Here is a 72,089-nt window from a genome sequence, read left to right as displayed (position 1 = left end):
CACCAATTTATCAGTCAGGAGCTGCTCACTTATTTCTACCTAAAACTAAACAACTAATATTAAACTTTCATCCAACATTCTTAGCAGGAGGCTGCACATGGGTGGACATGTGCATGTATTTCTGGAAGGCAGCCATTGTGGATCTTGCAAGCCTGCTGCAGGGTGGTGAGAATAAGGGCCCATTCCCCTGGTGAAGTATGATGCTGCATTAGCAGCCGTGATTGCTGCCATCAGATGGTGGGATAGAGATAAGCCCAGAGGTTTGGTGAATGAGAAGAGAATCTCCTAGTGTGTGTGTGTGTGTGTGTGTGTGTGGGGGGGTTTGGACCGACTGCATTCTAACTGCCGGAACTGAAAGAGTGTAAGCAAAAATAAAATAAATGCTGTGTTGGTTTACTAACAGAAAATATAAGGACACTGGAACACAGACATGATTGTAATACTTTTTATTGGACCAACATAGGTTTTGCAATCACTCGAGCTTTCAAGCTGGCATGAGCCCTTTGTCGGGAGTTAAGTTACTTATGTTAAATATAGCCCTTACATATCCACCCGTGCCTAGAAATGGAAGTAGATCATTTATTTCCACCTAGATTAAAAAAAAAAAATCTAGAAAAATGCTAGCATGGGAAAAAATGCAGCTCAGACTACACCTCAAAGACAGACTGTGCGAATGTGTGCTTGTGTGTGTGTGTGTGTGAGTGTGTGTGTGTGCACGCATGTGCACTTGCAAGTGAGAGTGGCAGGCTGAAACGGTAAAACAGGGTCATAACATGCTATAAAAATCAAAGTGTGGCATATTACATTAGAGTTGGTGTTCATTTAGCAGAAACTATATCACTCAGACTGCTCTGACATTTAATGAAACAATAAATCTCAAAACCATTGATGTGTAGGGTGATTAGTTAAATCCAGAGATGGAAAACAGGAAGTTATTTGTAAGTCATTAGTCTGTCTAAACAAGCAATCTTGTAAGAGAGATGTTTTGGTTAGCACAAAATATGAATGAGCAGTAATGCCCAGTTCATGATGATGAGAAATGCAGAGACTACAAGTGAATAAGATACAGGGTTAGAATGTATGGATGTTTTATGCAACTAACACACTAATCGGGCTGTGGTTTAGATAAGAGAGAGTAAATGACAGTGTTAACGTAAGCCTACGGCTCCGAAGAATAATAGAAATGAATGAAGTTTTGTTATGCTGTTAAAAGTGAACATTAGGGCCTTACTGACAATTTATAGTTACTACTGTTCTGACCACAATGTAGCTTTGTGTGAAATCAAGTATTCTCTTGAATAAAACACAGGTGTACTAAAATATAGATTCCAATAATCTTAACTGCTACTCTTAATATTCTGAAATATTCAGCAGTCAGAGTAAATACAATAAATTATGCATTACAAGGAAAAAAAAACATTTATTGCTCATGTCCACTGTTAGCTATGCAAAAGGACAAGTTAGGTCCTATAGTGTTTCATATAACCAGTATCCAGGTTCATACCACTGACTGTCAGACTGAACAAATTAATTAATTTAATTCATCTCCATTGTTCTTTTTTTCCAAAGGTGTGTGGAAATTCCTTTAAGAACCATAAATGTCATACCTGATACTGAAAGATCAGACTTGGAAAAGTGTGCCGACACTGGTTTGTCAGTCATTTTTAAATTATATGCTCAAATGTACAGTATACTTGTTCTTACATTAACTGATTTGTAGGCACTGCAGCATCTTTCCTTGTCCAAGACAAGTGTGCACTCTGTTGGAGAAGTTATCCTTCCACCATTATTGTATGGCTACAGAGTTATCAGTAAAGAGGGGCTGCAGACCCCCTGAAGAAATGCCCATTCTTTCTTTGATTTTTATTAGGCAAGTTGTACTATTTGCTATCAAGCAGCTGTTTTTCAAATGACCATGTCTAAATTGCTCAAATAGGAAGCATGTGTATGTATATTTGGTTGACCTTTGAAACATTGCTCATCATTTAATTAGCTTGGCACCACATCAGGATGAGCAAAGAAAGGCAAGGCAGCATTACAGTCTCACATAACAAGCCTCTATATACATGATCCCACCACAGCCAATGGAAAATATTATACAAGCACTCATGAGTAATACTTTTCCATACTTACACGACAAGGCTCCCTGCCGTTCTTACTCAGCCCACTTATTTCCTCTACACTTTCCTGTGCAAAACATTATTTGCTCTCCCTGAACCCACTTCCCACCTTTATTAACACCATTGCCTCAGCACATCTAGTTTCTTTGTATACCTTTTTTCCTCCGTTCCTTACACAGATTTAAGTAATTCTAAGCAAATGCAAAAAGGCCAAAATCAGGAACAGATTATAAGGCAATGTTTAAAAAGGTAGGGACTAGAATAAGACATTTTGATTTAACATGCGTTTTCTGAAGGACATGAAGTTTGAAACTCAAATATGTCAATATTCTGTGATTGCATTCCTCAGTGATGTGTCAGATAAAACATATTTAATGCAAAAATCTGGACAGCTGAAAGGTATGCTTCCTCGTGTTCTACCCTACATTGGTCCTGGTTGGAAAACAGATTCCCTTATGTCCTTTCCTTTCACCTTTAGCCACATAAGCCTTGTCTGAGTATTTTTTGAAGGAATAGATTGGCCCACGGACCAAACACTCAGACAATTTTGTTTCCTTGTCTGCAGCGATACTCATTCTGTGGGTAACTAAGATTAACATTGCTGCACTAGTGATCATAGCTCTCAACCTCTTAGCACAAAAAATCTGGACAAATCCAAAATGAATGGGGGACAAAGTCCTAAGAAACAGGGACACATTTTAAACACTGCTGTTATAAACTCAAAGTTGCTATAATACAAGGTCTTATGTTGCCATATATTTTCTGAAGGATAAGTCTGAAACTCATATGCCTGTCATTATTTAATGAATTCGGTTCTCACTGATTTGCCACAGAAATCCAGAAATCCACAGGGGAGTTGCAACATCCTTAGCTCTGGATGTGATGCTCTTACTTATGAGATGTGCAACATAGAAGCCCTTCCTTATCACTGTAGACACATGGTGATCGAAGTTAAGGTTGCTGTCAACCTGTGTTCCCAAATCTCTCACCACAGGGTTTGAGCTACGGGGGGGCACTGTCAATATTGTAATTTGCAGGTCTTTCCCTTTGCTGAAAGGGACACTAAAGCATTTTTTGATGGCTTTGGCATCAATCATTTGTCTGTGTAAGCCCTTTTTGTAGTATGTTGACATCATTGGGGGAGTCTTTGATTTCACCCAGTATGCAGTCATCGGCAAACTTGGCAAGCCACAGGCCATCTATTTTCACCAGGACTTTTGAGAAATAGATTAAAAACAGTAGGAGGACCAGCACAGATCCTTGTGGTACACCACTGGTAACTGGTCTGCTGGTAGAGGTGGAATTCCCAACTTTGATTGTATGTGTTCTGTCGGTGAGCCAGTTGGCTGCCCATCTAGTGACATATAGGTTAAGTCGCATCTGGGTGACTTTCTCAATGATACCCGAGTGGGAGATGGTGTCAAAAGCCTTGGCTAAGTCAAGATAGGCTGTATGTACTGTTTGCCTTCACCCAAGGTTTTGGTGACATTCTCAAAGAAGTCCACCAGGTTTAACCCTTAATAAAGCCAAATTGGGTTAGGTCAAGAGTTCGAACATCACCTATGTCTTTATTGATAAGGTCCATGATTATTCTCTCCATGGCCTTGCAGATAAGGCTGGTTAAGCTTATGGGTCTATAGTTCCCAGGGTCAGTTAATGTACCCCCTTTGTACAAGGGAATTACTGCTGCTGTTTTCCACTCTGCTGGTAAAAAGTCAGTACTTAGACACTGGTTAAAGAGAGTGCCAAGTGGTTCCGCTAGGTCGTTTTAGACATTTAACAGGCTGCCTGGGATGTTATCTGGTCTCATAGAGGCTGTGTTTTTGGCCATGGAGAGTGCAGTTATGACCTGCTCTTTGAAGATACTAGGTAGAGGACTGGTGGCAGGTATGCTTTGGGCTATGTCTGGTGGGGACAGGGGGGTGATGTTTGTGCCAAATCTGTCTGCTAGTAGGGTGGTGATGTCTTCAGGGTCAGTATGAGTGGTACTGTCCGCTAATAGTTTGGCACAGAGCTGGGCCTTCCCTTTTAGATTTCTGATGTGTTTAAAGAATGCCTTGTGATTATCCTTAGCTAAAGATACTAATTTAGCTTTGTAATTGGCTTTAGAGGACATTAAAATATATTTAATTTGCTTGTTCAAGCTGTGGAGGGTGTCTTTCCTCTTCTGAGTCAGTTCCCTCTTGTTCTTAAACATTAGTTTCTTCCTCTTCTTGTAATAACCCATTTATGCTTGATGTCCACCAGGGTGGCCTGATTTTCTGTGAGGACCTTGTTTTGATCCATTCAGGTACAGCCGAGTCTATACATTTGTATAGTTGTTTATACAGGGCATTTATGTACACCTCTGTATAGCAGTCAATGTTGACAGTGGTAGCAAGGGGATTGAAACTATTTATGCCATCTTTTAGAAGGCTATAGTTTGCTTTGGAGAAAGTTTTCATCTTTTTGCTCTTGGGGGGGTGGGGGGGTCAGATATGATCATTACTTTAAATGAGACTGATTTATGATGGGGTCTTGTATCCACCTGGTGCTGCAACAGGTGGATGCACCCTGGTTTCCCAAAGAACATGTCTGCAAACTCCTGTAATGCTGCTCAGATTCTCAAACCTGGGTAGGAGATAGCTGCTAGGACATTGCTGCCCTTTCCACTGAGGTGTCAGTCCAAGCCTCACTGAGATGAGTCACCAGATCTCCCTCAAACTCCTCCTGCAATCCACTACAAATACTCAGCACAAAGGCCTCCCTACCACGGTAAGGTTTCATCATGTTAACATGGTACAATTTGTGCCCTGGCCTCCTGCCTAGCAGTTTTACCATGTAGTTAACATCACTGACCTTCCTTACCACTTTGTAGGGTCCCTCTCAAGCTGCATGCAGCTTGTGTCTGACAGGAATGAGAACCATTACTTGCTTCCCTACAGCATACTCTCTATCTCGAGCATTCCTGTTACACCAGACCTTTTTCTGTTGTTGGGCTTCTGCCAGGTTCTCCTGGGCCAAGCACATGAGTTCCCTGAGCCTTGTCCTGAGGTTTAGGACATATGCCACAACAGACTTCTTGTGAGATTCACACTCACCTTTCCACTCATCTCGAATTAAGTCTAGAGGTCCTCTCACCCTATGCCCATACAGCAACTCAAAGGGTAAAAAAAACTGTGGATTCCTGGAGAACCTCTCTGTAAGCAAACAGATGGGGGCAAATATTTGTCCCACTCCCTCTTAAACTGGTCTGCAAATGCCTGTAGCATGGACTTGATTGTGGAGTTTAACCTCTCAAAAGGACCACTAGTCTGGGGATGGTAGGGGGTGGTCTTCAGATGCTTTACCCCACAGTACTTCCACAGACAATCCAGCAGGGCTGACATGAAATTGGCACCTCTGCCAGTCAGTATTTCTTTTGGGAAACCTACCCTGCTGAAAATCTATAACAAAGTATTTTCCACCTTTTCTGCCTCAATGGAGGACAAAGCCACTGCCTCAGGGAATCTTATAGCATAATCTACTACCACTAGGATATACTTTTTCCCTGTGGAACTTGGGGTACTCAGAGGCCCCACAATATCCATAGCTACCCTCTGAAATGGCTCCTCAATCGCAGGCAAAGACATCAAAGGAGCTCTCACCTTGTCTCCTGCTTTGCCTACCTTTTGGCACTGCTCACAGGTGGTGCAGCACCCTGTTACATCTCTGGAAATCCCAGGCCAATAGAAGTTCTGCATAATATGTCTCTTTGTGCATTTTATGCCCATATGACCTCCAAAGGGAATATCATGGTCTAGGGCTAGAAGTGCCAGACGGTAGGCTCTAGGCACTACCAACTTCTGTACTCTCCCACCTGCTAGCCCTCCCTCAGGGGTCCACTCTCTATACAGTAACCCTTTGTCCCAGTATACAGATTCCCCCTTCCATTGAGAATCGGGTGCCTCACTACTTACCTGCCTCAGGCCTTGCAATGTAGGGACTGAGAGCTGAGCCTGTCTCAACTCTCTCTTTGTAACCCTTCCCAGCTCCCCTTCGACAGGAAGTCTGGCATCCTCTGACAGAGGTGCCTCACTGTCAGCCTGTGTACTACTACTCACCTCTACCTTTGCAGTCACTCTGTCCAAGAGAACATCAGTACCCACAAGCAGCTGTGGCTCATCTTCAGTCTCACTGCTACAGAATAGCTCCCTCCCTGAAGTAACCACCTCACCAGTCCTGGCTGCAAGTATGTGGTCTGACTGGGTCTCCCCCATACTACCAGACCCACATGCTTGTCTCCAAGCCTGACTGTATGTAACTGCATAAACACAGTTCCTTATCAGGACATCTGCAATATGGTAGTTTGGTAGCCCTGTTGTCTCAAGACAACCTACTATTGGCATTTTGTCTTTCCCACTTACTGGCTCCCTCACCTTTTGTTTCTCACCTTGCTTCTGTGGACATCTATATGCCACATGGCCCCACTGGTTGCATTCAGAACATTTAACACTAGGTCCTGGACATGTACCTGGACTAGTGGCTTCCCCTGCTACTCTCAGATTCTGTTGGGGCAATCTGGGCTGCTCACCATGGGTTCCTTTAGACTCATGATCAGCATTGGGTGTCCTTTTCCTGTGTAGTGATGCCCTGCTTGCTAAGTATAGGTCTCCCTTCTTCCCAAACTCATCTGAAGTAGCACATTGTCTACCAGCTAACCAGATCCTCATGTCCTCAGGCAAAGTGCTAAGGGCTTATTCCCTCACCAAAAGGTCTGCCAGCCTTTCAGAAGTGGTTACCTGACATCCACTCACTCACCTATGAAAATAAGTGCTCAGTTCAGCAAAATATTCACACACACTTTCATCCGCCTTGCAGCTATGCTTATGAAACCTTTTCCTATAAGTTTCAGGTGTCAGCTTAAATAATTCTAGCAAACAATTCTTGACAGCAGTATAATCAAAAAATTCATGATCAGATATCTTAGACAACACAGTTATATCTTTACCATGGAGTAAGGGTGTCAGGAACCATACCCACAGCCTTTGGTCAACATCATACTGTTTACATACCCTTTCAAACATATGAATGAAACTATCAAAATTATCCCCCTCTGTAAGCCATGGAAGAAATTTACTGACTTTTTGTGGTTCTAGCGTCCAGTTACTCCCTTCCCCATTACCTCCATGCCTCTGTCGAAGAGTCAGCATCTCCTTTTCGTGCTGCCTCTGCCTCTGCTTCTCCTCAACTTCCAGGTGTAGCCATTTCTCATTCTCCTCAGCCTGTAGACATTTCAGTCTCTATGCTGCTTCTGTTTCCAAACGTCTGGCCTCCAATTCAAGTCTCTTTAACACCAGATGGATTTTTAAGTCCTCTGCAGAAAGGTTGAGCTGTCCATTCTCTGAGTGTTGTACATCTCCACGGCCATTCTGGTCATCCTCCTGGTTGCTATTCTCTGATGCAGCTGTGACCAAAGCTGCTATTGTGTCTGCTTTAGTCAGGTTTCCATGCACCAGTCTCGTCAGCTTGCCGTACTCCTCTGCTGACATGCTTGCCTGTTCTCCCTGACTAAGTTAACAAAAGAAATAAAACAATTGTGATCTGAACTCTGAATATTCACTGCGTGGCTGATTTAGAGTACAAAAACACCTTCAGTGATCACTGTACACAAGCAACAGGAATTCACTATCCACATCACTACAAGCCAATTAGTATGTGATGTGGCTAACTTACCACTATCAAACAATTAATATTTGATGTGATATCCCACTACTGCCAAACAATTAATATGTGATGTCCACACACTGCTCCAGTAATCAAGGAGCATCAATCCTCACCACTAGCACCAGTGAGGGGTGTGCATATTGGGGGATAACAAGTACACACACACAATAAAGTACAATTTCCCTTGACAGCAAACAGAGATCAAAGTCAGTCTGGGGCTGGTTTCTCCCTTTCTCTCTAGATCCCCAGTAAGACTCCCCACTGGCACAGCTATAGGGTACAAATCTCAGCCTAGTGGTCTAGCTAAAACCTCCAGCACCCTCTGTCCAACCAATGCTTCATGTCCCTGTCTGAGTAGCTCACACACACACACACACACACACACACACACACACACACACACACACACACACACATACACACACTATAAGATTGGATTTATATACAAACACACAGACACTCCTCGGGAAGGCTGGCACAGGTCCTCCAGCTGTGCCCCCTTTCTGCCCAGACTATAAGGTAGTACCGACTGCCACCAGCCACTAATATGAGCTACTATAAGGCCCTTCCCAAATGGTGACCAATTTCAGTGTGTAATATTACTGTTATCCAAATAGTAAGTGTGCCAAACAGCAAGACTACTGGAGTGGCTTGGACAGTATCACCAAATACATGCAATGTACTCTATGAGCTTAAATTATCTCTAAACAAAACAGCCACAGTTGAACGGTTTAAAAATATTTAATAATAAATAATAAAAAACACAAGACAAATCTCATCAGTTCAACAAAGTTCTAGTCAAGAGTTCAGAAATCACAGGAACTTTAAAACAATATTGTAGGATAGTCTGACATAAATATAGAAAACAGCTAGACTTCTTCATCTTTCGGCTGCTCCCGTTAGGGGTCACCACAGTGGATCATTTGTTTCCATTTTTTCCTGTCCCCTGCATCTTGCTCTGTCACACCAACCACCTGCATGTCTTCTCTCACCACATCCACAAACCTTATCTTAGGCCTTCCTCTTTTCCTGTTACCTGGCAGCTTCATCCTTAGCATCTTTTTCCCAATATACTCTGCATCCTTTCTCAGCACATGTCCAAACCAATGTAATCTTGCCTCTGTGGCTTTGTCTCCAAACCTTTCAACCTGGGCTGACACTCTAATATACTTATTCCTAATCCTGTCCACCCTCGTCACACCCAGTGCAAATCTTAACATTTTTAACTCTGCCATGTCCAGCTCTGACTCCTGCCTTTTTGTCAATGCCACTGTCTCCAACCCATATAACATAGCTGGTCTCACAACCCTCTTTTAGACCTTCGCTTTCACTCTTACTGGTACTCGTCTGTTACAAATCACTCCTGACACTCTTCTCCACCCACTCCATCCTGACTGTACTCTCTTCTTCACCTCTCTTCCACACTCACCATTACTCTCAACTGTTGATCCCAAGTATTTAAACTCATCTACCTTCGCCACCTCTACTCCTTGCATCCTCACCATTCCTCTATCCTCCCTCTCATTCACACACATATATTGTCTTAGTCCTGCTGACCTTCATTCCTCTTTTCTCTAGAGCATATCTCCACCTCTCCAGGGTCTCCTCCACCTGTTCCCTACTCTCACTACAGATCACAATGTCATCTGCAAACATCATGGTCCACGGGGACTCCTGTCTAATCTCATCTGTCAACCTGTCCATCACCATTGCAAATAAGAAAGGGCTCAGAGCTGATCCTTGATGTAATCCTACCTCCACCTTAAATGCATCCGTCACTCCCACCGCAGACCTCACCACTGTCACACTACTCTCGTACATATCCTGTACCACTCTTGCATACTTCTCTGACACTCCTGACTTCCTCATACAACACCACAACTCCTCTCTAGGCACCCTGTCATATGCTTTCTCTAAGTCCACAAAGACACAATGCAACTCCTTCTGACCTTCTCTGTACTTCTCCATCAACACTCTCAGAGCAAACATTGCATCTCACTTTCCAAGATTTCATTATACAATCTAGTTAAAAACCTCACTGCCATTTCACCTAAACACCTTGATGCTTCCACAGGTATGTCATCTGGACCAACAGTCTTTCCATTCTTCATCCTCTTCATAGCTATCCTTACTTCCTACTTGCTAATCCACTGCACTTCATGATTCACTATCTGCACATCATGCAACCTTCTCTCCCTCTCATTCTCTTCATTCATCAGCTCCTCAAAGTACTCTTTCCATCTGCTCAACACACTCTTCTTGCTTGTGAGTACGTTTCCCTCATTATCCTTTATCACCCTAATCTGCTGCACATCTTTACTAGCCTGGTCCCTCTGCCTAGCTAATTGGTACAGGTCCTTTTCTCCCCCCTTAGTGTCCAACCTTTCCACAACTCTTCATATGTCTTATCCTTAGCCTTTGCCACTTCTCTCTTTGCCATGCACCTCATCTCCTTATACTCTTGTCTACTTTCTTCATCTCTCTGACAATCCCACTTCTTCTTCGCCAACCTCTTTCTCTGTATACTCTCCTGTACTACTTCATTCCACCACTAGGTCTCCTTGTCCTCCTTCCTCTTTCCAGATGTCACACCAAGCACCTTTTTAGCCATCTCCCTTACTAGCTCTGCTGTAGTTACCCAGCTATTTGGTAACTCTTCACTGCCACCCAGTGCCTGTCTTAACTCTTCCCTGAACTCCACCTCACAATTACCCTTTTTCAATTTCTACCATTTGATCATTGGTGCTGCCCTCACACTCCTCCTCCTCTTCTTGATCACCAGTGTCATCCTACAAGCCACCATCCTATGCTGCCTAACTACACTTTCCCCTGTCACGACTTTACAGTCTCCAATCTCCTTCAGACTGGCCCTTCTACATAAGATATAATCCACCTGTGTGCATCTTCCTCCATTCTTGTATGTCACGCTATGCTCTTCCCTTGTGTTAAAATACGTATTCACCACAGCCATGTCCATCCTTTTCGCAAAATCCACTACCATCTGACCTTATGCATTCCTTTACTTAAAACCATACCTACCCATCACTTCCTCATCCCCTCTGTTCCCTTCATCAACATGCTCTTTGAAATTTGCTCCAATCACCAGTCACTCACCCTTGGGTACAGTCATCACCACTTCATCCAACTCACTCCAAAAATCTTTCTTTCTCATTCATCTCACACCCAACTTGTGGAGCATATGCGCTAACAACATTCATCATTGCACCATCAATTTCCAGCTTCATAAACATCACTCTATCCAACACTGTTTTCACCTCCAAAACACTCTTAGCATACTGTTCCTTCAGGATAACCCCTACGCCATTTCTCCTCCCATCCACACCATGATAAAACAATTTGAAACTGCCTCCGATACACCTAGCCTTGCTCCCCTTCCATCTGGTTTCTTGCACACACAATATACCAACCTTCCTTCAGTCCATCATATCAGTTAGCTCTCTCCCTATACAAGTCATACTGCCAACATTCAAAGTTCCGACCCTCACTATCACAGTCTTAGCCTTTACCTGCCTTCAGGCATGCCTTCCCCCTCTTCTCCTCCTTCGGCCAACAGTAGCCCAATTTCCACCAACATCCTGTTGGCCAACAGTAATGGTGGTGGTCGTTGTTAACCTGGGCCTCGTCTGATCCAGTATGTATATCTGTACTGTTGTCCACATGTATGATTTGGCAAAATTTTACGTGGGATGCGGTTCTTGATGCAACCCTCCCCATTTATCTGGGCTTGGGACCAGCATAAACAAATGCACTGGCTTGTGCATCCCCAATCTGGCTAAATTCCTATTTAACTCTAAGAGAAACTATGTCCTAAATAACTTTACTTACGAGGCAAAGTGCTGGTGAGTTGTTGTAAAAATGCTCCATCTTTCTCTCTGAGAAAGTCTTACATTGATAACACCCAGTACTGTTGAGTCATTTCACATTACATCATTTTATCACTTCTCCTTTAGTTCCCAGGCTAACAAACTCAAAATTTACATTTCTTTGTAAGCTGCACCTGGGCAGGAAGCCACAGCAATACACAACACTTTTACATGTAAAATCTAGCAATTATCTCCATCTTAATAACAATAGAAATAATTTTCTAGTCCAGACATCTTGTCTCTGAGCTTGAGATCAAACACAGTTGTAATTCATTCTTTACTTAACAGCTTTCTTCCAGCAGGATGCACTGTGGTTACATTTTTGAAGTTCAGCATATAACACAGTTTTTTTACATTTAGTTTTCTTTACATTTGTAAAACAAGCCTGTGGATTATATTAATATTTACAATGACATATAATTATCTACAAAATTCTATCTAGCTAGGCTGGCAGCCTTCACAGTAATTATAACTCTAAATTTTCCTAACAAATAAAATCTCTAAATTATGCACAAAACATTGTGAGAACTTGTGTGGGAGGTTGTGGACAGTAAGGTCATTGTTACTTTGACTTTCCTGACAAGCCATAGAGGGGTGCACAAAAGGTTACAATAGTTTGCAAGGAGCAGTGTACTGTTTAGGAGCGACACATAGGAGCACACGGTTAAGACTGATTTTTTTTCACTTTCCTGGCAAACATTAGACTCTTATACAATAGATCATTTTTGGGGGTGGGGCAAAGAGGCATGCGATACACAGAAGGTGGCTGTCATTTTGGAATAGGAGTGAGGTAATATGTGACATAATGTTTTACAGCATCTACTTGAAATGTATGACAGTGGTCATTGTTGGTTTCATCCCAATCAATTTAAAGAGGGATACACAAAAGATAACTTTTCCTGTTGGGGTAGGGGAGAGGGTTCTATGCTCAAGATTGCACAGATGGCAGATGAATATTGAGGGAATCAAAACCTGTACCACAGGAACTAGCTAATTAACAGCTCATAGCCTTAATCCTGTGTACCAACTGCTAGAATATTATAAGGGATCTAGACACACTATTTCATTATCTTGGGTCCATCATGTCTCTGTAGAAGTCTGGAAATCCTTTTATCTAAGTCATCTAATTTTCAAAGACATCTCCCCCTACATCCAAAGACAAATTAATTTCCTTTCTACTCATCTCTTACCAGACCCATTAAAGAATATAATGCCCCTTTTGGCAATAATCACATAACCTAACAGACCTCTGATATTTTTGTCAGAATCCTCTGTCCTCAGCAGCCTCAGTTATTTGGACAGATGGGGACCACTCCCCATACTTAGAGTCTTATAGAACCTTCAGTAGTGATATGTCTAGCACTTCAAAGCAGGAAAGATCTGTTCCACTTTAACCTACTGTTCCTTCATGGAACAAACGGTTCCTCAAAAATCTAGCTAAAGAACGTAAATTGTCATCAAAATGCAAATAAGACACATTGACAAGGTCATACCCAAATGTGTCTCCCACCTCTAGGGAAAACATCTGCTACATGTCTGCAGAATATCATCCAGTATCATCCTTGCCACATTCATGGCAGTTATTGTGATCTGTCAGTCAACTGGGACTGCATATTACAACCCCCTTACAACCTATTAGTGAATCATTCACAGCCATGTACAACACATTAAATACCCACATTGATAAATTCATCCCTGTGAGACAAATAGAATGGAAATTATTCAGGAATAAACAAATGATTATGTTACAAACAGTAAAAGAATTAGTAAACAAAAGGAAAAGGCTGTACAAAAGTCTTCAAATGTTGCCCTATCTAACCTAAAAAAGCCATGATCAACTTGACCCAAAAAGAACTCACCAAAACAATCCACACAGGCAAAGCTTTATTCAAGGCAGCACTTTTCAACAAGATGGGCAACAATAACATGGACGTCACTAACTCATCTGAAAAATGAAGTGAAAGAAAATAATGGAATCACTACAAAAGAGCCAACCGATCTGGAGCAACTTTAATTCTACAACATGGAGAGCACCATTCATTCCTTTCTCCTTACAACACAATACTATCTGAAATGGTCAGCTCTCTCCTCAGTAAACACAATTTCCACAAGACCAGATGATGAAACTGCATCTGAAATAGTCAGCTCTCTCCTCAGTAAACACAATTTCCACAAGACCAGATGATGAAACTGCATCTGAAATGGTCAGCTCTCTCCTCAGTAAACACAATTTCCACAAGACCAGATGATGAAACTGCATCTGAAATGGTCAGCTCTCTCTTCAGTAAACACCATTTCCACAAGACCAGATGATGAAACTGTATCTGAAATGGCCAGCTCTCTCCTCAGTAATCACCATTTCCACAAGACCAGATGATGAAACTGGATCTGAAATGGTCAGCTCTCTCCTCGGTAAACACAATTTCCACAAGACCAGATGATGAAACTGGATCTGAAATGGTCAGCTCTCTCCTCAGTAAACACCATTTCCACAAGACCAGGTGAAACACCAGTTAGCCTAAACTGTACAACCAAAAATAGCTTATTATACCAGTTATGCACATTCCTCAATAAAACATCACAAGCTGGCTATATCTTGGATATGTGGACTATTGTGGTCCTAGTCAACACAGAGGCCCTTCTGCATCCTACAATAGTTGCAGGCTGATCAACTTCACAAGCATATTCTGCACTGCTAAGAAGCTTATTGAAACAAGCACAGGAATCCTCCTTCTCCATGGCTTAATCCGGCTTCGTCAGAAAAAAAGTAGATTTTGTATACTTAACCTCTAATTATTTTTAGTGTGTGATATATGTATCTGTCCAAGTAAAATACCTTGATCTGACTAAAGAATCTGACACTAGACCCCAGACAGAATCATTCATAAGCTCAGGGTCTGAAGGTAAATTAAGCCATAATGTGTGTTTACAGCTGGCTACATGGCTATGCATAATAGGTGCAGAAGACAGAGCTCCTACCACTATCCTTACCATCCCATCACCAGTGCAGTCCTTCAGTGTCATCATTTCCTTAGATGTCAAAATTGACACTATTACTTGGCTGACCAAATATGCAGATGACTACAAATTTGGGACCAATTTCCTTAACCCTGCTGATACCACCTTGTTTCAAGAATCACTTAAAATTGCAAACAAATGGTGCAGTGGAGAGGAGGACCTTATTGTCGCTGCCAAAATGGTACTCGGAATCTTATTGCTATTGATTTTCTTCACTTTTGATGGGCAACATCTAAAGGGTGGAAAAATATTAAAAGACCTCCGAGACCTTATAGACTATATAGCCTTTCATCTGATGCTCTTCTAGCTGTTACCATCAACAAGTCATGTAGAGTTGCCAGGCTGATCCTTTAGTGGGGTTCAGAGCTATGCCAGAAAAGTAAATTGTTCCACATGTATATCAAACCAATTATATAATTATAGAATACGTTGTACTGTATGCTGCTGATATACTTTCAGGTAAGAAAGAATACAGCAACTCTCTTACCTCTGTATCTTACCACCGTCCTAGAGGAGACCTGTGAATAACATATACTGCATTAGAGGACCTCTTATTGTCTCCTAGTCACCTGAACACAAAAAAAGTTCATATCTCAACTACTTCAATGCATATAAAATAAGTCCATCAGTTCATACCATCACTGGAATAGATAGCTAAAGCCCTGGCCTTGATCCAGGCATTTGAGGTTTGACTAGTGACTTGGCACCTGTTGGAGCTACTCCAGAGGAGGAGGAGAATGATGTGGCTAAGCCGATCACATTTCATCAAGTGGAGAGGACAGGAGGACTTCCCTGGATAAAATTTATATAACAGAATCCATGGTGGACCGCAGGGATCTTTAAGAGGTATTGTCTACAAAAGAAGTAGGGCCATCTGATCACATCTACACAGATGCATGTACATACACTGTGGTGGCCCTTTGCATGCCAACTTCTTGAATGTTTGGGATGGTGCATAGGTGCTGCTAATGCTTCCAAAATCTTAATCCGGAGCACTAGAATGATGGCTCCACATCTTAATATGCCTGACTCTCACCCATGGGGAATGAATAGGTCCAGAAAATCTGGGTTCAATGGTCATGAGAATAGCCAGAAATCTCATTTCACACTGTTGCTAAAGAATTGGTTGACTACATGGGCACCAACATGTTCTAACACAGGATCTAGGACATCAAACTGCTTGATGGCCAACATGTCTCAGGCTTATTTACCCAACCTAGAATCATGCCACGTAAGGCCACAAAGGACAGAGCAGACAAAAACAACAGGAAATTTATTTGTAGCTGAAGATTCCAAGTCAGTGGTGATAGATATCAACTATGCTATTCAGAGCTTTTACAAAAGTGAGTTATTTGTTTTTCATGGAACAAGTTGATTTTCATAAATGTCTGCTTAAAAGCTTAAAAAAAACTACAGGTACTTCAGAGATTTTGAAGTAAAGCACTGATTAATGTCACTCCCCTCCTAATTCAGTAGAAAAAGGAAGCTGGATGAAAAAGAAAACCAAGTGTAGTATTATCCACAGAAAACTGAGCAATAAACAGACACAAAGCAGTGCAGCTACTGGTAGTATAAAGACTGTGTACGTTGGGTAACATGTTTGTTAATAAAAGGTGGCACCTGTGTTGTGATGGTCAAAGTGAATGCTTATCTTAGGGAAACACACAATGTCATAATGATTATATATATATATATATAAGCAACACATTGTATTTCACTGTGAGTAATGCAGGCTTTACCTATCATTGTAGGCAGAACAGCAGATCATCTGGTGTACTCTGTGCAGACATAATCAGATGGCTCTGCTTCTTTTGTAGGCAGTACCTCTCTATGATCCCTGCTATCTACTAGAGCTTCAGGCAAGTGCCCTTGTCCTCTCCACTTGATGAAACATGACCTGTTCTAGCCACGTCATGCCCCCAACATCACAAAGTTGACAACCAATAAAAGATCTTCTTCTCTGAAACTGCAACAAACTGCTTTTAACAAACATAACAAGTATCTTGTTACAGTTAAATCTCTATACTGAGTACTTCAGCAATGAACAGAAATGCTGGCACAGCAGTTCTATACCATCAGAACCTACCAATCATTCTCCTTAACATCTTGTATCCTGTGCAGCTGCTCCTTTGCCCCACCCTAGCTATGACTGCTAGCTTTTTGATTGTAGATGGTGTGCTTCAAATATGATGGCAAAGCCCAAACAACCAACAAAGCCAGCTGCTGGTAACTTGTGCTGCCCCAACTCATACATAACATGCTGGTATTACACAATGCCATTAAGGTTTACCTTGTTTAGAGCTTTTCTTCTCTTTGCCTTTCTCCATTAATAGGATTGTCCACAGATACCTCTGGACTGTAATTCACATCATGTACATGAGGATGATGTACCGATGCTTAAAGATTGATGAGTTACTTCTGTTGTGCCTTTTGCCATTTCAGACTAATAATGTTGATCTATTTTACCTTTATCTAACCAATAATATTTGTGTTGTGCTCACATGAAAATGCATTCAAATGCTATAGTTTTCTGAATTAATATATGCTTCTCTTCTTTTATGTGAACCTATCCCCTTACATTTCCAGCTCACATCATCCATCTTACATTCACCTGTAGAATCAAATCTGCTTTTCCCATCCATCTCCTCCATCTTACTTTCAATCACTTCGACTCCTCCTACTTCTTCAATCTGCTACACCAACTGCTTTGCAAGAAGAGCACGAAAGGATGCTGCTTTTATGCAACTTTATGGCCGTTTATGTTTCTATTATGAAACTACTTACTGAAGTATACAGTGCTACTGATAAACTGAAATTTGTGTCTGTATATTGAATTGTGCTAATCTTCCTTTACTAAGAAAACAATCTCTCTGCCCCTTATTGTACTATCTGCAATGACTCCCAACCTATGCAGACTTTTCAAAATATTACTGAATGACTTTTCCATACAATGCAGAAATTTTTACAAGACCCTCTTCAAGTGCAGCCCAGATTAATGGATGGGCAATTGCAAATTCACTCCTGGGAGGGCACCCATGTCTCATGGACAGAGGCAGTCGGTATTAATTACTGTATCATTGGCTTATAACTTTGAGAACTTCATTCATCTAGCTTTTGATAATTGGGACCACGGGATATACATGCTTAGCCTTGTAAAAGCTCTTGGGCCATTACCTAGTATCCTCCTATGGACTTATATCTTTAATCAGTAGACTACATATACACTTGTAAAATGTTTTCTTCTACACTATGTATAATCCATAATATGTATTTGAAGTTTTTCTCCCTGAGCCTCTGCTTAAAAGGGGACTCTTTGCCCAGTCGGACTATCTTGGTCAACAAATTTGTTTGCGTCTTTCGGCTTTTCCCGGTTAGGGGTCGCCACAGTGGAACTCCGGTCTGCTAATGATTGGCAGTAGAGTTTTACATGCTGGCTTGCCGGGCCTAATGCACAACCTTCAATGAAGGAACGCCCGTTCACGCATGTCGCCATACAGAAGACGCTCTAACTGAGAATCGAACGGGCAACATCTAACTGTGAGGCGACAACGCTACTGCAGCACCACCATCTTGGTCAACAAATACAATAAATAAATAAATCTCTGAACCTATTAGGGTATTGCAATGAGCTTTGGGCTGGTAGGACATTCAGGGTAGTAAGATTTCATCATCAGTGAGCAGCTGGGGATATGCCTATAAGGCATTTGTGTGATTGGTGTGTCATTCTGGGGGGATGGAAGGACGGCAGATGGCATGGTTGGTTTTCTATTTTGCAATGAGAGTAATAAGAGTTTTGGAGGTGTTGGCAGCATCCTTGTGTACACAGGAATGCTCATGCCGTTTGCTTCATGTATCTAGTTAGTGTCATTCTTGAACTTTATGCACGCACAGGACATTTTTATTTTTGGCATATTTAATTTTTTAATGTGATAGTTATTTTTAATTTTGAAATTAATATGGGTTGATTATGTTTTAGTAACAGAGTTATCAGCCTTATTTTTTCTTCGGTAGCACAGAGAAAATGACTTTTTATTTATTCTTTTTTTTCATTAACTTTGTATTATATTATACTTGTATTATATTTTATTATATTTATTAAAGTTTATTCTCCTAGGTAATACTAGACTTGTTTTTGAATTTTGCATAGGTCCTACTGTATTACTATCTGTGCCAGGTGACACAGGTTCAAGTACTCTGGGGGGGGCATGCCAATTGCCCGAGTGGGTAGATGAACAATGTATGCATTAGTGGAGTTTGTTTTTAATTGCAGAATACAAGAAAATTGTGACTCTGGTAATAGAAAGATAGAGACTGCTTAGTGATGCAATACCCTAAACCACCCCCAAGTCTATGGCTTACAGTTCTTCTTTCCGACTACTACACGTTGCTTTCATTCTTATTTAGCTTGCTTGACTGTCACAATGACCTATCGTATCCAACTCCTGAGTCAGTCACTACTCTAAATATTATTTTCTAGTTGTTATTAAAGCCTATTGAAAAGTTTATCATGAAGATATATAAAGTTGTTAATCTTGTAGGGTGTTCATATATGCATATGGTGGTGAAAACCTGAAATAATGTAATGCAGTATTGTTTTGTCTATTCAGCTCCTAGCTAAAACTGAAGTATGCATTTGAAATGAATAGCAGATGTCAAAGCACAATGTGTTGAAATGCAAATGGCTACAATCCATATACAACTGAAAGGACTGCTCAGCATGTTTATAATCAAATTCATATTTAACACAGTAATCAATAAATGATCACATGCAGTGACTAGCATGCCTTTGGGAGTGGTAGTTCCTATCCTCTGACTTACTGGGCAGTATGCACAGTAATCAATAAATGATCACATGCAGTGACTAGCATGCCTTTGGGAGTGGTAGTTCCTATCCTCTGACTTGTATGCACAGTAATCAATAAATGATCCCATGCAGTGACTAGCATGCCTTTGGGAGTGGTAGTTCCTATCCTCTGACTTACTGGGCAGTATGCACAGTAATCAATAAATGATCACATGCAGTGACTAGCATGCCTCTGGGAGTGGTAGTTCCTATCCTCTGACTTACTGGGCAGTATGGACAGTAATCAATAAATGATCACATGCAGTGACTAGCATGCCTCTGGGAGTGGTAGTTCCTATCCTCTGACTTACTGGGCAGTATGCACAGTAATCAATAAATGATCACATGCAGTGACTAGCATGCCTCTGGGAGTGGTAGTTCCTATCCTCTGACTTACTGGGCAGTATGCACAGTAATCAATAAATGATCACATGCAGTGACTAGCATGCCTCTGGGAGTGGTAGTTCCTATCCTCTGACTTACTGGGAAGTATGCAAAGAGTTCTGCTTCTCACTTGGCAATTTTGCTTGCATATGTTCTGGTGAAGTCTTGACTCAAGTAGCCTCATGAATAGTATATAACTGAGTCTTGTGAAAGAGCAGCATCATGATGCATAGACAAGTGACTGATGGAGAATGAAAATGAAAATAAACTGTATGAGAGCTTAATGTTCAGTCTTACGTATCACACTGGCTGCAAAAAGATATTACTCTGTTTTAAGTAGCTTTGTTAGGGCAGCTAGAGTTTTGAGTTAAGGCTCACTAATTTTTGTGAGATGGCTAACACCATCTGTATTTTTTTTTATTTAAATTCTTTTTCTTCCCCTAAAGTCCTCCTTACAGCTGTCCCAGTGCCCCACGTCCATGCAGCTGGGTCTACCAGCCACTCCGGTGTTTCATGGGACTATTAACGAAATTTGACACTGGAGCCAGCATGATTCCTAAGGGCATCTGGATCTGGGTATGGGGGGGTATTGCTCTCCATGTTAATATTACGTTAACAAAACTTTAAAAGTTTAAATGCTATTTGGTCGAACCCATATGTTCGAACTTTTAAAATTTCGAAAATGACAAAAAAACCTACCTAACGGTTGTAAGCGGGGGGGCAAGCCCTTCTGCACCCCCCACACACCCTGCTCTTTAAATATACCAACTCGAGACTGCACTACAGTGCAGTAAAGGGAAATCTTCCCTTTCCGCACTGAACGGAGATCTCCATTAACACGTTCGAACTTTTAAAAGTTCGAACATATGGGTATGACCATATAGCGTTCAAACTTTTAAAAGTTTAGCAACGTAATATGTTCCCTTGCTCTCCTACTATCAACTGTTTTTTTTTGTTTTTTTTTACCTTAATACCACTCCTATTTCTTCCTAGCATGCATGCTGCGGCTGGCTTCAGGGGACAAGCAATTGGCAAAAAGCACTGCCCACACTTCCATGTGTGCTACCATCAGAAAGATGCCCATCCTTTCAAACACGCACATTTTAACTGGTGTTTGGGTCCCCAATAGGCTCCTATTGCTCTGCATCACCTATCCATGTGTTTCCCTCCCCTTTAAGATGTGTAGACCCATCCTCTCTGCTACTCCATCAGTTGCCTGACCCACTAACCAAATCAGCATCAACTGGACTGTAGTCACAGATTTATCCCTCTATTCCACCAGAGGCAACGCTATTTGGATTTTCAGTTTTGGAGTGATCTTTGATGCAAATGACAAAAATGAAATGTAGACAACTGAGTACACCATTCATAATGAATAGGAAAACCATCTCAGTCTCAGTATGAGATAGTCTAAAGCTGCACATCTCTACTATGCTGTCAGACGCTGAGAAAGAGTTAATTTCTGAGATAGTTATTCTGTTTACCAGCACATTATTCAAGCACTGAGCTGCTATATCCCACAAGTTGAAACAATCAGTGGTGCCTAACATGAATGAAAAATGAAGAGTCAGGCATACACTGTGCAGTTCTGATCAACAGTTTAATAGCTCCCTATAAAAGCACAAGCATCCAGAAACAAAACACATCTGTATGTGTTAAATGAACCTTACTCAACATAACTGCAATTATATTTATTATTGCACAATCTGTCCATGCTTAGACAGGGAACATATGGTGTAAAACCTTCCAAAAATGAATATATTTCATTTAAGTGGTAAATGACATAAAAGTTACAGGGCACTGAAACAGCAAGCTGTTAAGCTCACTGAAGTAGTTAGTCTGTGGGCTCCTCTTCTTCTCTCACTGTAGGCTGTTTCTGGGGCAGTACAGCTTCTGTGGGGTTTTCTTCATTCCGAAGCTGCTGGACATAATCCTTCCATCTGACTTTGATGTCCTGTAGACTGGTGAGCAGGTTGTTGCTGGCATCCCTTATGAAAGATGTCTGACTGTTTTCTTTATCTTTCTGTCTTTGCCTTGCAACCTGATATAGTTTCTTTATGCAACCTACTGAGTCACATCCCAGAAGCTGGTAAAGTGCCTCCGATGCCCTGTTCTTTGCTAATGCAACTCCTTCCTTAGCTTCTTTGTTAGTCAACCAGTATTCCTTCCTAGCCTAGTCCTTCTTCTCCATCTCCCACTTTTTCCTGCACTCCTCCTTTCTTTTGATGACTTTGTGGACTTCTGCATTCTACCACCAGCTTTCCTTATGTACCTTATTTCTATATCTGGCTTGGTCACATATCAGTTTTGTCTACACCTTTGTTTATAAGTTGCACAACATAGAATGATTTCCTCACTCCTGTAGACACGTGATGGTCAAAGTCTAGATTATTGTCTGTGTATGTCCCCAGTGTTCCTGATTGCTGAGTCAGCTCTTAGGGGTGTGTTGTCAATATGATATTTACCAGGCAGGAATGGATGACTTTGTAAAGGATACTATTATGCATTTCTTGGCATTTAGTTTTAGTCCATGGCTCTGACACCAGTTATTTGTCTGTTTCAGCACTTCCTGGAGAACATTTGTGTCAGTGGTGGATTTTATGACTGCTTCTATTTGCAATAATTTGCAAATTCAGTCATCCAGAAACCACTGACATGACCAAACATGCATTTAAGTAAAAAAAAACATGTTAACATGTTCACAATTACAAAACTTATACATCACATAATTTTATAAATGAATACTTTGATCCGACATTACATAAATTGTACACATTTTTGGCTTCCCTTAAACCTCACTCCTCCTCCAACACATTAGTCTGCATGTATTGTTCCCACAATTTCCATTTTTCCTATGTAATTTGGTTCTACCCTTTTCTAAAGATCCCACTTCATGTTCTTCTATCTCTTTTACAATATAGACTGTCAAATACAGTTGATTTAGACTTTGATTTCCACTTTCTAGTAATTGATTTTTGTAAGCCACCAAAATTAAACTTAAGACCTTACTATGCCAAGGCAATTCAGAAAATGTATCCCAGTTCAAAAAAATTCTTTCCTTAGTTGTACCCATTTGCTCACTCATATTTCTGACATAGTGCTCTATGAAATTTATAAAGTCTGTCAACTCGTTAGTCTCTCAAAACACATGTTCCCAATTACCTTTTTGTTCCTCATCATACCTCTGACATTTGGCATCTACCTGAGGAAAAATATCTTTGGAGTTTGCTTGGGGTATAGAAATACCTATGCAAACACTTCCAAGCAAAAATCTTAAATCTTCTACAGGTAGATACTTGGAAGCCCCATTGTTCCTTTTGAGTTGCTTATCCAATCCCTTCCCAATCTTTATTAACCTCCTCTAATTCCTATTGCTATCATGCAATATTGTATATGCCCTACCAGTTCTCTTTTTTAATAGTAGCTTCTGTTGTAGATTCAACTAAAAACTCCACTAGAGCGGGTCTTTCACTTAGAACTCCCTCGTATCCTCTTTGCCTATACTCTACCAATTCCTGAGAGGGAAAGTCAGTCTCTATCTTGCAGCCCACATTTCTACTTGGCCTCTTCTGACTCTGTTATCCTTCCCTGTTTAGTTATTTGCTTCCAATACCTTTGCTACCTTGCCAGTTCTCTTTAAAAAATTCCACACCCCTTTTCTCTGTACCCCTAAATGCAGTCAACCCTATCGGCAAAAGTTACTTTCTCTATTTTCTGGTTAGCTTACTAAGAATACTTTCTGCTGCTTTATGACTATAAAGTTTAAATTGTTCAATATTGAGGAATCTCACGGAGTAAATGAAGATGGAGCTATCTGTATAGTGGATGTTTCAATTTTGGGGTAATGAAAAGGAAAAAGGAAAGCATTTGGAAGCATTTTATTTTCCCAAGTGCTGAAGCAAACAGGATCAAGTGTTTGAAAGAGCACCTGTAATCTCTGTTAGGCACTGAACTTGTGCTTTCTATGCCTGCAGTACAGGTACTAAAGCTCACGCATACCAAACATCAAAAAACAATCTCCTGGGTTGACTCTACATGTACTACTCATGGCTCTGCCAATGTCAGCAATATTTGTCAACCAAAGCCATTTGGCATTGTGCCACATCCCAAACTTTACATGATTTATCTACCCTAGGCCTTACTCACTCCTCTCTACAATGGTTTTCAAGCTACCTAGCTCAAAGACAACAATGTGCAAAATGGCAAGGCTCTCCCTCTCAATATCTATCCAACAAAACACGAGTCCCTTGGGGTACTATCCTTGCCCTCCCTTCTTTTCAACATTTTCATAAATAACCTACATACTGCTTCCTGCCAAAGCACCTTTATCCAATATGCAGATGACTGAACTATCATATGTTCCTCACAGAATATAACACACCTAAAACAAATATCCCAAACTGCCTTCTCATCCATAGAAAACTGGTTCAGTAATGCACAACTCCTACTAAGCACTATCAAAACCAAACTACTTCTCTTCACACCTAAATCACACTCCACAACTTTAAAAACATTCCCATAATAACACAAAAATAGAAGTTGTTCCACATGTCAAACTATTTGGGGTAACAATTGACTATAATCTAACATTTGACCTACATATTCATAATACCATCAAAAAACACACCAAAAACTGGGAATCTTATACCGGCACAAACATTTTATGGACTTAAACACTAAAGGAACACTAGCCTCCACGTACCTACTACACTCCATATTAAACGGTGCCCCCACACTAACCATCTTCCAAACTACACTAACAAATAAACTGAAATCCTGTTACAATAAAATTGCCAAATTTGCAACAGGACTACCATTCTACAAACATCGCTGTACTACTCTTACCTCCCTTAACTGGCTCAGACTACCCCAACAAATAAAAATGGCCCACAAAGTTATCTATAATACAGACACATGTCCCTCCATAAATTCTGTGCTCCAGATCTATGCACCCAATCAAGCTCTCTGCTCTGAAGACAATCTTTTAGCTCTATACAAACCAAATAAAGCTGCAGGACAATCATTTTACTCCTATTCAGTAACTAAATTATGGAATGCACTATCCTTAAACATCAGAATGAGCCTACACCATGGGGAATTTAAATTCAAGCTAAAACAATTACTACTAAAGTAAAGTAACTGTTCCTGTACAAAACCACATTAGATACCAACCACTTTATTATGTCCCTAACACTCTGCCTTTACTTCTCCCTCCCTCCCTATAGCTCCTGTTGACCACTTTTCCTCTCAACCTTCCCCTATCCCACACCCTCCACCAACATCCTTTACTCATTCTATTCCCATTGCAATCTTCTCTTCACTAACTCCTACTGACCCCACACCATTGCACATTCTGTTCTATATTATCTAATCCTTAATGTCTCCATTCTATACTTAATCTGTATCCCATTTAATATCAATCACTAACTATTTCTCACAGCCGATTTCTGTAATCTACTCATTATATTCATAACAGCTATACACTCTGCTTTTCCTTATAACACCTACCTCCATGTAATTGTGTATATATGTAAATATATCAAACAATGGCAAACCAAAAAAATCCAGACAAATTTATTACAAGGTCTAATATACTTTGAACTCTTTTACAAATCAGTTGTATATGTAGCAGCTGATTTCCATCTATTGACAGTTTTCTGAATCTTGTTAACATTTCTACATTTTATTTATGTTTTATTCTACTCTTATTATGTACTTTTGTATTGTAACGGAGCTTTTCTCCCCAGGCCTCCTCTGAAAATGTTCTCACCCAGTCAGACTTTCCCAGTAAACAAATGTCAAATAAAATAAATAAATATTATATATATATATATATATATATATATATATATATATATATATATATATATATATATATATATATATATATGTTTTATACGTATATATATTTTTTACACTTTTACATATTTACATATGTATTCAATATTTAACTTATTTAGTATATATTTATATGCATTTATCTTTTACATATAAAAAAGAGTGCACATTTGATATTGGCGTAGTGACCTAAGCAATACTTTTTTAATCAGACATGAAGTCGTTCAGAACTATGTATAGTTTGTTTATATTGAGTATAGAACATATACTTTTTAGATGTATGTTATTATATAAAATTGTTCTAGTAGTGGTCTTTTACTGTGCATATATATGAGAATTTAAGAATTCTATTTACAGTTCACTATTAGCTTGATAGCAATAGACTGGCAGGCAGGTGCTTTTTAGAATGTGTGTTTTATATTCATGAGATGAAGTATTTAAATGTTATTAATATTCATGAGTTGACTCACCAATCAATGTTACAGAAAGTCTATATAGGAGGTGATTTCAAAATTACCAACAGTCTGATGAAGTTTAACATATGGTTTAAACGAAAGTGCTAACCTGATTTTTTTATTTTAAGCAAATAAAGGATTTTATGTGACAATTCAATCTTCTAGATTTGTTTCTTAACCTAGTTTGCTGCCAGTGGAGTTTGTGAACTGCTTTTGTTTCAGTTCAAAATAAATAAATAAATATTCTGTATAGTTGTTATTCTCCTTAAGGATCTGCATCTAAAGTTCCGCTCTCTCCATATTTCCTAGAATTTCTCCACTTTACACTTTGAATTATAGCTTTCTGCTTGGGTTATGTATATGAGCCTTAACTGTATAAACTAAGATAAATTATCGATTCAACAAGGGCTACTTGGAGATGTACACAATACGTAGGAAACAATATGGGCTACATATTGGGCAAATTGGATAGTTGAGGATATTCTTTTCTTTTGTGACCTTCTTTCAGCTAAACGGCAAAACTCTCTATACTTAGAAGACTAGGCAAAAATGTGGTAACTGTAAGCTACATGGTGGCAATATTTGCAGATGGTGAGTAATGAGACAGCAAAGGTAGTTGGGCAGAACTTTTCACAAGCTGCACCTCCTATCAATAGTGTAAGATAATTATAGCCCCACAGCCTTTGGAAATTATAGACAGCAATGGATAGATTTTTAAATACCCAGATTCCACAAGAAGATTGGCAATGGATAATTAACAGCCACATCATTGGTTAAAAGTTGCATCTGTTGTTCTTCACCTGCTTATGCACGTCTGGAATCCTACACCTCTGCAGCAGAATGTAAGGAGGTGGGGAGTAAAATGTTGTGGGAGATGCAGGTAGTTGGATGCTAATTATATGGCTCTGCCCAGTGGAAGCCCAGCTATGGATAAAGATGCATGATGCACCATCTCACTCATATTTGAAGAGCATCCTTCTTAGAGACCTGAAGTTCTGATTACTTGGTCGTTAGCCTAGTAAACACCTATGAACCTATGATATTCCCCCATGACTGATCTTGCAGACCAAGACAACAAATGCCTTTTGCATATGTTGCCTACTGTTGCAAGCATTATATTTTCCTGCTGGAAAACAGTGCCAAAAGATAGACTCTGTCAAGCTTTAAAAGGAATTAGGGATACAGACTCCTTAATGAACCATGGTAATTTTATATGGATGGACTAAGTTCAACTAAATACTTAAGTTTTATGGAATTTAGTTCTTCAAAGTTCTTCTGATATTAGTTTAAATTAAGGAATTGGTTATGTGGTATGTCATGGGATTTTTTGTTAACAAACAATTTTTTTACATAAACTGTTAGCACCTATGACCCTAGAGTCTGGTTTGAACTCTGGAGATGAATGCCTGCCACATGGAATATGATAGCGCTTGAGGTACTTGTGTTTAGACAATGTGGTGCACATAAATACAACAGATGTGTGGTACAGACTGTACTGACAGTATGAATAGGTGCTTAATTCTATGATGCCCATCCCAAATTAACATCTTAGTTAACAACTTCATTGCATTTAAAAAAAATTTTCAAAAATAACAGAACAGTGGGAGGGCTATTACACTGTAGTAGAACTTTCTCAAAGCAAACAGCGCACTTTGTCATTATAGTTAAATTAAAATATTGTCTAATGTTATGATAGCACCAGTGAGATCATACCAGAAATTGTCCACAGACTACACCTTGCTTATTGCCTTTTACAAAGGTTTTCTTCTTCTTCAGGTTCATCTGCCAAGTGTTCCTTCACCCTGCCCTGACTATACACATCTTTCTAGCTAATCTGAGTTTTGAGGGTGTCTTAGACTGCTTTAGAAGCACTTCTAATTCTGATGAAATATTTTTTTTTTTTTATTGAAGATAGACTGTTAAGCCACAAGTAATAAGTTTTTATTTTAATGAAATTACATTTTGTATGGTTAAAATGAATCCTTTTTATCTGCAATTAAAGTGTAGATCTGGAACACATAGCCACAAATAAAATGACAATTATGCAATATCATAAACCATAACAATAAGTAAATATTTGCTGTTGGTCACATGTCAGACCATAAAAATGGGTCCATTGAAGTAGTCCAGGCAAATTCCTAGATAACTTGCCATTTTACTTATTTATTTGACATTTGTTTACCGGGATAGTCTGAATGGGTCAACAGAACCTGCTTTCAGCAGATGCCCGGGGAGAAAAGCTCCATGAACAGGCAATATAATAATGACTTTCATATCTTACAGTGTCACTACATAAATTCAAAACTAAAAGCAGACAAAATGTAGATATATGAAAAACAAATTAAGGCATAACACTCAATTTACAGAATTATTACATATTTTCAGTTTAAAACCTAAGATTTTATAAGTCAGTTAATATTTACTTTAGAAAGTCAATGGAGTCATGTGCTCTTCTTCTTTCGGCTTTTTCCCGGTTAGGGGTCACCACAGCATATCACCTCTCTGCTCAAGATTGGCAGTGGAGTTTTACAGTGTCGAGTTGCCAGCCTGGCACCCAACCTTCCACAGAAGGCACACACATTCACGCATTCACACCTAGGGCCAGTTTAGAGTGTCCGATCCACCTACAGCATGTCTTTGGGATGTGGGAGGAAACCAGAGCACCCAGAGGAAACCTACGCGACCACAGGGAGGACATGCAGACTCTGCACAGAAGGCACCCCAGCCAAGGATTGAACTGGAGAACCTCTTGCTGTGAGGCGGCAACGCTAACCACTGCACCACCGCGGCCACCCGGAGTCATGTGCTCTATTAACTGTTATTTTTTTTCCTGCATTCCTAGCCCTTCAATAAGAAAAAGTAGGGAATCCTTCCAGATACATATTTTCAAATAAATTATGCTTCAGTAACGTGTTTGCTCACATGAGAAAATAATTTTGCACTACTACTTTTCAGTTTACATTATAAAAGCACTGTCTTTAACTGCTTCGATTCCTTTAATTAGTTCTGAAACAGGGCAAGAGGAACAGTAATCTACTACGAATTAAAACAGTGCCTGAAAAGATAGGGCCCAAGTTCCTATCATTATCTAGTGGTTTATGCAGCACTCACACTGTAGGTTTCTTGCTATCCATTCCTTCTTTTACTAGGATTGAAAGTCTGTTAAGCAACAGAATAACTACAGCTTATTTAGTTTCTTAAGAAAATAGAGGGCACATGCAATCCACTCCATAGATATGCCATACTCCTGGGCCAGCCACAGAGTTCTGCTTCCACCTTCAGTTCCAAACCCTGGTCATCTTCATAAAACTCTAGCCATATACTACAATCAGCTGACAACTGAAACACACCTTTCACTGTCTAAAAATTAGATGCAGTTCATTGTCTGTCTCTCGTATTGGATGAAATACTTGTTGCACAATATAGGACAAGAGAACTGACAAGAGTCCAAATGGTTCCAGAAGGAAGTGGTCACATGATAAAGGTAACTATGTTTTTAGCATTATTGTCCAGGTGTGATCAGTGAGTTTCTGTTGCAAACTGTTAAGTGTGTTAATCTAATCAAATTTTAAATTACAAATATACAAAATAAGTTAGATGATATGAACATTCAGGCAAAAACAGAAGTAATCTGAGCTGCTTCTAAAATATATTTTGTAATAAATATTAAAAAAAAAAAACTAGCAAGACAGCTTTTCTCCAAATATTACTTACTATCCATTTACTCAATAACCTCTCAAACGAAGAACAAAAAAGGTTGAAGCAGCAAACCAAATCCACATAAGAGCACGGACACCAAAATTAGCTTTCATTCACTTTAATAACCGTGAACTTCATCAGGAAACTTGCATCTTCTTCCTCCTAATTTTAGTTTTCCTACTGATATTCTTGCAGCTTTAAATATTGACAGGGATTCATATAGGTTACCACAAAGTGTAGACTACAGGTACACTTACTGTAATTTTTTTAATGACTAGAAAGCACGGAAAATGTGATAAGAATGTTCTTGAATACACATTGTGTACTCTTAGTGTAGGCTTTATTGAAGGTCCGTTCTTAAAGTTCAGCTATAGGTAGACGCATTATCTGGATCTGCTACATGAGTTCAAATCCCATAATTGCCTACGTCTGCTCACCTAGGAGCTTATAAAAATACAACAGTGCAGCATTTTGTAGGGCTCCATGCTCCCTAATGTGGGCTTTGCTCCTCATTCCTAAATTACTTTCATGGTTGCATCACATAAGAAGCGGTATATTTAGAGATCACATGTTTAGATCACAGTGTACTCAAATACACAAATGATCACACAGGAGTGGGAAAGTGATACAAGCAGTTATATCATGGAGCCATTTGCAGTACAGCCTATCATTCATCAAGACCTTTGTTCCCACAGTCTGAACTCCAGTGCTACTAGAAAAGGATTTTTTTTGTTTTGCTTTCATTGTCCAAGCAACAGATGTATGTACTTCCTTGTTATCTGCTCCAAAAGTAGTTAAAGTTCTGTGTTAATTCATCATATGCATTGCACAGAGTAAATACCTTTACATAAAACAGTGGTGCATTATACCACCTTGTTAGATCAGTCAGTCACTTTAAGGCCTTAATCCTATCCAACACTAATCCAAACTGGGATTACCCAGTGGCTGAATTGTTCACAGGTTAATTGACTAATCACTGAAAATCCTAAGTACACTTTCACCGTATGCTTTGTTCTTCAGTATAGAACCAGCCCACATGGTACAATGACAGATGAACACCTTACATACTACTGTTCAATCCTTGTCAAAGGCCCGGTAATGAAAGCACATAAACTCTTACAAGACAACATCAAAAGCCATAGACAAAAATGCAAGACCACTAACAAAAATACAAGACCATAATGACAGATGTGTCTGAAGCAACTGAAATCCAGTCTCTAAGACTAGGAATAGGGATAAACTGAGAAAATTACAAAGCAAACCCTTATGACTAAGTCTGGTTTGTGGCCATCTACCACTGTACTGGACAAAAAAAATCCTTCATGGAGTATAGCAGGTTAATAGCAACTGCCACAAAAGTGTTACCATATCATTTCTTGTAGGCTAGGAGTAGATGTTTTATCAAAATATATATGTAGTAGGAAGTGGCTTCAAGCTAAGAAGTGCTGACTATATATGTATACTCTCACAATTGTTTATAATGTTGACTTTGATAATGAAATGAACCCTGTATGTTACATGGCTCCAGAGCAGATACAGTGTCCTCATGCTTATAATTGTTCTTCCTGATACTATGTATAACAGAAAATTGTTTAAGGAGAAAATCCCAAGTTTTAAGCAGGCAATTTTATTTTAATTTATTTTTGTTTGTTCATCATGTATAAGCAAACTGAGCTAAAAGCCCATTTTTAGAGGAGGCCTGAAGGGAAATGTACTAGATTTATTCAACATATGCAACAAAAATCAAATTTACATACACATTTTTGAATGTAGAAATAAAACAAATACAAATATACATTTGTACATAAATAACACCAGCAATGAAGATAGATTATTTGTTTACCCAGGTAGAGCATTGATCAGTTCTGACTAAATTTAGTCTCAGCCCAGGTTCAAACCTGACCAGATACATAAGGGACAAGAAACAGTACAATTGGTAGATGAATGCTTAGGATGCATAGTAAATCCAATGTATTAATTTGCATCATGTACAAAAGTTTCAAAACATTTGAGAAAGCACCATAAAAATCTACTGCCAATCATTAGCGGACCAGAGTTCCGCTGTGGCGACCCCTAACCGGGAAAAGCCGAAAAGACAAACAAACAAACAGTAAAATACACTAGAAATGTGAAAGGATCAACGTATTTTAGTGTGAGTTAGAATGAAGGACAGTTAAGTAGACTTAAATGATGTGACCTGATGGGTAACAGACACATACTGCTTAATTTAATATGATTTTAGCAGAACATGGAGCTTGGAAAAAGAGGATGAGTTTTTAAATTTCAGGTGGGAAGGATTCTCACAGTTTAGGCGAGAGAAATGAGAATTCATCATCATCAGGGATATGTAGCTTGGAGTGTGGGATTTGTGTTCTAGGGCCTGAGTGGCTCAATTTTCTAAGGTTGTGCACAAGGGGTGGGGGCTATGTTTTGTTAGTTCTGAGGTTAAAGGAGGAAGAGTATGTTCATGTTGGAGATTTAACAGCTGTGATCCAGCAGAAAGGTCTGCCCTTGTTGCCTTTTTTAGGGTTATAAAGTGGTGTTCATTTCTTGGGGGCTGTGTAATCTACGTATTTTGTTTTCTAGTGCTTGAATACCTCTCAAACTCTTAGAGCAAGAAATCTGGATAAAGCCATAAATAAAAGTGGGGCAAAGGCCCCAAAAAGAGGGACAGTTTTAAAATATTACTCTTACAAACTTAGCAAGTTGATAGAATAACAGGTTTTGCATTAGCATGAATTTCCTGAAGGATATGAAGTCTGAATCTTAAATGTCTGTCATTATTTTTGAACTTCAATCTTTAATATTTTGCCAGAAAAAACACAATTTTATGAAAAATGAAACAAAAATATGAGGCCAAAATCCTGGACATTCTGCAAAAATCTGTACAGTTGAGAGGTATAATTAGTGGTGGAATTTTTAGTAGAGCCTGCTGATATAAGAGGGAGGCTAAATTCAAGTTGAGGGAGTAGGATTCCTTTCCCTATCGAAAATATGAGGGAGTGTGAGAGAAACATGGATATTTTTCCAAGAAAAGTAAGGGATTCATTTTTGTGTGTATTATCAAGATGCAGGTGGAAGTTGAGTGAGGAGTCTAACCACAGACCATGTTACATGAAAGAGGAGACTTGGTCCAGGGGTTGGTTGTTCGCATCATAAATAGGTTTCTTGGATCTGCTGAGTTTTTGTTTAGTACCAAAAAGTATATATTTAGTTTTGGATGCATTTAATAGTAATCCACTCATTGAGGAGATTAAATAACTACTTACAGTAAGCAATTACAATTAAATACAGCAACAGTATATGCCAACAGGTGAATATAAAGTTACAAAGTACAGTGTTTAAAGGAGGAAGAAGAGAGGGAGAAACCGAGATGGCTAGGAATTAGCGATAAGTTAGACGGAGAAGAAACGTTCAAGTGGAAGAAGATGCATTTTAATGTAGTTTCTCCTTAGAATATGGGCATAAAACAAAATGAAAGTCATCTGATATATTTTTCAGGTACTGACGCAAAACATTTTTTTTTTGTCTGGCCCTTCTTTGCTGAATTCATCCTCAAGGACAAGCATCTGAGACATGATTCAGTGATATATTTGGGTAATCGTTCTTGCGTGCTTGTTAATTATGAGGGTGTACATAGTGTACCTCTGATTATTGAGAAAGGGGTTTATCTGCTTTCCGTATGGCTTAAAGAGCAAAATACAAAGCCTTTAATCAAAGGTTCAAACAATGTAAATATAACCATATTCAAAAGTCACAATCAGCTCTGTTAGTGAGGACATTTTCATAGTTTATTCTTAGGCAGCTGCTCTGAAGGATCTTTAGATTTGGCATGCTTTACCATGATTTTTTTTAGCCTAAGTAATTTGGATATAAATAATCCTTAGCAGGTATTTACATGTTACCCCTTTGCATAAGGGACAAGAGTGCTTCTTGAGAGATAAATTTGCAGTTTTCCATCCATTCATCAAGATTCCATGTGAATATAGTATGAGAAGTACTTTGATGTGGACAGGAAGCCGATTCCAAAAAGTGGAATTCTCTGTGGTACACATCTATTCTTCCAACATGTTCTATTTATGTTGCAGACGAGATTAAGATTTCTTGAGTAGGTGTTTATACCACCATTTTACTTGTGGCTATTCAGTAGGTCTGATAGGATATAATCTGTTGGGGTTCTGTATGCGTGACAGAGGTTGCTTCTCAGCAACCTATATGATACAGAGAATAGAGGCAAGACTTTGAAATGATCATTGTAGTTCTTATGATTTAGGCCCTTTATTTTATAGGTGAGATGGCTTTCAAGTGGTATCAAGTGTCTAGAAAAGTACATGCCAAAAAGGAATTATTCTCGGTGATCAGTCTAGTAAGTGCTGAGTGCAGTGGAATGATCACATTTCTGGACCTGAGTGCCATACCCTTACTAATATAATACTGGATATGTGGTGATAAAAGGATAGTTCAATGTCTAAGTGTCCAGGTCCCTATCTACTGGTTTAATTTTCAGGGGATTGTTGTCAGTGTCACAGCTGCAGGTGACTTCATGCTTGCTGAATGATAGCATTATACATTTTTTGGCATTTAATTTTAATCCATGGCTTTTACACTGGCTATCTGTATGTAAAAGGTCCTCTTGGAAGATCTCCGTGTCCTCTGGAGAGTTAATAATGGCACCTAGTTTACAGTCATCAGCAAACTTAGTTGACCATAAGCCCTTAATATTGACAATTGAATGTTAAGAACAGTTTTGTTTTTGGTACAGACTACCATCCAAAAGAACATGGAAAAATATTTTCCTGCTAGTATTTTACACACAGTTGCTTTATCCCATGGCCTGATGAGGTTGTCATGGAAACCTGCTTCTGCTCAGTGTGATTCTGCACATTCAAAGCAAGCAATAATTAACAGATTTTTCTTATCTGTCACTACTATAACCTCTGAAAAATATTCTAATATTTTGGAACACTTGAGATAATGTTCAGCAAATATTTTAAAGTATTTTCTTTAAGCAGGGAAACCATGAATGGCTTTTGTTTAAATCATTGCAATATCAAGGGCTTTTGCTATAGAAATAATGCATATTCCATGTAGTGCATTACAACTTCAGGGGATGAGTGACATACATTTATTACCTCTTCTACAGACAATGTTTCATAGTCAAGGAAGTAGAATTAGTGACAAATGAATAAATGGTGGGAGCCTTGAAATAAATGCATTACTCAAGCTAGTAGAATTCCTGCAGTAATATAAAGGACAAATGTATCAAGACAGTTTGTTCCTATCTGCCACAAGAATAATACATTCAGAAATAAGTCTGTATGGTTGAATTCTCAGATAAACAATTTCACCAAAAAGAAGACAACTTCACGTCATCTGTAGCAAATCCTCATTCTCCCGGTACAGGGGGTCTTAAGTGACTCACGAAAAGTATACTATCAAGGACCACAAGGCCATTTGTGAACTTATGGCCTACTCTAAGGATAACCACAAGGCCGTCTTAAACAATGATAGGAAACTTGGAATTGATGACCTTTACTGCACCAAACTTACTTCCATGGGATTCTCCCCTTTCATGGCAAAGTCATTACCAATATTTTCACAGACGAAAAAAGTCAGTGTTAATTACACACTCCAAATCAGGTAGATGTCCCCCACCATTCCAATCCTCTATTGTCCCCCCAAATCACCTGGAACCAGGTTATAGCCCCATTACACAAAACCAAACATCCCAGCTCTAAAGATTCTGATAATATCTACAGGGTGTGCCCCTGAAATTTGTAGACTGGACATAGTGGTACCATTATATCAAGGCTGCTTCATAACAGATCCCAGAAACTGTAGACTTGTTAAGCTAGCACGTATCATCTATAAAGTTTTGGAGTGCATTAACTGTTAGTAAGTGACATGCGTGACCAACAAACCCTTGTCTCAAGCAAATATGGACTTATGAAAAGGTAGGTCATAAGTACTAAATTGCCTACAGAAGAGCGAAGTGATACCATAATGCTTAGCTTAATGTCTCCATTGCCTTTGACACCATTACATGCTGGTATCCTGCATAAGCTCTCTTAACTTAAGTAAAGCAGAAGCAGTTATTAAAGTGTGAATCTTTATTGGACTAGCAGATTATTATAAATTAATTTATTCCATAGTTTGCATCCTTGGAAATCCCATTAAGAAATTTGCTGAAAGAAAAGCAGAAATATTGTATGGAATCCTTTGTTTTAGTATGAGTTTATTTTTACTTAAACAAGTATTATGCAAACAGCAAGTTTTACAACATCCTAATTTTATACTGTAATTCAATGTTCAGATGCTTCAAATGTAGGCTTGGGGAGATCCACCCTGTGATCTAGGTAAAACAGAAATTACACTAAAATAAAGATTTTTTTTCAGTTAGTGAAAAGGAATATTTGATTTTAAAATGAGATTTAAAGACTCTTGGATATTATCATAGTGGATGACAGTTCAGACTGTACACTGATCACACCGCTGATTTTATTGACTCGTATATTAATATTATAATTAAATATATTAGGAGAAAGCATCCTACATTACAAGACTACATTTTTTCCACAGAATATCAATCCAGGCAGAAAATTCCCCTTGCAAGTCTTATATCTAATCTTCTAGAAAAAATGTTTGAGAAGAGAAGGAAATATGAAGATGGTAAACGAGTGATTGCATGTTTTGTTTCCTCATCAGATCTAAACACAGAAAATGAGATAGAAACTCTCTACGTGGGGTGCAGCTGACACTACACTGAGACTAAGCAAGAATGACTGCTCATAACATGCCTTCGAAAGTAAAAGAAGTGTAGTTATAAGGGTCTTGTTTAGTTACATTTTACATATTGTTCTAACTAAAGCTGTTAACTTAGTTATACACTGAAAAGATGCCATATCATTTGAGTCTAATAAATAGTCAACTTTTACTGTTATACAAAAAGCAATGCACTGCCCCTTTAAAAACACAGCAGAATTTGTTGGTTAAGAGCTAAGACTTCCTCGGTGGTGCAGCGCTAGCATTGTTGCCTCACAGCAAGAGGTTCTCCCATTTGATTCTCGGTTTGGGTTGGGAGTGCCTTCTGTGTGGAGTCTGCATGTCCTCCCTGCAGTCGAGTGGGCGTTCGAAAGACATGCGTTGAATGGGCATGCCTTCGTTGAAGGTTGGGCGTCGGGCTGGCAACTCGACACCATAAAAACCAACTGACAATCATTAGCGGACCGGAGTTCCGCTGTGGCGACCCCTAACCGGGAAAAGCCAAAAGACAAACAACAACACTATTTTCACAAGTTGTTGTCTGTTTATCCAGTCTGTAACAGCTTCAATACTGTGGTAAACATTAATGATTCCCTTCATCTAATAAATGAAGTGTTTAAAGCAAAGGTACACTCCCATCTATAGACTTAAAGTAGGTTTTAGAACTAGCAGTGCCATGAACTTGTGTGTTTAAAAATATAACAAAATAGATCAAAATAGGTATAAATATAGGACTTCAGATGCACATTGTGTGTGTAAATGTTAAGAAAACCACCTCAAAGTCAATAAAATGCTATTGAACTTGAAAGTTTTAAAACAAAAAAGCAGTGTAATTGTGGGGGGGGGGGTTGCATTTTTAAGGAAGGCCATTTTTGTGAAATTATGAAAATTATACCATCTGAAGCTGTATGCAAAGTGGAAGCAACCCCATATCCATTCATGCAGGACATGCTTATCTAATACAACATATCCCAGCCTTAAAGCTAGGTTTTATGAAAATGGTCACCACTGAAGCAAAGGTAATTTTACAGAAAGATATGTTTGAGAAGTCTTTTTATATGTCCAGAACATACAGTAAGGTATACAAATAAAACTTAAAATAATGAAAGATGAATAAGGACAAATAAAAACCTCTAATTAGCAGTTACTTGCTCCAAGTAAGGAGCATACCATTTGCAAGCTGTGGGGGGAAGGGAATGCCCTTCCTAAACAAATGAAAATACAATCTTGGCTTCATTAAAACATCACAAATATTCATACTTAACTACAACTAAGATGTCTCATAACAAGTCATACCCATAACTCACAAAAGTTTTTTTTCTTTTTCTTTTCTCGTTTATATTTTTACCCACAGTAACCCTTGCTGAATTGTAACACTCTTTCTCCCGAATATTGAAAGCATCTATGATATAGGGCAGGATTCACGAAGGCTTGCACGGAGTCTAAGAGTAGTGTAAGACTCCATGCAGCCCTCGTGATCCAGGAACAGCCTGAAATTCCGTGTAAGAGACCAGCTAAAATGTCTCTTACACGGACTGGGCGTGGATATGCTAATCACCTCACTTGCAGCCGAAAGGCATGCAAATGAGGTAGATTAGCGATCCACGAAGCCCAAACCAGCCCGTGTAAGAGCTGTGTTAGCTGTAGAAATGTACTCGGTTGACAACTGAGTACGTTTTTGCAAATAACACAATGGAGCCATGTCAGCTCCAAATAAAGGGTGCATATGTGTCAGGCAGCATGCCAATGGCCAAATATGTGGCCATTGTCAAGGTACCCCAATGCAAATATGAGAAATATTTTTTTTTTCGCCGATGTTTAAATGCAGCGCAGCCCAGTGCAAATGGGCTGCGCTATATAAAACATAAAAATGAAGGTTATAAACCCACAAATGTGGGTTTTATGCAATACATGGATTTACAATGCAGGGACCAGCAGACCAAAAACAACATGGCCACCGTTTAGTGGTTGCTAAGGGGGGAAGCTGAGTCTAAGACATGTAACTAAGCATTAGTAGGCAATCTGATGTAAATGAGTGTTAGGTTACTGAATCCCACTGTCACATAGCAAATGAGCACATTCTGAGTAGTGTAAGAGTTACATAAGGGGGAGGAACAGAGTAGGAGATAGGTGACATCACAGGGGGGAATGGCAGAAAGAAATGCAGTTCATTGGAGGTCAGTGTTACATGACAGATGTCAGACACATATCATGGAAAGAGGAGTGCCACAAGATAAGCATGGGAAAATCAAGAAATGGAAGGTGTACATTGTTGCTTACACCAAAGTTTCTTGCTGGGCGTGCATGCGCACATGTGCGCGCCATGAGGCATGAGTAGGGCAGTGTGTGCGCGCGTGTAAGGCAGACTGAGCATGTGGGAGCCTGTTGGCAGACTTGTAAGACTGTTTGTGCTGGTGTGCATGCATTTTAACCCGAATAAGAAGATTTTAAACCATGTAAGCATGTGTGCGCATGTAAGCCACTGTGAGCGTGTTTCTGCTGGTATGCGCGTTGCTCCCCCCTGAGATAACAGAAAGGAAAAAGGAAGCAACAGAATTAGTAGGAAGCTAGCAGGGAATACTGCTGGAGCTAGCAGGTGAAAACAATTAGAAGCAGGCAATTACACAGGCAGAATAGTAGCCCAGTCAAGCACTTAAAACTCTGCAAACAGCAGTGCAGGATGTTTCTCTCAAGAGACACTGCAAGACAGGAGTAAACTATTAGAAGTGAAAACTGAAAAAGCTGAACTCAGAGCAGAAATGTTAGGGGCTGCCATAGCTGTCATAAAGAGACATAGGTGACTTGCTGAGGGTGGTGACAATGCAAATGGTGCCAGACAACCCACAGTGGGGAGACGGAGAAGAGTGTACAGGCCCAGGGTCACCTACCACAGGTTACATGAGCTGGAGATAGTGGAGCGCTGTAGAGTGGACAGAGACCTCCTGCAGCAAATTGTTGAGCTGTGCAGGCCATGCCTCACACACAGAACCAACAGAGGGAACCCATCCCAGTGGAAACCAAGGTATGTGTTGGCCTAAGAATACTAGCAACAGGTACCTTCCAGAGACCAATTGGTGATATGATGGGGATATCACAGGCATCAGCCTCCAGGGTACTGCACCAGTTCCTGGATGCCATGTCAGCACATGTCGGTGATCATGTATATTTCCCCAATGCCCGTGAGGTATTGGCCAGCAATATGCGTCTCTTCCAGCAAATAGTGGAATACCCTGAGGTAGTGGGTGCAATAGACTGCACGCACATATGCATCAAAGCACCAGCCAGTGAGCAGGGTAGGGCCTACATAAACCGCAAGGGCTTCCCCTCCGTCAACTGCCAGGTCATGTGTGATGCCCAGGGCATAATAATGAATGTGTGTGCTGGCTGCCCTGGGAGCTACCATGATTCCCATATCTGGCATTTGACGCAGCTGTACCAGACATTTGCCAATGGGGACATCCCACATGCACACCTAGTGGGGAATGCAGGTTATGCACTGGAGCTGTGGCTGATGACACCCATCAGAAATGCACACACACCTGAACAGGAATGCCATAATGAGGCACACGCACAAACATGTAATGTAATAGAGTGTGTGTTTGGGCTGCTCAAGTCACAGTTCCGGTGTCTGGACACATCTGGTGGAGCCTTGCAGTACTCACCAACTACATGTACCCGAATTGTCATGGTATGTGCTATGCTACATAATATGATCTTGCGAAAACAGCTGCAGCAGGACCAGCATAGGGCCGGGCCAAACAGCCCCCCACCATTGCCAAGGCCATCACAGGCAGAGCGTGACTCGGAGGAGGAATAACCTGAGCCTGCCCCAGTAGGCAGAAGGAGGCGTGCCCAGTATGCCCCGGCCATGGCAAAGAGGCAACGCATAGCACATACACTGGCTCAGTAGGAACCCTGGGAATTATACCTCTCTGACTCACTCATAATAACAGGGATGCCTAAAATGACATAACCTGCTCTCAAACATGTACAGGGAGTGTAGTATGTGCATCCAACAGAGGCAGCCCTGCAGCACCACCTGAGGCATGAATGCCATGTGTTAAGCAATGTAACACCATGTAGTATATGCAAACTTGATGACCCTGACTAACATCCTACCCTCACCAAGCATGATGCCACAATATGACGATGAGATGATCAATTGCAATAATTGGCTGAAGTATTGCTGTTAGTCAAAGAGGATCCAATGTGTGCCAGCCTGGGATGGCATGTTGAGCATGACATGATGCTCCACCTTCTAGGGGTGGCGTGCACCTATCAGTACTGGCCTTATGGATACTGGCAAAGGCTGTTGTTACCCACAGCGTGCCTTGAATAGGTAAGGCTCAAAATACAAACCCACCTCCATAGGTATCACAAGGGATAAGAACCTAGATGTAATGCTACACAATGCCAGAAGTCTAAACAGCAAGATGCATGCAGTCTAAACTCCCCCAGTATGGAGAATGTTGATATCTGTCCTGTAACAGAAAACTGAGTCAAGGCTCACAACAGCACCCTAACACTACCAGGTTACACCTCATACTGTGCTGTACAGCCTCAAAACATGGAACAAGCTACAAAAGGAGGGTGACTAGCAATAATGGTCAAGGATAACCACACCCCCATGTTGGTACCACAACAAGAAGCAGCATGGACTAGCCATGGTCAAGTAACAGTGGCTAAAACTGCCTCCCAGTTTATAGCCTGCTACAGACTACCATCCTAACACCAGGAACTGCACTTGGCCTATGTTGGAATACATGAATATATCAAGCCCTCCAAACCACATTATATTAGGTGACTGAAAATACCCAAACATATACTGTTTGCATTATTCTAGCTCCAACACTGTAGGACAAAGGTTCCTAGAATCCATAAACCAAAATGCCCAGGAACAACGTACCACTCCCACAAGAGGGGTAAGCATACTGGATGTGATAATCAGCAACATGGGTACTGGATGGCAAGATGAGAAGTGTATCCCTCACTGGTAAGACCAGACCATAGAGTAATCACATCGGATATACACATTCTGACCACAGTCCCTGGCCAGAAAACCACAGTGAAAAACATGTGTAAAGCAAAAGTTGCACTCCTCCAAACTGATGTAGAATCCATTAAAGGCCCTGTGCAGGTGCAAAATATGGGCCACACCTCAGAACCTGTTATACAGGCATTCCATGAACACTGCCAGGAATGCATGGATTATGCAATCCCAAATAAAACCAAGACACAATGCCATACACGCAGACATCTGGCATGGTGGACTCCAGCCATTACCAAACCATGCAAGAGAATGGGGAAGCTACTACATGATAGAGCAAACATAAAAAGGGAAGTAATATCTGATCAGTAGTATGGCAATATGTCCACTCATACAATCCACTAATGCCAGCTACAACAAGTTGAATCTGAATCTTGAGGCAATGTTACACCTGTCCCATGTACACAGACAACCCTCACCTACCCCCAAGAAATACAAATATATGTGAGAGATGCAACCATTTATCCAAACCGGAGGCTGAGCTCTCTCAACTCAGTACTGTCAAAACTAGTCAGGAGGAGAAGGTAACCACACACACCACAAACCCAGTCTCACATAGACCTATCACAACTGCAAACCAAAGACATAAACACAGAAAAACATTCCCGGAGGCTCTAATTACAAACACACCACATCGACAGAGGCCTCCAAAGCAGACACCCAAGCAACCACTACCTCCAAACATAGCACATGCAACACATAGTACACAAAGCTGGTGTGCCAAACAGTCACAGGCCAGAAGGAGAAACAACATGCCTGATACAGTTGTAGTAGGTGACTCCATAGTCAGACACACTGCTGTCCCGCTCACCAGACTGAACAAGGGAAAGGGTACAGTAAGCTGCCTGTAGGCTGCTACAATACACCACATAACACAAGTACGCAGGTCACCCCAAAGCAAGTAGAAATATGATGCAGTCATTGTCCATGCTGGCGTGAAGGACCTGAGATGTACCTCCCCGGACTACATGAAGAGAGACATAGATGAGCTCTCCGATTATGTAGTCCAGGCCGGTATGACACTGACCATGTGCATCATCCTACCCTCACCAAGAATGATGCCACAGTACAAACACAGAATGATCAGCTTTAACAAGTGGCACAATTACTGGTGTCATTCCAAGGAGATCCAATGTCTGTCTGCTTGGGATGTCATGCTTGACAAGCCACGCTGCTGTGCCAGGGATGGCTTGCACCTGTTACCCCTGGGCATCTGGATATTGGATAAGGCTCTTGCCACCTCCATAGGGCCTTTCATAGGCAAGGCTGAAAAGACTAACCCACCTCCCTAGAAAACATAAGTGGAAAGAAACATAAGGGTAATGCTGCCCAATGCCAGACGTGTAAACCTCAACATGCATGCTCCCGAGGCCCTCCCCAGTATGGAGAACATCGATGTCCATGCAGTGACAGAAACCTGCAGCAAGGCTCCTGACAGCACACCAGCACTACCAGGTTATACCTCATATCATGTGTTATGGCCCCAAAACCTGGACCAAAACATAAAAGGAGGGGGAGTATCCATATTCAGCACAGACACCCACACGTCCAGGTAACTGACAATGCACAAAGCATCGGAGACCACCCATGTGCAACTAACCGTAGGCAAAACTGCTGTGCAGTCTGTAGCATGCTACAGACCACACTCTCTCACACAGGAACCCCACTCAGCCATCCTGAAGACACTGGACAGTATGAATGTCTCACCAAATACCAAACAAGTTACTCACAAATTACCACATAGGTGGTAATCCATTATGTATGGAAGGAGTAATCAGGGACCTAGGGACACAAGTGGACAGTAACCTGTCATGTGACACTCACATTGCCAACATGGCTAGGAAGACTGTCTATATTGGACACTGTATCATGAAAGGATTCACATCTACATCAACAGAGGTCATTGTGCCCCTTTATTGTTCTCTTATCAGACCCATAATCTAGTACAATGCCTCATTTGGGATGTACCTTACCCGACACCTGCAGCAGTACCCAGCTGTATGCAGTCAGATACTGCCTACGCAGAGGCTTTGTATGCCTGTTGTACAAGGCCATGTCCAACACAGGAGTAATGGACATGCTCCACCCCAGAAAACCCAAATCCATCTGAGCTGTGAGAGTGACAGATGTCAACCTCAACACATAATGAAATAGGATGTGCTGGAGGGACAGATACATAACCCAGAGGCTCCCTACACCCTGGAACAGAATCCCACTCCATGTTAGGCAGAGCCCCTCACTGACTCTCTTCAACAGGAATCTTGCCAAGTGGATGGATGATCGTAGATGTACACTGGGGGTCTTCACTGTGTCACGTCCAGACAGAGGCACAGTAAAGTAAATCATAAATGGCCATAATATTCACATAGCAAGGGGTGGCGAAAGCCACACACACTCTGGCTAGGCTTATAAATGCCTAGGGCGGATAGCCTAGTATGAACCTATGAACCTATGAAGATACAAATTGTACAGGACACTAAGGATAATCACAAGGCTTTCTTACTGATGGTAGGAACCTTGTTGGGAATTCAGATATGCTCTGAATCACTCAAATATTACAAACAACATACCAAACACACACACACATATTGCCAACATCCAACCTGACAGGTGCAGTGCAACCCCCCCCCCCACACACACACAAATGCAAAATATCTATCCCAGCAGAGTGCTGGCCCCCTGACATTGCAGATGCTGAGGTAACAGCCAGCATCTACAAAGCAAAACACACAGCATCAATGGTATGAGATGGTGTCCTGGGCGACTCCAAGAAGAATGGAATGCCAAATAACACTACTGCTCAATGTCAGCCTTACCACAGGATATGTACCCAAAGAGCAGTGTACAACAACAGTAGTCCTTCTCCACAAAGGTGTTGCCTGAATGGATACTGCAAACTACCACCCCAGAATCCTGACAAGCTTGGTCTGCAAAGCTATGGAAAGGATCAGCATGTACCTCAGACATAAAGATATTGGGGACCTACTGACACTGGACCCTACCCAGTGTGGCTTTCTTAAGTGCAGATCCTGCCCCTTAAACATGTTTGACTCATTTGAAACAGTCATTAAGGTCATTGATGAGGGGAATGTGGTCCACACAGCCTAGCTGGACCTTGCAAAGGCTTCCATACAATACCCCACGTGTTCATTATAGATAAGCTCACCAGCTTAAATATAAACCCCTATGTCAGTAGAGGGGTTGCAAACCAGACCAAGGACAGAACTGACATGGTCAGAAATACTGCAGTCACGTCAGACTACAAACCAGATATAACTGGCATCCCACAAGGCTTGGTCCTGGGACCTCCCTTGTTTGGTATATATGTCCCATAGGTACAGGCCAACATGGAAGGACTGTCTGAACAAGTTTGCAGAGGACTACAAACTGGCCACCATATCTGACCCTCCAGCTGACACAAGCATCCCACAAAAGGGCCACATAGAAACAGACAACTGGTGCCATAGCCATGTCAGCAAGCTAATTGCAGAAAAGTGTATAGTCAACCCCTGTGGATATACAGTAAGTGCTCACCAATTACCACATAGGTGTTAACCCATTAAGTACTTAACATGTAATAAGAGACCTGGGGACACAAGTTGATAGATATCCTGCATTGGACAAGCATGTGGCTGTAGTGGTTACAGAAACATACCATATACCCACCTAATCATGAAGGTTGTCAGATCTAGATCAGGGGAGGTCATTGTGGCTCTGCAGTCATCTGTCATCAGCGTCACAATTGACTACAATGGCTCCTGTGGGATGTACCTCAGCAGACATGTCCATCAACTGGAAAGACCCCAAAAGTACCTCACCAGGAGTATCAAAGAGCTTGAACAGATGCCATGTGTTGCCTGATTAAACAAACTGCAGCTCCACACACTGCCCACCCAGAGGCAAGCTGTGCCTAATGTATCAAGCCATGTCCAAGCTGGAATCAATGAACATGCTGCACCTTGTACAATCTGAATGGCAGTGAGCTATGCACATGAGAGACCCGAACCCCAGCACTGACATACATAGGACAAGGTGTACTGAGTGATCCATAACACAGAAGCCACCCCCACTTTTGAGTAAACTCCCAGTACAGGTTAGCCAGAGAGTCACTAATCGACTCTCCTCAAGAGGAATCTTGATGAGTGGATGGGAGATGGTAGGTTTACCCTGGGTATCACTGTTATGTCACGGGTAGACGGAGGCACAGTATACTAACCATGAAATATGTCATGGCAAACTCCAGTTACAATGTGTGTCGAAGGACAAACACACTCTCTGACTAGCATTAGAAATGGCCTAGGGCACATCGCTAGTGTTTGCCAATGTCCACCTATGTTGTGGAATACACTACCAATGTTGGACAAGCCTGGTTTAAGTAGTCCATATCTGAACATAATGCAACATGGTCATATGTGCACAACTGGCCCCTAACCAGTCTGTTGTGCTCACTATGAAAATGTAAAGCAGTGATAGGACTAAAGCCCAGGATACTGTCCACCACAGTGAAAGTACTGAACCAGTACACTATACGGTACTACAGTGTTAGGTCAGTGTGAAAGGATGTTGACAACTGTATGCAAAGTATCCCATGCAAACCCTGCAGGCACAGTATAATCCCTGTTGTGTTCAGACACAAAGCAGTTGGACAGTAAGTACACAACATGACACACAACACACAACCATAAACATGAGATATTGTTGAAGTTCACACTCATCCACAAATGTGGTGGACTGCAGAGTTCATCATATGGAAAGCTCACACTGGGCATGCTCGCACACTTTGATAAATGAGACATATGTCAGACAACATGCCATGGAAAGCCTGAACTGGGCATGCTCACACACTTAGGCCATATCTCAGTTCAGCAGTTGGCCACACATATCTGGTATTTGTACGTGTTATTCCAGGAGCCAACCACATTACAGCAATCTGCCCAGTGCACACAGTTAAATGACTACAGAGACATAAGTGATATAGTGGATCCCTCTCATATTCAAACATCTTCCACAGATACACAAGTTGTTCATAGAAACAGGGAATGCTATGGCAATAAAGACCTGCAAACAGTCTATCAGCAACAAATATTGTGCATCTGACAATTAAACATATGGGTGTAGAGGTCAATACTAGGCTGTTTGCCCTAGGGAATGAAAGCTTAGCCAGAGTGTGCATGGCATCTGCCTCCCCAGTACAGTAGGCTACTGTGCTACTGTAATGTAGGTCACATAAGGCACCATTTGAGGCTAGTGTGCTGTGCCTCCATCAAGCAGGGACACAGTGGAGATCCCAGGGGTTGAATTTGCTATGCCACATCCATGTTGTTGGTGTGTGCTGGAAGAGGGTTGGTGAGGACCTCTAAAAGTAAGTGGGCATCAATAACAGACTGAGGGGAGCCTTATCTGCAGTGTCTGGACAATTTCACTGTCAACACTTTGTCGTGATGATTATGAGGGATTGAAGTGTCGTGCCAGTACTGTTCAGAGATGTCCTCCCTCTGTGGGCTACTGCACTGCAATGTATTAGCTCACTCCGTCTGTTGGACAGCTCATATATGGTTTGACAGGTGTCCTGTTGTGGAGGAGTCATGGGAATATTTGGGATAGCATGATCAATGCAAACCTTCCACATGCTCATAGAATGCAATTGTCAAGGATTATGCAGAGTGGCCTGTATACTCTTCCAGCATGGGTCCTTTGAAGTCTTCCACCCCAGTCTTCACAAGTGTAAAGTCTGTTTTTGATAAATACACTTTGTTTGCAGTGACAACCTTGCCTGGGGGTGGGGATGGGATATGGATGTCCAGGGAAAGGTGGGTATGGTCAGATATCAACAATGGTGGTCTACCTCTGGTGTGGAACAGTGAGTACCCATGTTGCAGATGGTCAGGTGCAGTATGTATTCCCCCTTGTGGCTGTGGTGAGTGGTCCTGCCATAGCACATGGACTCAAAAATTGTAATGGCTGTAGGGTAATGTTATAGAGGCCTGAATAGTTCCCACACACAATATACCTGTACCTGACGTTAACAACTGGAATGGTGTATGTGAACACCTTCATATCTTGGCACTGTTCCCAGGGAAGCAAAGTGTGTGTCCTGGATGTAGGAGGGGTGGTCCGAACTGGTTGTGTTGTGTGTTACAGGTCACGAGGCATGGTATAGACATAACCTAGTCCAAACAACGTCCTATGCACGGGGGAATGCATGGCCAAACCAAATGCTCCATAGACAAAAAATGGCCAGCAAAAAGCAGACACGGATGCTAAAATAAATGAGAAATCCTTTATTTTCAAAAATAAACAGACCGGTTTCGGCAGGAATTGCCTTCTTCAGTGTAGGACAAACATATGATTGCCCTGATATTAATGTTTTAATATATACATGAAGTGATCCAATGAGCAAACAGAGTATCCAAAAATCATAAATATTAATGTCATCTGCATAAAAGCCAAAAAACCCAAAATATGCCGTTATGCCATATAGTGTTCACAAAGCCTGGAAACCAAATGAATACAGCAGATCACTGCAATATGAACAGTCATAGCATTTAGGCTTACAAGAAACATAATAATGACAATAATTGAAAATGGAAAGAAGAAAGTGAGTGGGTAAATATTGGTATAAAAAGAAGAGAGATAACAACCCTAATAAATATTGTAAAAGGTATTACTAACCAGGTAGTATTTGATTGTGATCAATATCAATCTATCAAAATATGTATTGGAAAAGTAATAAAACCAAAAATGTGGCTGGCAAATGTTTAATGTATCAACAAGGGGCAATAAACAGTGATAAGTCCCCCTATTCTTAAAGAGAATATTCATACTAGTAGTTATAAGGGCTGCTGATATTGATATATGAATTAAAAACCATGTTGACATGAACTCCATCAAAAATAAGCCCACTGCAAAAGAACCACTGATAATAATTGTATAGTGGACGTTACGTATAGAATGGATGTAAAGCTAAATGCTTAGAATACGCCTCCAACCCTTGGTAGGGAGACCAGATGACAAGTTAAATCAAGACTGGAAAGAAGCGTTACAGGCGGGGTCCATGCTATTTGTGAATACATTATTACAATATTACGAAAGGATTGTCGATACTAATATTCAGGAGATCAAGACACTATGTTCTGATGTTAATAAATTTGAATCTTCCCCCAAATACCAAGACAACATTAAAAAACTATCCAAGGAACTGACCGAACATGAAAAAATTGTTAAGGAATGTAAAATCAAAAAAATTCACAGAGATTTTTCTGATTATAAAAGGGGTTGACCATTTGAGTTTAATCGATCTGTGAGATTTGCTGAAACTAACCAAGCAGGGTCAGGGCCCAATCGCACCAAAGAGACCTTTTTGGTTTTATTACTTTTCCAATACATATTTTGATAGATTGATATTGATCACAATCAAATACTACCTGGTTAGTAATACCTTTTACAATATTTATTAGGGTTGTTATCTCTTTTCTTCTTATACCAATATTTACCCACTCAATTTCTTCTTTCCATTTTCAATTATTGTCATTATTATGTTTTTTGTAAGCCTAAATGCTATGACTGTTCATATTGCAGTGATCTGCTGTATTCATTTGGTTTCCAGGCTTTGTGAACACTATATGGCATTACGGCATATTTTGGGTTTTTTGGCTTTTATGCAAATGACATTAATATTTATGATTTTTGGATACTCTGTTTGCTCATTGGATCACTTCATGTATATATTAAAACATTAATATCAGGGCAATCGTATGTCTGTCTTACACTGAAGAAGGCAATTCCTGCCGAAACCGGTCTGTTTATTTTTGAAAATAAAGGATTTCTCATTTATTTTAGCATCCGTGTCTGCTTTTTGCTGGCCATTTTTTGTCTATAGAACATAACCTGCCAGTGCTGATGTGCATATCTGACCCTGAAGTAGGTGGCTGCAAATGCATATATATGCTATCCCCCACCTGACAGGTAGTAATAGATGTACATACCTCTGTATAAATAATGATGTCAGCACCCTATAAATACTGCAGGTGCAGAACAGATGCCCAGTAATTCGGATAGTGCGCTCTGCTAATGTGTCTCCCATAAGTGTCATAATATAATTAGGTAGGGGTTTGAATCCTGCAAATGCTCAGTGTGTGTGGGCGGGGTTGGTGTGTGTGCAATTCTGTGTGAGAGAAATGTCCCTTTTGGCAACTAGGAGAACACACTACAGTATGCACATTCCCCTTTCTAAACACTGATGATGTCAGCACCCTATAAGTACAGCAGGAGAAGGGAAACCTCTCAATAATGCGAATAGCACGCTCTGCTAATACGTCCGTCTCGAGTGTCATAACATAGTTAGATAGGGGTTTGAATGCTCAGTGTGTGTGTGTGCAATTCTGTGTGAGAGAAATGTCCCTTTTGGCAACTAGGAAAACACACTACAGCAGGATGCACATTCCCCTTCCTAAACACTGATAATGTCAGCACCCTATAAGTACAGCAGGAGAAGGGAAACCTCCCAGTAATGCAAATAGCATGCTCTGCTAATGCGTCCATCTTGAGTGTCATAACATAGTTAGGTAGGGGTTTAAATCCTGCAAATGCTCAGTGTGTGTGCAATTCTGTGTGAGAGAAATGTCCCTTTTGGCAACTAGGAGAACACACTACAGGATGCACATTCCCCTTTCTAAACACTGATGATGTCAGCACCCTATAAGTAAAGCAGAAGGGAAACCTCCCAGTAATGCGAATAGTGCGCTCCGCTAATGCATCTTTCTTGAGTGTCATAACATAATTAGGTAGGGGTTTGAATCTTGTAAATGCTCAGTGTGTGTGAAATTCTGTGTGAGAGAAATGTCCCTTTTGGCAACTAGGAAAACACACTACAGGATGCACATTCCCCTTTCTAAACACTGATGATGTCAGCACCCTATAAGTACAGCAGGAGAAGGGAAACCTCCCAGTAATGTGAATAGCACGCTCCGCTAATGCGTCCATCTTGAGTGTCATAACTTAGGTAGGGGTTTGAATCCTGCAAATGCTCAGTGTGTGTGTGAGAAAAATGTCCCTTTTGGCAACTAGGAAAACACACTACAGGATGCACATTCCCCTTTCTAAACACTGATGATGTCAGCACCCTATAAGTAAAGCAGGAGAAGGGAAACTTCCCAATAATATGAATAGCGCGCTCCGCTAATGCGTCTGTCTTGAGTGTCATAACATAGTTAGATAGGGGCTTGAATCTTGCAAATGCTCAGTGTGTGTGTGTGTGCAATTCTGTGTGCGAGAAATGTCCCTTTTGACAACTAGGAGAACACACTACAGGATGCACATTCCCCTTTCTAAACACTGATGATGTCAGCACCCTTTAAGTACAGCCGGAGAAGAAAAACTTCCCAGTAATGCAAATAGCGCGCTCTGCTACTGCGTCTCGTACTACTGTCATAACATAGTTAGGTAGGGGTTTGAATCCTGCAAGTGTGGGGTGGTGGTTGTGGTGAAGTATAAAGTGTGCGCAATTACATGTGTGAGAAAACTGACCCTTTTGGCAACCAGTACAACACATCAGCTGCTGCATATTCCAATCTCTACACAGAGATGATGTCAGCACCGTACAAGTACAGCAGAAGAGGGCAAATCTCCCAGTAATGCAAATAGCACGCTCTGCTACTGCGTCTCTCACTACTGTCATAGCACAGTTAGTTATGGCATTGAATTCCACAAATGCCACGTGTGTTTTTGTCACACAGAATGCCCATGTGTGTGGGTTGTTGTTCACAATAATGCATGACATTGATTAAACCAGTAATGGCAATGCACACAGATGATGTATGTGTGTGCCAAATACACATATATACCTGTGACCTTCAATAGTTCCCATGTATGACACCTGCCACATGTGAATACATGGTATTTGCACTGGATAACATTATGACTGTGGTTTTCTGTGCGGGTGCTGCATGTGGTATGTGGTGTAAGTATAAGGGGGGGTGGAAGTATAAGGTGTGTGCATGTGTAAGAGAAGTGACCCTTTTGGCAACCAGTACAACACACCAGCTGCTGCATATTCCAATCTCTATATAGAGATGATGTCAGCACCCTACAAGTACAGCAGAAGAGGGAAAATCTCCCAGTAATGCAAATAGCACGCTCTGCTACTGCGTCTCTCACTATTGTCATAGCACAGTTAGTTATGGTGTTGAATTCCACAAATGCCAAGTGTGTTTTTGTCACACAGAATGCCCATGTGTGTGGGTTGTTGTTCACGATAATGCATGACATCGATTAGACCAGTAATGGCAATGCACACCGATGATTTATGTGTGTGCCAAATACACATATATACCTGTGACCTTCAATAGTTCCCATGTCTGACGCCTGCCACTTGTGAATACATGGTATTTGCACTGGATAACATTATGACTGTGGTTTTCTGTGCGGGTGCTGCATGTGGTATGTGTATATACAGTGTGAGTTGTATATGGTATCATCCTAGTGGCGAGGGATACACATCTGGTCTGGGGCATATAGTCTACATGTTGTTGATGAACAGGTGCTGCATGTTTTCACCTGTTGTGGGAGTGGTAACAAGTTGTTCCACAGCAATGCAGTGACTACATGCTAGGAACCTTTCAGCTAGGGTGTTGTAGCTACAGTAATTCATCAGCATTCAGTAATACTTCAGCAGTCTTGGTGAGGGTATGATGCCAACCAAGGTCAGGGTCATGCCATCCTGTGCCACATGCTCAGAGAGCCCTTCTATGTTCCCTATCATGTAGTCCAAGGAGGTACATCACAGGTCAGCCATAGTGGCACGGACAATGGCTGAGTCATATGTGTCCATGCCTCTGACCTGTATGCTTGTGTTATGTGGTGGACCATAGTGCCCCACGGGCATATCACTGTGACCTTCACCTTGTCCAGCCTGGTGAGCGGGACTTCACTGTACCGGACAATAAAAGTACCTAACACAACTGTAGCAAGTGTGTTGTCTAGCCGTACAGGCTGTGACTGTTTGGCACACAGGATTTGTGTGCTATGTGTTGCATGTGCTGTGTTCCGGCTTAACGTATGCCTGTGTGCCAACTGCAGAGGTGTTTGCTGCTCAGGCAGGATGCTATTCTGAGGCTCCACGAATGCCCCAGTGTGTTCATGTGTTTGGATTGCTGTCAGTGTAGGTCTGCATCAGACTAGTATTGTAGTCACTGTAGTATTTCATGCCACCTGACAGGTTATGCCAGTACTGGGTTCAGAGTGCTTAGTCCCCAGTTTGGCTATGTGGTTGCATCTCACACATGTGTTGTACGTCCATGTGTAGGGGAGAGGGTTGACTGTGTACATGTGGCAGCTGTGACATTGCCACATGACTCACATATTCCACAACTATACCATAGAGGTGACTGACAAGTGACCTTTGCACATGCTACAGTAGTATTGTGATTGCCATGGTGATTAACAGCACATAGGGCCAATGGGGAACAAGGTACAGAAGGTGAGTATGTGAGGGTGTAGTACCTGTGATTAGTTAGCACTGGCATATATGACTGCTCACGTGGTGAAATGCCAGGTAAGTCATATGCAATGTGTCACAGGCAATGTACATGTGAACAGGACAAACAGTGATGTTCTGCCAAGTGAGACATGGACATACATATAGTAAGCTATGCAGATGTCACTAGGAATCCACAGAAGCTCTGTAAATCTGCATTGCAGGTGGAATCAGTGTTCCAGGGTAACTGCAAGCAAACATGCATGCAAACAAAGCTACAGTAAGCAGGGCTGCATGTAGTCCATTGTACAACAAACAAGCTGTACCACTTCCAGTAGGTAACAGTGCAAATATGCAGGCACTATACACATGTACATGGAAATACACAGGTCAGATGGCCAGGGTCCAGTCTCAGCACACACAAGTGTACAGACCATGTACCGTCAGGATGTACAATAACCGGATGAAAACCCAGGTGCTCACACCTGCAGTAATACACATGTCAAATAACAGACACTGAGCCTTCACTCAGTGGTTCCATACTTAGTAGGATGTATGCTACCTGTCCTGCCACCACAGTATCCCTGACATTTATGGGGACTCTCCCTCCTGTGAAAGTTAGTTTTGTGTGTTGGGGCTGTCTAGCATGGTATAAGATGTGAGCTTGAAGTGCTAGGGTGCTCCTGTGTGTCCTGTACCAGTCGTGTAGTACTGCACACATATCAACATCCTCAAACATCCACATTGCAGAGTCCAGTGTGGGCAACATGCCACTTTCAGTTTACATGTCCATCATTGCGTATCGATACTTTCATTACCTTATCCCCTGTGCTACCTATGTATGTGGCCTTCTGTTGACATCCTTACCACCAGTATGCAAACATGTGCAGATGATACACTATGGTACTTACCATGGGTGTAGACAACAGTATAAGACAATCATACCCTTACTGCATCAGGCATGCTGGGATATACCCACAATTATATCAGCACACAGTACTGTTAACAACATGATACTATTGCTACACATCTATGTAGTCACCCTGTGCATCAGCAACATGTTAACCTGTACCAGCACTGATGTTACAGATTGCAGAGGTGGCACAGTTTCATCATATGCACAGGGTGTGAACTTGGTATGCCTGAGTCTGCCATTGATACCACCAATTGACATGTATGTGTATGTGTGTTGGTGAGGGACAGTAGTACAAGGTGGGGCAATGTTGATGCAGTGTGTGCATGTATGCGGTAGCCCTAGGTGTTGTCAATTCGCATGTGTGTATGGATGCACACAGTTCCACCTCGTGGCTGCCATATACCGGTGTTTGTGGACAGCCACAGACTGTACCTGCTAGGTCATACAGATCAGTGTCTCTGGCCATGGACACGGTACCTGTGCCTTGCAGGGGTGCTACGGACCGTATCCGGTACCAATCCAGACTGGGTACTGTCATCAGAAGCAGGTGTTCGTTGACTGGACACAGATCCCTGTTGGGCCTGTCCAGAGCCACGTGCACTATGGGGGCAGCCGCGGCCCTGTTGTCGTCCACAACGACTACCAGCTGCTGCTGTTGCTGGCATACGCCCAGGTCGACGCCTCAACCATCCACCATTGCCCTGGCTCATGGACATGTAGTTGTGGAACTGATCTAATATGTCCCCACAACGTCTGTCTATGACATTGGTGAAATTACGGATGGCAGCCGCAATGTCACGCATACTGTCAGTCATGGCTGTGCGACATGCTGTCAGCTCCCTCAGACCCTGTCTGGTGTACCGTTCCATACGTGACTGTGTCTGCATGACAGCCCGAAAAATAGCTGAGGTTGTAAGACCTCTGTGGGCACGTCTGACAGGGGCAGTACACCCACGGATGCTCCCACGAGAACCCCTGGACATCTGTCTGTGTGGTACCATCTCAGGGCCATGCCCATGGCTGCTGTGTGGGGAAGCATGTGCCACAGATACCACATTACCCTGGTCAATGCTCACTGTATCCTGTCCATCATCTAGGGACATTGGTGACAAAGGATGTATTGGCAGGATGACTGTGCGCATTGATGGGGTTGACAGCTGTGTACTGTCAATTGGCTGATGAATGACAGACCCTGGCACACCTTCCTGTGCCATTACACAGATGTCATCATTATCAGTACCTGGGGCACCTGATTCAGGTTCCTTGCTGCATGACACCAGAGCAGCACCATAACCTGTGGGAGGGAAACAGGAAACACAGTTTACAATGTCTACACAATGATACCAGTGATGCACACGTGCACACGTGCACACATGCACACATGCACACTTGCACACTTGCACACATGCACACTTGCACACAGTTGCACACTACTCAGTATGTGAGATATCAACACACAGACACACCTGCATGCATACACAGAGCACTACTAAGTGAGCCTAATATTACTATTACTATCAAGACTATTAAAGGTATTGTTAATACACACTCACCAGCATGGAATAGGCTGCATTGTTGTTACACCGGAGGGACCTGCAGAAGTGAGGAAATTAATGTCAGTGGGCACAACTGTGCCATTGTTACTGAGTATGATACAGGTCAGTAGTACAACAGTTGCTTTTCACAGGTCAGCTGTTGATATTGAGAATATCACACTTGATGACAGCTACAAACCAAGGACACACCCCACACATGCATTAACTACCAGTGTACACAACAGTCAACTATACATATGGCATATTACCTGCACACTCGTGGTCATGGTGCTGTGTGGCTCCAGCCTCCATCATAATGCATGTCTGCTGCTGCTGTTGTTGTTGGTGGGCTGGAGCCACAACACTTATGAGTAGTCCCTCCAGTCTGGTGAGTGGGGGATGTGTAGCCACCCCACCACCTGTGGCAACCTGTTGCCTGTGGATATCGGACGCACGCTGACGGACATTTCTGATTAAATCACTGCAGTGATGTCGTACCTGCTCATATGTCCTATTATGCGTGCCTATGTCATTTACCCGACAGACCAGGTCTTGCCACAGTGCAGCCCTCTCCTGCTGATTCTGGCTGGTGTGGGAAAAAAGTATTGCATAATCCCACACCAGAGTCTGGTGTATTTCCTCATCCTCAGCTGCAGAGTATGCTGGATTGCGCTGGTGAGCCATGGTCCTGAAAAAGAAATAAAATGATATCAGCAAATATGTCAGCAGAATTTGGCACACATATACTACACATGCTACTCGACTGTTGTGATACAACATATCTCAAATATATAGCATCTGTCTGTCTATTGGTGGATACACATGTAAATGGCCAGGTATCAGTGCTCAGCCAACAACTGTGCAACAGTACCTGGCACACTCCATACGACATACCAAACCCCAGCAGTCAGAACACTGATTCAACCAAAGCACATCCTCACTCTGGGGGTTTGTATCGAGGTACTGTATGGGGTACATCATCAACTACTGTGATCTGACCACAAACTAATTGCCCTGGATATACATATCCCACCTCCACCACCAGCACAAATGACTACAGTGAATAACATTTTAAATGCAAACTTTACACTTCGTAAGACTGAGATGGTATCCTTTAAGCCCACTGGGCCAGTGGAAGCCACAACCCACAATGCTGACTCCTTCACAAATGATTTCTACGTACATCTCCGAGAATGCATGGATCATGCAATCCCATATAAGACCAAGACACTCTCCACAAAGGGAAAGCATCCTGTCTGGTGGACCCCAGCCATAGACAGATTGTATAACAAAAGATGGAAGCTACTGCAAGACAGAGCATAATTCCATAAAGGGAAGGCATGTCTGATCAGCACTAGTAAAGAGCTATGTTCTCTCATACAAACATCCATGGGCAACTTTGAGAGGGAAATCACCGGGGACACTACAGATAACCACAAGGCCTTCTTCAGTTATGTTAGAAACCTGGTCAGAAACCCTCTAATATGCTCATAGTTAGTATACAACAACAAATAATTCACTGAACCGACAGATATTGGCAACATTGTGGCAGACAGGTTCAGTGCCATTTTCCCCCCTCCCTCTCCCCCAAACGAAGACATACTTATCCCAGCTGAATGTAACCTCCCTGTCATCACAGATGTCCAGGTGAGAACCGCCCTCAGAAAAGCAAAAAGCACAGCATCAATGGGACCTGATGGTATCCCCGGTTGCATGGTACATGAACCCCAAGAGGAGCTAAACACACATATAGAAGTGCTATGTAACACTAGCCTGACTACAGGATATGTACCTGTACACTGGCGTACAGCAGCAGTGGTTCCACTCCACAAAGGAGGCACCTCTACATACCAATACAATACAACACAATACAATATGCTATTGCCCCTGGGACTACAGCAGCATACTGTTCTGCTACCCTGACCATTGTGACACATGTGATGTGATGGTACCTGCTCCTGTCAAACAGTTACACAGGGTGACTCATAAGGCATATTACCTATCTGACTAACATTCAGCACAGGTATGTGTGACATGTACTCCTGGGGAGTCTTGCTTCTTAACGCTGTGTGGTTTATTGCAGGGTATGTCTTATCTGTGGGTAGGAACCTGTACCTCCACCATGTGCTCTCTACTGCGGTGTCAAGGACAACACACAGCGGTCATTTAGGTTGTGGATGGTGTGAAATGTTACTATGGTTGTTGGACATCTGTCATGGGTGTGACTTAAGTATGTAAATTCAGGAGTGGTAACCTCTACGTGGGTAGTATGTTTGCACTCTGTGGTGTTGTCAGTCACTGTGCATTGGTAATGTGTTTGAGTGCATTGTCACAGTGTTGTACATGTCACTGTGTCCTTCTCCATATCTGTAGCTATCATGTGAGGTACATACCGTGGCAGCCATTGTGTGGTGTGGAGGGGTACACTGACCTACATGTCCATAGCTGACACACCATGTCTGCTGACATGAACAGGTATTCCAGGAATAGTGTGCCACTGTGACTATCATTGGGGGGACTGTTTTACACATTTATGACCCTGTTCACCCCTGACACATGCAGTGGTGGGCAGCCAATCACATATCTGGTGGTTACTGGTGTAGGTGATTTGAAATGGGGTATGGTACTCCAGTTTCGACACTGGTGTTCACTCCATGCCTTTGTCACCAGGCACCTGTTGCAATACATCTGTACACATGTGCCTCACTCAGAATATATATATACATCTCTCTCTCTCTCTATATATATACATATATATATATATATATATATATATATATATATATATATGTATATATGTGTATACATATATATATATATATATATATATATGTATATATATAAATATATATACACACACGTGTGTATATATATATATATATATATATATATATATATATATATATATATATATGTATGTGTATATATATATATATATATATATATATATATATATATATATGTGCCTATATATATATATATGTCTGTATACATATACACATATATATATATGTACATATATTGCTATAGATATGGAGAGGGGGTGTGACAGAGAGGGGTGAGAGTGACAGAGGGGTGGGACAGGGGAGTGTGAGATCGTCATATACAGTCATATCTGTAGATAGTCAGATCTGTCTGTCTATGTATATATATATATATATATATATATATATATATATATATATATATATATATATATATATATATATATATATATATGCCTATATATATATGTCTGTATACATATACACATATATATATCGATGTACATATATTGCTATAGATATGGAGGGGGGGTTGTGACAGAGAGGGGTGAGAGTGACAGAGGGGGTGGGACAGGGGGAGTGTGAGATCGTCATATACAGTCATATCTGTAGATAGTCAGATCTGTCTGTCTATGTATATGTATTTACATATATCTATATCTGTATGTGTGTATTACATATATATGTTTGTACATATTCTATCTACATCTGTCTATGTATTCCTACATCCCTCTCTATCTATGTATACATATATGCATATTTTATATATATATATATATATATATATATATATATATATATATATATATATATATATTACATACATACATATATTGACATACATACGTATCCATATGATAGATAGGTATATCAACATGTTTGTTTACAAAACTGTATACACACACTAACATACTGCTAAACATACATAACTGTGAAACCTACTTTGTACATTGTACTACAACCTACATTCAACCTACATTGATATGTGCACATAGATGCCCTCACATACATATGTATGTACAGCCTACACTGATAGTTGCTGTATGTCCCCTGCCCTATGCACATCTTCATATACATATAGATACAGACCAGTGACACATATGGAGGGTTCACAGTATGTAGACTTTTAAAGTATTACTTTAAATTACCTGTGTTTGTCACAGCTGCTTGCATTGCCTTTTGGATTGGTGTCCTGCTGCTGTTCCAGTTGACATATGTCAGCTTTCTAGTAGGTTTTGTTGAGTGGTTTTGTTTGTGTATGTTTTTTTTCTCTCTCTCTCCCTACCTCCAGAGGGTGCAATGAAAGTATTGCATGTGTGGACTGGGAGTACAGCATGCTTTTGTAGGTATCTGCATATGTCCATGTGATGGCCTCTGCACCAATTGTTAGCCAGCATTTGCTAATTGCATGCAGCCAGTTGTGTACTGATTGCAGTTCTCACTGTGATTCCAGGGCAGTGCTATAAAAAGGTATGTGAGATAGGCATAGCCCTTTCAGAGTTTAAGGACAGGGACCATGCTGGTATGCTGTGGACACTGTTCTGTGAGTGTAAAGGTTAGTATCTCTCTCATATTTCTGGCTGTGTTGTAGATTAACATTTCTCCATTCATTTCTCCAGTTTCCTGTACTAAGTGTGTATGTACACTGATACCTAAGACTACTACTACTGTTAATGTGGGTGTGTGTGCTTTCCTATGGGACATGTGGTGTAACTGGTATATACCAGTGGCTCTTGCACTTTGTTGCTATGTCTTCAATATTTGCCCTTTACATTCACTACTTGTATGCCTGCTAGGTGTCTTGACTGTAGTGTGTTGCTGTGGCTTTCCTATTTTCCATGTACATTCACACCTTGGAATGCTTGCTATATCTGCTAGGGTGTTACTGCATGCAGTGTGGTCTGGCCATGGTGTGGGCCTTGACATCTATTAGGGTATTTGAGTATGCTGCTGAGCAGGCCCCAGAGACTCTCAGGTGCATCTTTTATCTGCCTCGTGGAATGGTACATATCAGTGGGGTACAGCCATTAAATTGTCTGGTATTCTGCAGTTGTGACTGTGGGATAGCATGAGCATATGTATTACTACACTATTTCCGACGTGCAAGTGGTGCATACTTTCACTACTTCATAGTTACCATTGCATGTGTTGTAACACCTTTCTGCCTACTGTTTGTACATTTCACAGGGAGTCTGTGGGGCATCCCTGTAACTCCCTGTTGCTATGTCTAGGCTCTTAACTATTCAAATATGGCAGTGTCAGACCTCTCAAGTGTACAGATATTTGCAGGATGTCCACATTTTTGCCTCATATTTTGGTCCATATCTCATAAACAGCTTTTTCTGGCAAATCACTCAGGGCTCAAGTCAGACTATAGTGACAAACATTTCAGTTTCAGACTTCATACCCTTCCAAACATCCAACATAATGCAAAACCTGTTACTCTCTCAACTGTCTAAGTTTGTTGGAGCAATGTTTGGAATGTGTCCCTGTTTTTGGGCCTTTGCTCCACATTTTTTATTACTTAATCCAGATGTGTTGCTGTAAGAGGTTGTGGGGTATGGGCAGTGATTATCCTGCTGTGAGTATGTGTGTGGCTTGCAAGGTGCTACAGTGACATTATTACCTACTAGCTACCAACTAGCATGGCTGTTTCTGTTCACACACTACTATTATAGAAATCCACTACATATGACAGTAAATATACATGACATGCTTTGTGTACTACACATCCTATATTCCCTTTACATTCATTCCTACTATTGCATGATATATTTATTGTAGCACAATGTTCTTATATAACAGTCATGGCTTAGTGGTAAGTCATGCAGACTACTGTTTCCAAGGTCCTGGGTTCGGGACTGACAGTGGGATTTTATTTTGCTTTTGAGCAGACTACAGGCCTTGACATTCAGAGTGACTAAGGCACTTTTAAGCAGCTGTAACTGGGTTAGCGCTGGTTTGCACGGAGCTCACGCATGCGCACTGGTGTTCAGCTCCGCGCACACCCGCTTACAACTGCTTAAAAGTGCTTACTCTTGCGCACACCCACGCTAATTTCTTTGAAAGAAATGAAAATGGAGAGACAGGAAAGTGGTGAAAAAGGGGTCACAAAGAGGGTAAGACAGTAGGGAAACAAGCTCAGGTTTTGCAGGAGGGATGTAGGTAAGGCCCATAGCTGCCCATTTCTTCATCAGCAACAGCTGTGCACATGTTTGTAATTTGTTGTGACATTTGAAACCTTCCACCCCTGAGAGAGGTGTAAGGACAACAATAATACTTGTTGCACAGCCAATTGTAATTGACAGTTTCTATGTCCAGCAGACATGTGTGCGAAATGGGCAGCTATGTATGGGGCGTAATTTTTTTGTGGGTACAGAGTGCCCTTTTTTTTTTTTTTCAGGTGAGAGTGGTATGTCAGGTACAGGAAGTCGGTATAGCTGGGGAGGTAGGTTGGTTAGGTTAACAGACAAGACAAACAAGACGCATACAGGGGCGGTGTATGACACATGTGAAGGAGTTACACAATTGACGGGGATGGATGTTTGGATATCTCAAGCCCATGAACCCACAGATGGCAACAGTGGAACTGATATCCCCACCCATGGGCAGTTGCCACTGTGCCTTCACTGCCCAGGACGGGGATGTGCTGGGGGCTGTGTAGGCCGGGCAGCAGGCATGCCCGTTAGTTGTGCCACCCGTGCCTCAAGCTGGCGTAGGGGCCCAAGAACAGCGTCCCGGATCTCCCTACGCACCACAGTCCGGACATTACGGAGGGTGAGTGGTGGTTCTCCTCCAGCCACACTTGCAGAGGGGGGACGAGCCCCATCTCCTGCAGCGCTTCCACCTGCAGGTGCCACAGGGCCACCAGAGGAGGGTCCGGCCTGGGCACTACTGCCAGGTGCACTCACCAGCTGAGGAGGGAGAGGTGGGTCCGCTGCAACCCGCCTTCCCTGTCGTCCTATGTTTTGCATTATGTTATGACAGTTTGGGTTAGTAACGTACAATACCATTCACAATTAGTTGTAACAGCATGCATTAGTATTCCCATTAACCAAACACCCATATATTCAAACCATTGAACAGCAAGCATAACACATGCATAATTTGAACAGCAATACACAGTCCAACAACATGCAGGGTTGATTGATGGCAACAGGCCATCAGGTTTGGATGTATGAACAGGGCAGATGCATCAACGTACATGCAAATATGTATGAACCAACAGGACAAATGTCCAGGGGTGTTAATTGTGATTGCTTATACCAATTTCACGTGGAATGGATTATATGTGGTTATAGGGTAGGGTGAAGAAAATTTAATTAACAACTTCAAATACCAATACATATGCTGTACATTTCTAATAGCTGCAGATATATACACACTACAGTTCTGCCTACAGTTTCCTATGTGATAACTACTTCAGGTTGGTGATAGGAATGTTACTGCTACATCAATATACATTTACATTTTTATTCATACACATTCATATCTGGCTCTGTTCAGCTACATCATCCTGCTACATTTGCTTTATATAGCTATAGACAACTGTGGATGTTTGGTATTTCAGACAACCATACTATCTGCATATTGCAGACTGAGAGCAACATATCCAGATTTTGGGACACACATTCCAGCTGTGGTGCTGTTTTCAACACATGTTAATGTTTGGTTCTGCCTGTCACATTCATTTCATTCTGTACTGACTGCAGTATACTTTATTCAGGAGTTATTACTACTTTATTGGTGGATTCATAACTCTTTCTCACACTCTCGCATTTGTTTTATTTTTACAATTCAGGATGGTACTTAATTCTAGGCTTTACTGACATGTTTTACCTGTAGTTATAACAATCCTTTCCAACAGTCTCACTTCTGTCATGTTTCTGTATTTCAACAGGGATATATTTCACACATGTGTTTTACTCAGCTTCTGCAGCTGTACTTTTCAGCCTGCTGCAGGTTATGTACTATTATATTACAGGTGGGACATCTTTATTTCAGACTTGTTTAATTTTTATGTTTGGATTACAGGCTGCATCACACTTTTGTAATCAAGCAATACTTGCAAACCCTCTTACACTGTTACTTGCACATTTTATTAATTAGTGACTACACTGCACTCTTTTGCTAACTGTCATACTTATATATTTATTTACAGTTATAGGGAGAGAATTACTGACCTGCCTGGTGGCGCAACAGTGCCAGCCTATCGCCATAGGCTCTACGGTTCGCAGAACGGACACCTGCAGCTGTAATATAAAGTAATATTGGAATATACATCTCCATAATATCAGCTAGGTTAATTTCTTACATAAATAATTACATGTAACTTACTCAGTAGTGGGGCATTGGGCATTTGCCGGGCCTCCTGGATCCAACGGTTCAGTTGGTCCTGCTTCCGTCTCTTCAGGTCCGCATGGTGGTGACGGACCTGCTCATCAGTCCTTGGTATCCCTGTGGCACTGGTGAGATCATGAGCCAACCGGTCCCACGCCTCAGCCCTATATGCTCCCCACAGGACCTGGCCCTGCATGAGTTGGGCCTCATGATTGTGGACAAGGAGCCAAACCATATATTTGGACTCCTCAACACCCCACCTCTGTGCTCGGAAGCAACTACCCTCACCTACACCTGACATTCTGGCTGCAAGTCGGTTCTACAATCGGTTATGCTGTGTATTCCCGCCTATGGGGCTTATATATGCCGTTTTTCCTGCACTTATCTGTGATTGGCCATTTTGGAATTGTATCAGCTTCACAAAACCTGCTTTGTCATGCTCCTGTTTGTATTCATTCCTATATATATGCTATTACTGCATTTCTAAGTGCAACTGTCATGGCTTAGTGGTTCAGTACCTTGACTATGGTGTATGGTATCCTGGGTTCGAACCTGGCCATTGCTTTTTATATTTTATGACTGTCTACACAGGCTAGGAGGTGTGTCTGTGTAAAGGCAGTTTTGATACAGCTTGCTCAACGTTGCCCGTCGGTTAGCTTGTTGGCGCGGCGCGCAGCTCCGCACAAATGGGTTACGCTGGTTTACAAGTCATTTGGCTGTCAGCACGCATATTACGCTCAGCTCAGCTATGGGCACACAGTTTCAGTGTGTTAAAATGCTGCTCAACCCCGGGCACTCATTTTACACCTGTTAAACCACTGCTCACCTACGGGCACTCATTTTATACCTGTTAAAACACTGCTCACCTACAGGCAGATGTACTCAACTTGTTAGACTGTAGCTCAGCTATAGGCACATCTGACATTTTTTTCTTTTTTATCTCACATTTCTTCAAAATACATGGCCCATTTCATTACATTTTACATAAAATATAATTTTATATGTGTACATATATGTCAGGGACTTGTTTCGTGCTTATTTCACTAAAAATAAAAATTGATGTTGTGGGGGCTCGAACCATGACTGCCTGCTCTTTAGCCAACGTCTCTACTGCTATGTTATTGCTTCTTTGCTTACTTTGCATATTTAGTTCTTATATGCTTTTCCACTGACTGCTAACTGTGGCTAAGCTACAGGCACGCCCGCACAAATGAGCGCACTCAAGGGCAAACATCTTTACAATTTAAAAAAAATTATAAGATGTTCATTTCTACATTTTATGTTCGTAGTCTGTGGGGGCATGTGTTGTGTAGTGTTTATTCACATTTACACGGGCTCTGTCGTGGGGGTTTACTTTCGGGACTTTTACTCTTCTGGGGGCGTGTCCGTTTGCAGGGCTCGGCCTACGGACACGCCCCCTACTGTCTTCCACGGACCGTGTTAGCCTTAGGTGTGATTCAGCATGCCCTCCTGCATATGCATGACATGCTGACGTCACACCGTTTAACTGCAGCCTCCGTGTAAGCCTTGTAACTCTTACACGGAGGCTTCATGAATCCTGCCCATAGTGTACATAGTATTGTTTAATTGTTTTACTTTTTGTATTACTTTCAATGTATAACAACTGTTTATTGTACATATGTGTTCCCTCTCTTTGTTGCATTTTACTTGCTATTCTGTACTGATGAAAAGAATAAATAAAAATGATTGGAAAAAAAAAACAGCTGTGCAAACTGCAGCATATTTTTCACAAGTTATGTTTAAGTGTTATAAAGTTCTAGGAAGTTTTCAGATGGCGTGTGATGATATAGTATTAATTGCTGAAATATACACTGGTGGACTGTACTGGTGAACTGAGCATCTCAGACACAACAGGCTAAAGAATATATCAGCCTCAGGATGAATGCTATTTAAAAGGGGTAACAGAAACTACATTTATGTAAAATCTTAGCATAACAGTAGATGTCCTTCTCTTCACTGTTGCAGTATCCTTTACAATGGGGATCCCCTGCTAAGGGTAACACAATATTCGGCTAGTATACCAAAGCCTTTTGGTTGTAAGGGTATGCTGTACATCACACATATGCTCCCCACGCATGGCATATGGCATAAAGGTGATGTCCAGATGTGCTGTCTTCAGAACTAAAAAGGCCCCAGTAGGAACAACAGTCCAGGAATAAAAATAAGTTAACAAGCACATCCAGAAGGAAAAAGGACCAGGGGGAGGAGGGAGGGAGTAAATACAGCTACTTGAGGAGGCAAATAAATCTACTTGAGGTGTATCCCACTGGTGGACAATGTCCAGAAACACATCCCTCTAAAGCATCCATTCACAGGATTGTGTTATGGACTTACTCACAGAATCTGCCACTATGTTCTTATCTGATGGAATGTAAACTGCCTGAAGGGTCACCTGATCCTGGTTAGCCAGCTGTCAATGAAGGGCTAACCTGCAAAGAAGATAAGACCTTGCCCCCCCCCCCCCTCGCATGTTGACATACCACATCACTGTGGTATTGTCTGTGAGAAGCTTCAGTGGCTCTGGAAGAAAGAGAATGAAAAGCCTGAAAAGCCAGCAGAAGAGCTCTCATCTCTTTGACCAATATTAATGTGGTCTTTCTTTTGTCAAAGCGACAAAAGGCCCTGTACCTTCAGAGGGCTGAAGGAAACCACCTATCCCATGTTGAGGCATCTGTGAGACATTCCTGAGAGGGGACTGGAGGTAGAAAAGGAAGCCTTGGGTTGAGGGACAACTGATGAATCCACCACTGAAGTTCGATCTTGAGGCATGGAAGTAGAGGGACTAGAAAATCCTAAAGGAGGAGAATGTTGAAGCCAAACTGATTTTAGAAACCACTGAAGCTCTCTCACGTGGAGCTTGGCTAGAGTTAGCACATGAATGATGGAAGTCATGTAACTCAGAGCCCCCAGAAATTCTCTGGCTGTGATTGAAGCCAGAGGAAGAAGGGATTAAAAGAAAACAATGAGAGTTAAGGCCTTGGGTGGCAGCAGGGATGCCAGCATTGGAACAGTCGGATCCTGCAACTGAGATAAACATGATCCTAAGGAAGAGTCAGGAATGACTTCTTGAAATTTACAGTAAACCCCAGGCTTTGCAACAGTGAAGTAAGATCTTTTGTGATGAGGCCTGGATAAGCAGGTCATCCGGGTAGGGAAAGACCTGCATCCCCCTTAGCCTGCAAAAAGCAACCACAGGAGCAAGGCATTTGGTGAAGACCCTTAGGGCAGTACAGCGGCTGAAGGGCAAAGCAGAAAATTTGAGGAAGCAACAGAGAAATGTGCATGTAAGTATCCTTGAGATCCAGGGAAACTAGAAAATCCTGAGGACAGAGCAGAGAAAACAAGGCTTTAAGGGACAGCATTCAAAATGAAGAGATATTTAAAAAGGTGTTTATCTGAGAAAGATCCAGAATGGGTCTCCAGGTACCTTCTTTCCTGGGGACCAAGAACATTCTGGAGTAAAACCTCTTCCCTCTGAGGAGTTGGAACTTCTTGAATTGTTCCTTGCTCCAACAGCCACTGAAACACCTCTGAAAAAAGGGCAGTTGTTCCTGAGGAGGCTGAGGAATGCCCAAAAGGGAGGGGGGACATTTCTAAACCATGTAATAACCCTGGCAAACTACTGAAAGAACTCAGGAGTCTTGGGTGACCTTTACTCACATATGAAAGGACAGAGAAAGAGGCAGAGAAAGAGGAATTTGACAAATAAGAGCAGGATAGTCAGACAACACCTGGTTTATCAGGAAAAGTAAGCTTCCTAGTAGGAGTTTATGTAGCCTTACCAGAGAGAGCCCTTCTACCACCCTTTTGCCTTTGGTGGAAGGGAGAGACGGTCTGTGAACAAAGGCAGGCTTATTAGGATAATTCCTCTGAAATCTGGGCACAAAGGAAACAAAAATATGCTTCAACTACTGTAAGGCCTTGCCCCTTTCTTACAGAAACTTAAACAACTCAACAGCAGCAAACAAATGTTTATTATCCAGAGGAGCATCCATCAGTTTAGCCTTGATATCACCGGGTAGAGTCTGAAGTCTGTGCCAGGAATACCGCCTCAAAACAGATCCAAAGGCAGCAGCCCTAGATGAGCCATCAGCTGTATCTTAGCTGCTTTTAATGGAATGATGAGCTACTTCGGAGGATGTCCCAAGCATAGAAAGAGCAGAGGCCTTCCCCTCAGAATCAGGGAGATCAGAAATTGTCTGACAGGATTGACAAAGAAGAGCCAAAGCATACCTAGTCATGTGTATCCAATAATTAACAACCCTAAAAGCTAGGGTAGGAGAAGTATACACCTTCTTACCCAGCCTCTCCATGGTCCTGCTATCAGATGGCAGCAATTTAGTGGAAGTCTTACCAGAAGCCACTGACACCACAGAGGGAAGAAAAATGCCAGGAAAGTTTGGTCTGATTCTTTGGCCTTTTTTTTTTCAGGCCAGGAAGATCCTTCCATGGTATCCTTAGCCAACAATTTAAGTTATTGTTTTTTTAGGTAAATCACAAGGGATGAAAGCCAACTCTGCTATGTCCTAGGGACAAAGGACTGACAAATCTTGCAAGACGTATGGTCGTGGGAAGTGCGTAAAACAGAACACATACTGATTGTGACTGTTTTTATGGGGAATCTGTCTCCCACACTGGTATTTCCCCTTTCTGGATGACATGAAACCCAACAACCAGATAACAAGGCAAACATAAGATAATAAAACAAAAAAAAAAAACGCAATGCAGCACTTATCTGAAAGTGGTAGAAACCAGCAGATGAATGAGCATTCAGAACAATCGAAGATGGCATTCAGACTGGTGGCGAAGAAGTTCAGAGGATAGTACATTCGGATGCCACCTTTATACCATACATCATACACGGGAAGCATACGTATGGCGCATAGCATATCCTTAACAACCAAAAGGCTTTGGTATACTGGCAGGATGTCAGGCTGCCCTTGGCAGGGGATCTGTATTGTAAAGAATACTGCAACAGTGCTATGCTATGGAAGGATATCTTTTATTCTTTTAAACAGTAATTGCATCTAATAGAGTTGTGGGTGTATGTGTTATGAACAGCCATTCAAACTGAAATAGTTTAACTGGGAGCAAACTTGAAAACTACTGACTACAGTAAAAATGGCACACAAAAATGCATCCAAATGCATTCATACTGCTATAGGAAAAAAATGGAAACTGAGGAACTGCCTTTGATGCATTCATGTTGTGCAATAAATGTACCAAATCTGTTCAAATCAGCATGTTTTGAATGCACAAAGGACAGATGTTCTAAGGAAACTGTATGTCAGTGTTAAGTATAACCTGAGAGTTTAAACAGGATCTGGAGTGTGTGCATAGCTGTCAATCTCATGGAAGAAAAAATCTGGATAAAGCCATAAAAATGGGGGAACAAAGCCCCAAAAATAGGGACATATTTCCAGTATTGCTCGTATAAGTTTAGAAAGTTGTGAAAATAAAAGGTCTTGTTACCATGCATTTTCTGAAGGATATGAAGTCTGAAACTCAAAAGCTTGTCATTATATAGTGAATTCAATCCTGACTGATTTGCTACAAAAATCTAGAAAAGCACAAATTTTATGAGGAACAGACCAAAAATATGAGACAAAAATCTGGACAGTTGAATGGTGTTAAGTGTGTGGCTAGCTTTGCATTTCCTAGTAAAGCAGGAAAGAAGGAAAAAATGTCACCAGTAGATGGCAGCGTTATAAAGAACACAACCAGTGGCTTGCTTAAAATGTATGAAAGACTGCTCTCAACATTCTGTGTTCAAAATGTGGAACAAATGAGCAAAATGTAAAACAAGCTCTGACAACTTCAGTCAGGAAGCTCACAGTCCCACTTAAAACGTGTCTTGATTAATTAATATGACTTAGCATTATTTACCATGGAACTGTTAACTCTGAACCTGTTGCACACCTTTCTAATGGGGAGCTTTAACACACAAAATGAGAAACATTCCTTATAATGAGGTACACTTGAGAGATGCATGTGGGTGTGCACATATTCTTATATATACACATACACAGATAAGTACTGAATTTCTCAAATGTGGACTGCAGATTAGAGATTGCCTTCCCTATCAAGGATTGGTATCGGAGTTTAGGCAAAGAGAAAGAAATAGGGGACTCCTAAATGAAAGACCAGCACTGGTAGTGTTTTTAATAGAATCTAGAACAGAAGCTGCAATTAAAAAAGAAATAATAGGTAAAGCATATAAAATATTGCATGATAATTATAAGAATCAATCAGAGGAAATCAGAAAGGATTGGGAAGAGACACTGGATAAGCAATTCATAAAGAGACAATGGAGGGATATATGTATCTCCCAAATATGCAACAAAGTCTAGAAGATTTAGGATCTTTGCCAGGAAGTGTTTGCATATGTATTTTTATACCCGAAGTAGACTCTAAAGAATTTTTCCTCGGGTGGATAGCAATTGTTGGAAGTGTGATGGGCAAGAAAGAGGTGGCTGTGAACATATTTTTTAGAAGTGTGATGAACTGGCAGACTTTTGGGATTCCCTGCCGACCACTCTGTTGGAGGTGCTGGGGAACAAATTGGACTGACTGGAGAGATGATTTTTTTTGAGTTATGCTACAGAATCAGAATTGCCTAGACATAGTAAAGTCTTACTGAGTCTAATTATGGTGGCTGCCAAAAAAGCAATGACTAGAAAATGGAAATCAAAGTCTAAACAAACATTTCTAGAAGTAGTGAATATAGTAACAGAGATAAAACAACTGGAATTGGGGTCTTTAGAAAAGGATAGGAGAAAACTACATAGGAAAAAATGAGAAACTGCAACTAAAGTGATATAATTTTGTATGTTTTTCATTTATATAAATGTAAGATTGCCTTTGTCATATGTATAAATTTAATAAAGATGTTTTTAAAGAAAAGATTACAAAACCCAAGAGATAGTTTTCAATGAATCTAGGTTCAAACTGCTTAGAGTTTAGTATTGCAGACCGCATCTCCAGATACCCATTTACTTTAAGAAATCAGCAAGTCAGTTTTAACATACTAGTTAAAGACTGCCTAAACTTAATTTAGAACATCAATTGCAGCAGGAAGTTTTCTCAGAGAAGAGAAAAGATATGGCTTTAAGGTAAAGGAGCTATGCAGGATATGTGAATGGTGCAAAAATGTTTCATCACATTTTCTTAATGCCAGAAGGAGACAATAAGCCTATCTAGTCTTTGAAGTGCATGTAACACTGCATTTAACATTGCACTTCCAGTTCATCCCCACTTCCCCCTTCCTCAAAGTCCCTCTTGACTGCCTCATGAATTTCATCTCCACTAACCATATATCCAGTAACCAATTCATTCCATGGGTCCTGAGCTCTGTAAAAAAGTACCTTCAGAGATGTAGAGTCCCAACAGTCTGCAGGAGTTGCTTCCTTCTCCTCCTGTCTTTACATATCAGCATGACATTTCTCATCTCACATGGGTGATCTTTTGCACAAAATCTCTCTCCATTTGCATCAACAGCAAAGAGTATTGATCAGTCGTTACTTACATATTTCAGTTCTCTGATACAGTCAGTGATATCTATATCAGCCCAGAAGGTTATCCCATTGGTAGATAATGTCTTTATATGTTAGGAAAGCCAAAGGTAGGGAAAGTCATACAATGGACACCAACCTGTGCATCTGGTGTAGAGTTTTAGATTACTCCAAAATGGCCTTAGGCAAATGGCATGATAGAAAGTCCATGATCAATCAATATGCATAAAGCCATCAGGTTTGCCAGGACACTTCCTGTAAGAAGCAAGACTTTACAGCACTGAAAGTTTATAGAAGTTACACTCATCCAACAGCTGCCTCATTTAATCTACCATTTCAGTAATCCCTTATGCATGAGAAACTTCTGAAATGCTACACAATCAGGACAGACACAAAGAAACGTGGAAAAATACAATATGAATTCATATAGACATCAGTGAGATATAACCTCAAGGAGGACAGGCTGATTTAGTCAAACAGCTCAGCTTCTCAAAGAATAACCAAAATTCCTTGCATCTGTGTGATACAAGACAGTAGAAAGAGTGTGTGGCTACTGGTACAAATGGAAAATGAACTCTGATTAGATAGTGCTCTTTTTAAAACATTTTTAACAGTGCTGATTTTGAAGATCCTGACAGTCAGTCCAATCACACTAAGACCTCCTTGCCAAGAGATACACATACTCTAGTTACAAACATCTATGCAAATGAAACAATCATCCAGAACATTAAAAAATATATCTCCTTACCTGAATGCCTACATACATTATGCCTTACCATTTTTCCTACAGGTT

Source organism: Protopterus annectens, chromosome 7.part0 (assembly GCF_019279795.1).
Source record: "Protopterus annectens isolate FY-2018-M chromosome 7.part0, PAN1.0, whole genome shotgun sequence".
Lineage (NCBI taxonomy): Eukaryota > Metazoa > Chordata > Ceratodontiformes > Protopteridae > Protopterus > Protopterus annectens.
Note: the sequence above shows the minus strand (reverse complement) of the source record.